Source organism: Monomorium pharaonis, chromosome 10 (assembly GCF_013373865.1).
Source record: "Monomorium pharaonis isolate MP-MQ-018 chromosome 10, ASM1337386v2, whole genome shotgun sequence".
Classification (NCBI taxonomy): Eukaryota; Metazoa; Arthropoda; class Insecta; order Hymenoptera; family Formicidae; genus Monomorium; species Monomorium pharaonis.
The window spans coordinates 15,658,077-15,730,165 of record NC_050476.1 but is presented as its reverse complement, the minus strand read 5'-3'; the positions used below and the strand labels follow the sequence as shown (position 1 = coordinate 15,730,165).

Below are 72,089 nucleotides of genomic sequence, written 5' to 3'. Positions count from 1 at the left end.
TACTTGTTTATATTTAGAGTCAAATTGAGAATTCGCGACAGCGCCCACCCGCTATCACGTTCTTGAAACTCTTCGAGTGATGCTAATGTGGGCTCGATAACGCGTCGCTCATACCACTCGTCCAAATCTGACGTTTGAAATAGTTCACAATTTTTAGTGTTTATACTTTTGTTTGCACGTTTATCACCCGTTACAAACACACCATTAAACGCAGTGTTCACTTTCACACTATTGTGTTTTTCTAGAGCGTCCCACACTCGCTCAAGCACTATACCACTTGCATCTTCTAAAAACGTTTGCGGTTCGATATAGTTTGTATTTGTCACCACACCTGTCTGAATGCGATTCTCGAACGCTGCATCTATCTCTCGCCACACGAGTCTGTCCGCGTTATTACTAGTGCTCGCGTAATTACCGCCTGTACAAAATGTACAAAACGTCTTTGTAATAACGTTTTTTCACTCTCGAGTCGCGCGATCCTCGCAACCAACGATTGTCTCTGTCCGACGGCAAGCCGAGGACGCTTGACGCGGCTATGTTCCTCAAGCTGTTGTATAAATTCGTCGCATCGCTGCAACCACATGAAACACTCGCCCAAGTTAGCGACTCCATTTGCTTGCTCTAACAGCTCGCGTTCCATTTGCTCGAAATGTTCCATGTTTTTTTATAATGTTTTTGACACTTTTTAGCAATCACAGTTTCGCGTCGCGTTTGGATCATCAAATGTGATACCATGTGCTTCCCGACCAGTTATCACTCGTCACTCGAATCACTTTCGCGTCGTGTTCGAATCATCAAATGTGATACCATGCGCTTTCCGACCAGTTATATATATTCTCATCATTTTTTTGTTTTAACTGAAGCACTGTCATATCAGCATTAGTACATCTGCGCTTCACTTTTGCAAGATTTGCATTCTTCGAATGCACGATTTTGAATGATCTCATCAAAAGATAAGACAAATGATTTATGTACGTGCCTAAAACATATTTTGTCATAGCAGCCACACATCAGCGCTTTTGCAAGATTCTTCGAATGATCTCATCAGAAAATATGTATCAAATAATTTGTGTACGTGCCTAAAGCATATTTTTACATCACAGCTGCCATACATCGGCGCTTTTGTAAAATTTGCATTCTCCGAATTTTAATGATCTCATCAGAAAATATATATCAAATAAGGGATTTGTTCCCACTACTCTTATTGAAGTATGTGGAGGGGTGTACAGTATAAAAAGAGTTTAGGCATTGGTACCCGTTTGTTACCGGACAGCAAAGGTTTCTGAAACGTTACTACAATCGGCGAATTTCTCTAGGATGAACTATTACGTTCCGATCCAGCAAAATAAAGCGTGTGATAAACCGTAAGTATTTTTAATTTTTAAATTTTTTCTTCTATATTTTCTTCTATATTTTCTTCTATATTTTCTTCTACATTTATTCACACTTTATTTCTAATTCCCTGTATTCTTTTTACAGAACATTATCGCAGTCGCGCTATATTCCGCGCATCTTAAGAAGGAGATATGCTTTGACTGCTACAGCATATAAATATTTGGACATCGGAATCAGGGTGGAATCTATGCCCTGTGTAGAATTATTGATTGGTGACAACCGAAGTCGCATAGGTCACCTACACCTGACTTATGCAATATGGAAAACGTTCATCGAGAGACGTGCGGATATTGTGCAACTCATGCAGGCAGCTGTACCTTCTTCAAGAATTTTGATTCATGATCTAGTTATACATCTCGTAAATATACGTAAAGAAAATATTGTAAAGTTAACATTATATAATACTAGTATGTATATGAAACCATCAACCATACAATTCTTATTAGAACTGGAAGATTGTGTTGAACAAGTATGCTACCAATTGCATCAAAATATTTATTAAAGTTAATGTGGAACAACGACATTCGTGCTTGGTAGAACCTCGCAGTTGGTAAATGAACGCTTGTTTATTTACTATCGCACCAGAGATAGAATATGAAATCTTAAAATAATTCTTAAAACGAGAAGGGAAGCGGCGATATTTAGGCGTGGCTGAGCCTCGCCGTCGGCAGATGAGCGCTTGCTCACCCACTATCGCACCAAAGATAGAATATGAAACCTTAAAATAATTCTTAAAATTGGAAAGGAAGCGGCGATATACATGCGTGGCAGAGCCTCGCAATTGGCAGATGAACGCTTGCTCACCTACACTATCGCACCAGAGATAGAATATGAAATCTTAAAATAATTCTTAAAATTAGAAAGGAAGCGGCGATATTCGGGCGCGGCTGAGCCTAGCCGTCGGCAGATGAGCGCTTGCTCACCCACTATCGCACCAGAGATAGAATATGAAACCTTAAGGTAATTCTTAAAATTAGAAAGGAAGCGGCGATATACATGCGTGGCAGAGCCTCGCAATTGGCAGATGAACGCTTGCTCACCTACACTATCGCACCAGAAATAGAATATAAAATCTTAAAGATAATTTATAAAATTAAAAAGGAAGCGGCGATATACATGCGTGGCAGAGCCTCGCAATTGGCAGATGAACGCTTGCTCACCTACACTATTGCACTAGAGATAGAATATGAAATCTTAAAGATAATTTATAAAATTAAAAAGGAAGCGGCGATATACATGCGTGGCAGAGCCTCGCAATTGGCAGATGAGCGCTTGCTCACCCACTATCGCACCAGAGATAGAATAGGAAATCTTAAAGATAATTCTTAAAATTAAGGATTTAAATGCAAGAATGTCGATAGTGAACTTTAGAAAAAGAGAGAGGGAAAGAGAGACAGAGAAAGGGAGAGATCTATTAGCCTAATGAAAGAGGGTTCGATGGAAAAACCTGGCTGAGTTGCAAACACGCGGAATTATGATGGTAATTCAAAAGGACTACTTTATAGTTTGACTCTGCGCGTCGCTTAGTATACGGTTTACGGACACTGTATAGGCTTCTCAGAACGATAAATAATTATCATTAATTATAGTTTCAAGATTTATTTATTGTATATAATAATTATACTTTTATATGTATAAAATAGGGTTACAGGGTATTATAATAAGGCTGCATGAACAAAAGCAGAAGAGAAGTGTAGTACAATAATTCGGTGTTAACGGACTTACCAAGATAGCAGTGAGGAACAGGGGTGGTTCAAGACTTCAAGATCGAAGTTGTTCTTTCAGGTTCGCTCTAAGACTTTGTTCTGCAAGACACGACTATGCACACGAAGTACACGCACGAATCAAAACGGCATAAAAGCGTGTCGGTCTTAATTGCAGGGTTTATATACCCTTAGATGCACATAGATCGAGCCTCCCTTACCCCTCCATGACTATCTTAGCTAGTCGGATGCATAATGCGGCTTTTCTTTGAAGTGTACGTGACAACTGACCTCGTCGTATGGTGTAAAAATAGGTCGTCCCTGATGGTGATCCAACAGGATTCGCGATCTAAGTCGATCGAAAATTTACATGGTGTAATTTAAACGAAAAAAAAAAAAATCTTAATTTTAGGGATGCATAATTTAAATTTATAATTAAATTTAGTTATTAATCTATCGATTAATTTTCGGTTATATATTTTATGTGAATTATATTTTAGATTTTGTATAGGGGTGGTTCCAATTCGGTTAACAATTGGCGCCCAGGATGCTCGGGTAGCTCCAACGAGTTATCGCCTTACGCGCCGCAAGGATACATCAGTGAGCGTGATTATCGGTGTGAATGAACATACATGTGGTAGATACGTACGCTCCCAAGCAACACATATTAGTCAAGATGACATCAAACTGACATCAACTTGAGGTCAAATAAAATAAAGTCATTTTGACATCAATCAGTCCCTCAATATTGACCAATTTTTGATGTCATTTGTACGTCACAATGACATCACATTGACTATTTTATATGAATTTATACATACCCTGGCGAAAATGTAAAATCGGAGTGTAAGTCGAATGTAAAGAGAGAGTAATAGAAGCATTAACAAATTACCTTTCCACGAAGCGTAAATTGAAACATTGAAATGTAAAAGAAGCGTTAACACTTCTTTTACATTTCATTGTTTCAATTTACGTTTCATAGAAAATTTGTTAACGCTTCTATTACTCTTTCTTTACATTCGACTTAAGCTCCGTTTTTACATTTTCACCAGGATAAACTTGTATAGCTTCTATAATTGTAGTCATAAAGAAAATTTTAATAAAAATTTATAATAAAAATGCAATTGAATTATTATTATTGTCGAATATATCGACATCGACATCTTTTTTATAATCACTTTTTTGTAACAAACAATTAAATGAGTTATGTAAATATAACTTAAAATTGACCAAGGAACCGATTGCCTAACTTTATTATTTGTTAATTAATAAATATTATTTTAATCATTTATTTCATATATAATTAATATTAAAACAATATTGATTATATTATTTTATTAAATTAAATTAAATTAATTTTTATTTAAATTTAAATTAATATTTATGGTAAATTAATATAAATATTTATTAATTTTTTATTAATAAATATTAATTTAAAAACATGTTAATTGTAGTTATATTATACACACTTTGCGTCAAATTTATAATAAATTATAAAAATTTTAATGCGCCATAGTATATTAAATTATTGCTTAAACTGATTAGTTTAATAAATACATCTTTTAACATTATATTACAATTTTATTTGCAACATTTTTGTAAAACTGATACTTTTTAAGACATTTTTAAAACTTGATCTACGTATAGAGATGAGAAGATAAAGTCAAATTAACCAAGTTAAAATGATGTTATGTCAACCTCATAATACCGTTTAATTATTTACAGATATCACTTTACCTATATGAATTTATGCAAATAATGCATTTACATATCAAATATAATTGAAATAAATACAAAAGCATGAGGTCAAAATACAATCAAGTTAAAGTCATTTTGAATTAATGACGAATTTCGAATCAATTTGATGTCTTTTTGACATCAACTTGACTAATATGTGTTGCTTGGGGCTACTCACGGTGTAGGTCGGCCGCAAGTTAATCAATCGAGTTAATCAATTTCGATTATTCCGCTTTCTTTAATGAATCATAGTTATTGGTGGAATGGCGCAATGGCATAGAATTATTTAAGAATTTTAAAATAATTATTATTGTTTACTAGTTTATCGATAAGGATAAAATAAGAATAGCAATAAAGTGAAACAAAACGATCGATCGTATTAGAGCATGAGCGAATATGTGCAGTGGTCGATTGATTAACCTTTACAAAATTGATTTTAAATTATTGTTTGTCGATTAGTTTAATTTGTCGTTGTAAATATTCAGTGTTTATAAGTCTATGTATTGGTGACTATTATTTGTTTATCCACAATTCTAAATCTTACTACAAGCTTTGCGCTTACATATCCTTAATCTACTCGAGATGATAGAGATATTTTAAACAAGAATATTTACTTCACCTGATATCTGGTTTGCTTATTATCTGGGGTCGGTTTCTCCCCAACAAGGTTTCATAATAATTCTGAAATAATATATTTGGTTTTATAAAGCCAAAATTCCTAATGTTTGTCCAAAATATATGTTAAATTATTACAAATAAAAGGAGTAGAAAAAAAAAAGAAAAAGAAAAAAATATATATATATATATTCTTGTTTGAAGGAAGTTATTAAACAGAATATGTAAATATTTTCTTAATTATAGAACAATATTCTTTTGCGTGAAGCAAAAGTCTTAAATTTAATTTTCAGGTGATCGGAGATTGGAATGTGTTAACATATACAGGGAGTCCCAGAGCATACTGGTCACTGTTCATAAAAAGGTAGATGGGATCGAGATGAACATAAAAGTTCAATATTGTCGTGGGTTTGGTCTGCTAATAATCGAGATATAAATTTTTTAAATTATGCGAATGAGAGCGCGCCTTGCGCGCCGAAGGAAGGGCTCGAGCCGCTCGAGCCATAGCACGGCCTACTGTTTCAAGTTTCAAGTATTGGCTGCCGGCGGCGGCGGGGGAAAGAAGGAGAAGCGTGGCGTCGTCGCCGTTCCCACGTCTCGCCGCACCGTGCCTAAGCTCGCGTCGATGGCTGCTACGCACACTCGCGATTACATGACGAGATTATAAATTATTAATAAAAATAGGACAAATTTAAATCGTAATAAACTTTTGTAAATAAGAACGTCGAAAGAGAGAAAGCGATGGAAACGTATGGAACCTGCAAATAATATAATATTTGCCGCATCAAATTCTCTCATCGTTTTTTATGGAATATTAAATTAACGAAGATTTATCACGATTGATTCTTTATACATTCTCCTTTCGTAACCATCTTATTAGAAAATTACGAAATGCACGAAATACTATCCCTAATATGCACTCTTTGTAAAATAACACGATAGAAAAATATTCACGTTTGATCTAACGACTTCAGGATAAATTATTCAATGCAACTTCTACGGTAATTATAGGTAATTAGAGATCAATGTTATGTCAAGTATCGTTAGTATGGTTAACTAGAAATGATTTTCTCTTGTATATGATAGAGAACTTCGAATTTCTTCTGTCGTTAATACATTATAAGTCACTGAAAATCTGTCGTAATTAATAATGCAATTAAAGGTAGAAGAAACTGTAAGTTTTCTATGGTTATAAAAGAAAATCCTTCGTTGTGTTAACAATACATGATATTGAACATTAATTTTTGAGCATAATTATCGTAGCATCGCCTAAGCTATCGTGAAATCGTTACATCAAGAGGGAATATTTTTCTGTGTTATTACAAAGAGTGTAACATACTATGGATAAGTATTTTGCGCATTTTAGTATGACACCTCTCTCTCCCTCTCTCTCTTACTCTCTCTCTCTCTCTCTCTCTCTCTCTCTCTCTCTCTCTCTCTCTCTCTCTCTCTCTCTCTCTCTCTCTCTCTCTCTCTCTCTCTCTCTCTCTCTCCCCCTCCCTCTTTCTCTCTCAAGCACTACGTAGTAAACAAATACAATAAATATTACCACGTTTAACAACATCTTTAGTTTGTACTATTCTACTTTCATTATGTGTAATTTGAATAAAATTTTAACAATTATCATTTCTTTATATTTTTAGTGTACACACGATCGAAAAAAAAATTATCAAAAATTATTACTAAAACTGCGATAAATAATCAGCACGATACTTTCTTTCTGAGTGTCGTATCGTGTTTAATGTTGAAAATGTTAAAAAATAGTAATCTTGTTAAAAAAATTTTATGACATTTAATGAAACTCTAATAATATTGATTGGAACTGTTGTTGAAAATGACGTTTATCGTGTTTCTGTAAATACTTTAGAGGGAAAGATATTCCTGCTAAATTACAAAGTATAAAAGTACAAAGTTCAATTTTACATACAAATCAAGAGTAAATAAAAAATTCAATAATGAATAAAAGAATTCAGAGTTTCTTTTACCTTTAATTGCATTATTAATTACGACAGATTTTCAGTGACTTATAATGTATTAACGATAGAAGAAATTCGAAGTTCTCTATCATATACAAGAGAAAATCATTTCTAGTTAACCATACTAACGATACTTGACATAACATTGATCTCTAATTACTTATAATTACCATAGAAGTTGCATCGAATAATTTATCCTGAAGTCGTTAGATCAAACGTGAATATTTTTCTATCGTGTTATTTTACAAAGAGTGCATATTAGGGATAGTATTTCGTGCATTTCGTAATTTTCTAATAAGATGGTTACGAAAGGAGAATGTATAAAGAATCAATCGTGATAAATCTTCGTTAATTTAATATTCCATAAAAAACGATGAGAGAATTTGATGCGGCAAATATTATATTATTTGCAGGTTCCATATGTTTCCATCGCTTTCTCTCTTTCGACTTTCTTATTTACAAAAGTTTATTACGATTTAAATTTGTTCTATTTTTATTAATAATTTATAATCTCGTCATGTAATCGCGAGTATGCGTAGCAGCCATCGACGCGAGCTTAGGCGCGGTGCGGCGAGACGTGGGAACGGCGACGACGCTACGCTTCTCCTTCTTTCCCCCGCCGCCGCCGGCAGCCAATGCTTGAAACAGTAGGCCGTGCTATGGCTCGAGCGGCTCGAGCTCTTCCTTCGGCGCGCAAGGCGCGCTCTCATTCGCACAATTTAAAAAATTTATATCTCGATTATTAGCAGACCAAACCCACAACAATATTGAACTTTTATGTTCATCTCGATCCCATCTACCTTTTTATGAACAGTGACCAGTATGCTCTGGGACTCCCTGTATATATGTGTCAGTGTGCCAGCATATATCATATGTCGCATCTCCCGAGACGTGACTCTCGGCAAGGCCTTCACAACATCGGTTTCTAATGCTACGATTCTACTTGCAGTCAAAGTTATTAATTTATCGAGATATTACGTTATAATTCCTGGCAATCTCCTATTTGTTTATAAATTATTTTTAGGAAATTAAAATTTTCAGATGGTTTATTTAATAATTTGTTAATTTTCAGTATGCTGATATACATATATTTATATGTACACATTTACGTGCGAGCGCGACTGAGTTTCATTCCTACCTTATCAGTTTATAAGGTAGTTCTCTAGAGTACGTGTTACTGGTAGTTGTATTACATTGGGCATGCATATTATAAGCGAGTTGATAAGAATAATATAAAACGACATAATATATCATCGATACTGTATAACAATTGGTAATATATAAAGTTGACAATATATAAGAATTGATAATATAATAAGTAATATAGTGTTTATAAAAATCGGTAACGTATTGATAATAGGAATGATAATATAAGGTTGTAATAATGATTAACAATAGTATTATTTAATATTTGTTAGTAATGATTAGTAGTGCTATTCATTAACAGTACACAAAAGGTGAATGTAGATCAATTCTTATAATCATATTGTTATTTGCACATGCAACGATGCTTAATTTCCTTGGAAATCTTGAATTCTGCGGATGATTATAGTTTTGTTATTGCAGTAGTCTCGAAATATGATTTTAGTAATTTTATTATAAAAGTTATGATCTTTAATTTTTGAATATTCTTATTTCAAGATTCTTTCCGAGGACAATGTTCCCTTTTGTGTAATTAATAATAGTATGTTAATAACCATGGATTAATCTGGGATGACCTTTTATATTTCATTAGGCCTATTCATTATCAGAATCATGTTGATAATTATGCTAATATAATAATCAATGTTTGTAACAAAATTACAATGATATCTATAATCTATAAATTTGTATTTGCAATTTGTTGTCCTCGTTAATGAGACGTCTTAAGGAATAGGAATTGGTGAGGGTATCGTCAGGGTGGAGTATGAAAGGAGAATGTATTGTCTCGAGAATTTTGAAATATCGCGGTCTTGAGTTTGGGCTGCAATCTACTCTTCTGAGCGCTTTCTTCCCAGAAGGATTTTTGAGTTTCTGAATTCGTATTTTTAAGTTCGAGGGCGTATAATATCTACATAACGACGTATGCAGTTCCTTACAACAGACCCTCAGCGTGCTAGCGACTTTGTATATTTTCAGGTCATTTTATAATGACTTTAGCGTATTTCAAAGTCGTTCAAGACTGCCATGAGTGCTTGGTCTCGATATGTCGAAAGTATAACTATTATACTTTTCGTCATATTGGAATATCGTCTTAGATTGCAGATTTATTATTGGGTCATAAGGATTTAGAAAGGTAATGGAAAAGGAGGAATAGTCGTTTGTCGGGAGGTTTAGGATGAGTCATCAAGGAAGTGGTTCTAGTGAGAATCTGTATAGATTCAAGGTTCCGAAATAATAAGTTCCAATAGATTCTCTTTGATGGAGGAGTCCCTCCTTTTGTTATTATAAGAGCGAGATCCAATAATATTTAATAATTTGAATTAGGTCCAAAATTATAGTATCTAGGGATTTATTATTTTGGCCTTCTGAACGTGGTCATCCGAGTTTGATCGTATTTCTTAGGTTTGTTCTTTCATACCCACATAGAAATGAAACCTCCAGTAGACGTCTAATGGACGTCTGCCATGGAAGTTTAAACTTCCAGTGGACGTCCATTAGACGTCCAATATAGAGCCATTAGAAATCCACAGTTCCGCACTGTGGACGTCTATTAGACCTTCAATAGAGGTCGTCAAAGAGGTCTATTAGACGTTGTGTGGATCATTAACAGAGGCTTCACGGAGCCTCGATGGATGACTTACGGACGTTTCGTGGATCATTAATAGAGGCTTCACGGAGCCTCGATGGATGATTGACAAAATAAAAATTTAAAATAAAAATTTTATTTTTTTAAAATTATTTTTATCAACAGTACATACTAAATTTAGGACAAATTTTTATTAATTAATTAAATTTAAATTATATTATTTTATTTTATTCTTACTTGCCTCTGGTTTTGAACCCGGGACCTTAGGATTACAAACCTTGTACTCTATCTGCTATGCCAATTTGACTCATCGATATGGGTACTTGTTATTGTCTACATATATTACATATATGTTATAAACTGACGCAATTATATTATTTTTTATAAAAGCAATTAAATTTTGCAAAACATATTAAAAATAAATAGCATTAATTTATTTACTTATTAATTTCATTGTTAAATTTATCTTTTTCCATAACCTTAATAATTTGATGGAAATTGCGATCTATTTAGCATTAATACTTTGAAGCGTTCAAATGGTTAATTAGATAATTTTAACTATATAGATCATATATTCTAAGAAAAATTGAATAGTACATTTATTATTCTGTTTTTGTATTCAGTACATGATAAATTTAGATTTTGTGCATTTTTTTTGTGCGCAGTAATTGTAGACAAACCGTTATTTTTGAAAACATCTTTATGATAATTTTTTTAAATATTAAATGGATCTCTCATTCAGGATGCTATAGTGTTGTCTGATTTCTGAGTCAACTACGACGCGCATGGACGGCTCAAAAATCGGACAGCATTGTGATATCTTTTATGAGATATTAAGCTGATATCATTTAACTGTGATATCATAAGGATAACATTTTTAAGAAACTTAAATGAAACTCTTCCATGAGATATCTCAAAGACCTCTCTTAGTAGACGTCTCTGATAAATGTTACCATTTGGACATCATTTCCAAGATATTTAAATGTTTTCTTAAAAAAGTTCTCTTAAAGTTTTCATTCTGATAAGCGTGTTGTCTGGGTAACTTCTATTATGAAAATAAATGTTCCATACAGCTACGGAAGTTTAATGGATACCTAATGGACGTCTATCTAACTTCCATCATGGAAGTAAATGTTCCATAGAGCTATGGAAGTTTAATGGATCCTTAATGGACGTCTGTCTAACTTCCATCATGGAAATAATGTTCCATAGAACTATGGAAGTTTAGTGGATCCCTAATAGACGTCCATCTAACTTCCACTGTGGAAGAAAACATCCAATGGAGCTATGGATGTTTAATGGATCCCTAATGGATGTCTATCTAACTTCCACCATGGAGGTAAACCTCCAATGGAGCCATGGACGTTTACTGGATCTTTAATGAACGTCTGTCTAATTTCCGCCATGGAGGTAAATCTTTAATGGAGCTATGGAAGTTTACTGGATCCCTAATGGACGTCTACCTAACTTCCGCCATGGAGGTAAATCTCCAATGGAGTTAAGGAAGTTTACTAGACCTCTAATGGACGTCCATCTGACTTCCACCATGGACATAGACGTCCCATGGATCTATGGAGGTTTAATGGACGTCCATTGGACATCCACTGGATGCCAATTTCTATGTGGGATAGATAGAAGACTTTAACGTGCGTTACTTATAAGGAAGGTTAGTTCTGTTAGTAAAATAGTTTATATAGGGGAGAAGTGACGTTCTTGTGAGAATCTGACTCCTTTAGGGCCGGTTTCACAAATTCCGGTTAAATTAACCGGCCGGTTATTCTATTGAAATTGATCAATCGCATTTGTTTATTTCGCTTAATGACAAATACGATTGGTTAATTCTAATAAAATAATTGGTCGGTTAAGGTAACCGAAGATTGTGAAACCGGCCCTTAGTCCTGAAACAGAGGAACATAGCTGAGATTTAAAAAAAAAGGGAAAAAGAAAAAAAAAGAAAATTTTAAGACGACGTCACAGTCTATTCGAGGGTGGCGTCTGGCGTCATTGTGCGCGTCATGCCTGGCGCTTTTAAGTAATTTTACTTGTTAATGGGAAGAAAAAGAAATGTCCATAAATTTGGACAAATAGTTAGAACGTGACACCATGAACGTTTACACCGTTCGCGCATTAAGCGCATTAAGCGATTTAGTACGAATATGGTATGCGTACCAAGTGCTCGGTGTAAACTAGTAGAGTGAGGTTAGGCGACAATTTTCCACCTCTGTGAAGTTAGGCAGCTAACTTTAGCTTTATCAATTTTCACCAATTGGTATCCTTCGGTGGTCGTTTGGTGGTCTTTGGTAGTCCAGTCCCATCGTTTGGTGGTTAGCCGTTCTCCTGTAATATCAAAAATAAAATTTGGGTGTGAAGTTAGCCCGACATTGTTTATTTTTGCACCAATTTTAATTTCAAGTAGCTCATTCGATTCGGAATCGTTTGGTGGTCATGAATATGGTAATGAAAACGTTTGGTGGTCAACCGTTTTCGTAGAAATTAGAAAAAACAGTTTTTGAGTGGCATTATTGCAAAATTCCACAAACGAATATTATTTTTCATACAATTTTACTTTCAAAGGCGTTATTAAATGTAAAATCGTTTAGTGGTCACGAATAAACTAATGAAAACGTTTGGTGATCATCCGTTTTCGTAAAAATTCGAAAAAACCGTTTTCAATTGGCATTATTGTAAATTCACTAGACAAATATTATTATTCATACAAATTCACTTTCAAAGGCATTATTGGATGTAAAATTGTTTGTTGATCATGAATATATTAATCAAAAAACGTGGTCAACTGTTTTCTTTAATATTACAGAAAAAATGCTTCCAAATGGCCTTGCTGTAAAACTCCCTAGAACCATTTTAATTTTTCAAGCAAATTTACTTCGCAAAGGATTATTTGATGCGTAATCGTTTGATGGTTGCAAATTTTCCTTATGGCTTAAGGCTTACTACACTATTGTAGATCCGGGCTAACACGAGTCCAACAACACAGGTAGCAAGCCCACGTCATTTTGACGTCCCAAAATGGTCATATCTGGTCATATGTCGTCAAAATGACCATTTTTTTACATGACCTAAAATTGACGTCATGATGACGTCATTTCGAAGTCATATTTCAGTCATGATCTGACGATTATTTTCCCAGACAGCACACATCCAAAATCGGGACATAAAGACGTTATTAAGACGTATTTTAGATACGCTCCAAAGCGGTGTCTATACAATGAGATTTAAGGCGTAAGGCATAAGCATATTATATAAGCATATTATATTCAACTTTAAGAGAACTTTTTTAAGAAAATATTTAGATATCTTGGAAATAATTTCAAAATGGTCAAATTTACCATTTGAACGCTTCAAAGTATTAGTGCTAAATAGATCGCAATTTCCATCAAATTATAAAGGTTATAGAAAAAGTTAAATTTAACAATGAAATTAATAAGTAAATAAGTTAATGCTATTTATTTTTAATATGTTTTGCAAAATTTAATTGCTTTTATAAAAAATAATATAATTGCGACAGTTTATAACATACAGGTATATGTAGACAATAACAAGTACCCATATCGATGATTCAAACTGGCGTAGCAGATAGAGTACAAGGTTTGTAATCCTAAGGTCCCGGGTTCAAAATCTACCTGGGCAAGTAAGAATAAAATAAAATAATATAATTTAAATTTAATTAATTAATAAAAATTTGTCCCAAATTTAGTACGTACTGTTGATAAGAATAATAAAAAAAAATGAAATTTTTATTTTATTTTTTAATCTCTAATTGCATTTTAAAGATATCTGATTTAAGAAATCTTTTAGAAATTAGTTTCATGATATCTTTCTGTTCTCAAAAAACGACGCATTGGTTAACATTCTGACATTATATGTTATCTTTTAGAAGTCTCTTTATGTTATCATTTTGAGAAACAGGATATCTTTTAGAGATCTTTTTGACAACATATTGTTCACGTCATTCCATGACGTCAAAATATGGTATATTTCGTGACGTCAGGAATTTGTGACATTCGACCGTCATTTTAACGTCATAAGGGCGTCATTTCGTGACGTCAAGAATAGTCAGTAAACGACTATTTTGGGACGTCAAAATGACGTGAGCTTGCTACCTGGGAAACGACCAATCTGAGCACCCATTTACACCTACAAAACGCATACGGGTTTTGTTTATTTTTTAACGAAACGGTTAACCACCAAATGTTTTAATTATAAAATTCGCGACCACCAAACAATTATGCATCGAATCCTTTACGAAATAAATTTGCTTGAAAAATTAAAATGGTTCTAGGGAGTTTTACAGCAAGGCCATTCAGAAGCATTTTTTCTGTAATATTAAAAAAAACGGTTGACCACCAAACGTTTTAATTAATATATTCGTAACCACCAAACGATTTCGAATTGAATGAGCTACTTGAAATTAAAATTGGTGCAAAAATAAACAATGTCGGGCTAACTTCACACCCAAATTTTATTTTTGATATTACAGGAGAACGGCTAACCACCAAACGATGGGACTGGACCACCAAACACCACCAAACGACCACCAAACAATACCAATTAGTGAAAATTAATAAAGCCGAAGTTGGATGGCTAACTTCACAGAGGTGTTCATTTTCTACCTTTGTGAAGTTAACCAGCCAACTTCAGCTTTAACAATTTTCACCAATTGGTATTGTTTGGTGGTGTTTGGTGGTCCAGTCCCATCGTTTGGTGGTTAGCCGTTCTCCTGTAATATCAAAAATAAAATTTGGGTGTGAAGTTAGCCCGACATTATTTATTTTTGCACCAATTTTAATTTTAAGTAGCTCATTCGATTCGGAATCGTTTGGTGGTCACGAATATAGAAATTAGAAAAAACCGTTTTTGAGTATCTCTAGTTTTGGTAACACTGGAAATTCCCCAAATGAATATTAATTATGATACAAATTCACTTTTAAAGGCGTCATCAGATGTAAAATCGTTTGGTGGTCACGAATAAACTAACGAAAACGTTTGGTAGTCAACCGTTTTCGTAGAAATTAGAAAAAAGTTTTTGAGTAGCATCATGCAAATTTCCCCAAACAAATATTATTTTTCATACAATTTCACTTTCAAAGGCGTTATTGGATGTAAAATTGTTTGGTGGTCACGAATATATTAATTAAAACGTTTGGTGGTCCACCGTTTATTTCTTTAATATTACAAAAAAATGCTTCCCAATGGCTTTGCTGTATAACTCCCTAGAACCATTTGATTTTTCAAGCAAATTTACTTTGCGAAGGATTATTCGACGCGTAATCGTTTGGTGGTCGCTAATTTCGTAATTAAAACGTTTGATGGTTAATGTCGTCGTCAAAAAATGGTAAATGACGTCGTGTGCGCGTTTCATCCCAGGTAGCAAGCTCACGTCATTTTGACGTACCAAAATGGTCATTTACTGACTATTCTTGACGTCACGAAATGACGCCCTTATGACGTTAAAATGACGGTCGAATGTCACAAATTCCTGACGTCATGAAATGTACCGTATTTTGACATCATGAAATGTACCGTATTTTGACGTCATGGAATGACGTGAACAATATGTTGTCAAAAAGATCTGTAAAAGATATCCTGTTTCTGAAAATAATAACATAAAGAGACTTTTAAAAGATAACATACCCAGTGAAAAACGATAATGAATTCGACATCAATTCGACGTCGAATCGACATCGAAATGATGATTTTGACGTCGAATCGATATCGATTCGATGTACTATTTCTCACTGGGTATAATGTCAGAATGTTAACCAATGCGTCGTTTTTTGAGAACAGAAAGATATCATGAAACTGATATCTAAAAGATTTCTTAAATCGGATATCTTTAAACTGCAACTAAAAAAAAATAAAATAAAATAAAAATTTTATTTTTTTAAAATAATTTTTATCAACAGCACATACTAAATTTAGGACAAATTTTTATTAATTAATTAAATTTAAATTATATTATTTTATTTTGTTCTTACTTGCCGCTGGTAGGTTTGAACCCGGGACTTTAGGATTAACCTTTTACTCTAGCTGCTACGCCAATTTGACTCATCGATATGGGTACTTGTTATTGTGTGCTTTCCAGCAAGACACAGTGTAACACAGTGTCCACTAGTGTAAGCGAGACACACTGACATGTTCTTTCTCACACTAATGGACACTGTGTTACACTGTGTCTTGCTGGAAAGCACACATTGTCTACATATACCTATATGTTATAAACTGACGCAATTATATTATTTTTTATAAAAACAATTAAATTTTGCAAAACATATTAAAAATAAATAGCATTAAATTATTTATTTATTAATTTTATTGTTAAATTTATTTTTTTCCATAACCTTAATAATAAAGGAATAACATTTTCAAGAAACTTAAATGAAATTCTTCAATGAGATATCTCAAAGACCGCTCTTAGTAGACGTCTCTGATAAATGTTACCATTTTGACATCATTTCCAAGATATCTAATGTTTTCTTAAAAAACGAATATATTAATTAAAACGTTTGGTGGTCCACCGTTTTCTTTAATATTACAGAAAAAATGCTTCCGAATGGCCTTGTTGTATAACTCTCTAGAAAAATTTAATTGTTATATTTAATATTTAATTGCACGCGTCATTCAGGTTTTTTGATGAGATGAACCACCAAACGTTTTAATTACGAAATTAGCGACCACCAAACGATTACGCGTCGAATAATCCTTCGCGAAGTAAATTTGCTTGAAAAATCAAATGGTTCTAGGGAGTTATACAGCAAAGCCATTGGGAAGCATTTTTTTTGTAATATTAAAGAAATAAACGGTGGACCACCAAACGTTTTAATTAATATATTCGTGACCACCAAACGATTTTACATCCAATAACGCCTTTGAAAGTGAAATTGTATGAAAAATAATCCCAGCAAACACAGAACATAGCAGCAACATTGCGGCAATGTTATAACATTGTAGCAAAATCACAGCAATATTACAACATTGCCGCAATGTTACTGCAATGTTCTGTGTTTGCTGGGAATATTTGTTTGGGGAAATTTGCATGATGCTACTCCTCAAAAACTTTTTTCTAATTTCTACGAAAACGGTTGACTACTAAACGTTTTCGTTAGTTTATTCGTGACCATGAAACGATTTTACATCTGATGACGCCTTTAAAAGTGAATTTGTATCATAATTAATATTCATTTGGGGAATTTCCAGTATTACCAAAACTAGAGATACTCAAAAACGGTTTTTTCTAATTTCTACGAAAACGGTTGACCACCAAACGATTTCATTAGCATATTCGTGACCACCAAACGATTCCGAATCGAATGAGCTACTTGAAATTAAAATTGGTGCAAAAATAAACAATGTCGGGCTAACTTCACACCCAAATTTTATTTTTGATATTACAAGAGAACGGCTAACCACCAAACGATGGGACTGGACCACCAAACACCACCAAACAACCACCAAACGATCAATTGATGAAAATTGTTAAAGCTGAAGTTGGCTGGCTAACTTCACAGAGGTAAAATGAACGCAGCGTTGGAAATTCTCAATACTACCAACTTAACCTTTTCTCCCTGGAAGCTATTTTTGAACGCACCCATTACCAGAGACTCATCGTCGCTGTGTTTGTGAACGCGTCATTTCGATGACGTAATGATGTGTGCCGTGGCAAATTCTTTATAAGGAGTGATAGCATTAAGTTGCGATCTAACCTCCACGATTGTTGCTCTCCCCAAGTCTATTAAAGCGTGGTACTGTGTCCCAATTGGGAATTGGGACAGAAATCCACTGGGCGGAAGAAGAAGAAGAAAAAGAAGTAGTGATAGCGCCAAAGGGAACGCAGCCCTGTTACAAGTAGTGAACGATGAGGCTTGTAGGGAGGTTATTTTACTTGTTCTTCGTGTTTGCCGGCTCAAATGCCGGCGGCCCGATTCTAGTTTTGCTTGACAATCTCGCTATCAAGGAAACACATTCGATATTCTTCAAGATGTTGCAGGGTATCTTGTATTTGATATATTTTCTCTAATTGTCATTCGAATCATTGTGCATTAGCAATTGTCTTAGCACCATTTTTGACGTCTGTTGTACGTCGTAAACGTTAAATGCGCGTGTGGAATATAAACTACGTCCTAGGACATTAATTATTACTTATAAATATTTGTTTCATATTTTTTGATTTACATTTAAAAATTTTTTGGAAGTGTAAAATATTGATCAATGTTCAATCTTCTCGATAAACCTGTACTATTTATTATACAAATTGAGTGTTTTTCGGTACTTGAAAAATTAATTTGGTAACTGTTTAGTTTAACTTGCAACTTGAATTAACTTAAATTTTGATAAAAATATGGCCAAAAATGATATAAACATTTCTTATAAGATAACTCACTAATTTTAATGCAATAAGTATGAAGTTATTTTTGTAACATTTATAATGTCTAATTATGCAGTTTAACTACAAAGATATTATTTTATCTGTTTTATATATACATGCTTTACCCAGATAGCACAAAATAATTATAAAATATTTATAAAATATTTTTATGTCTGAGTTTGCCAGGTATAAAAAAAGTTATAAATATTTATGAAAATATTTAAAATAAATATTTATACTATTATTATCAAAGAATTAAAAAATATTTTGAGTTCATATACCATAAATATTTTTCAGTACATTTTGAAAATATATTTTATATATTGTCGATAATAATTTTTGTATTATTTCTAAATGGTTTATGAAAAATAATTACATAATCTTTAAAAAACATAATCTTTAAAAAATATTTTTTGAAAATAAATTTTTAAAATATTTATAAATATTTATGATAATATTCTATGCTATCTCTCGTTAATAAGTGTTCACTATTTTATAGAAGAATTTCCATTTTGATTAAATATTTAAAGTTCATATGAACATGAGGCTATGGGACACAGCACAGACTTTCACATAATGCATAAGAGAGTTAATCAATCAGACAGTTTTATTTCTATCTTGGAGAGGGAAATAGATGACTTTGATTGACTGATTCTCTTATGTGTTATGCATTATGCGTTACACAAAATCTTGTGCTTTGTATTCTTTGATTGGTCTATTTGTAAAAATTTTTTATTTTGATTGGTTAATTAAATGTTTCAAAACTTTTTTTTTTTTTTAATTTAAATGGATCATAGTTGGAAATGCTACTAAAGTTTTTAAATTAGGAAAAATTTTACTATGATACATGGAAGGACTTGGAAATAAAACAGTTGACAAACAATGTTTCAGGTAAAAATTAAATGGTCTTTGTATAAAAGAGAATAAATAATAGTAAATTTAATTTTTCAAGATTATATAACATTTTAGAAAATGGTTTTATATGATTTTTTTATATAGCTCTGATTTTTCATTATCTGGTTAATTTGAGGTTAAATTTAATGTTGATGTTTATCCAATAGAGCTCTCTATAAATAAACCTGATGTTTTATCCAATGGTGCTTTACTCATGGAAAGTCTTATTGGATAAAACATCAGGTTAAGACTGTGTCCATAAATTCGCAATGCTACAGCATGATACATCTTGATAACTCTGTTGCATAATTTAACTGTTCTTAATTTCTGGTTGCATATATTAAATTGTAGTCTGAGTTAATTTTGATCGTTTTTAAATTTAAGTTGTAAGCAGAACTGTTAAGGTTGCTCACAACTTTCAGCATCCCAATTTAAGGGGGCAAAGAATTTTCTTTGAGGGCATAATTAAAATTTAGATGGATCTTATATGAATATATTGAAACATCAAGTAAATATAGTAAATATAAAACAAATGTAATAGTAAATGTAACTATTAATATGTAATAATGATAAAATGTGATAATAATTTAGTATTAATTTATGTATAATAATAATAATAGTAACAATAATGGTAATAAAAGTATGTAATAAATTAATTTGTTAAATGTAATTAAATGTGTTGTGCGCAACCAGAAATTAAGAACAATTAAATTATGCAATGGATGTATTAGAATACATTGTTGCGAATTTAAAAACGCAACTAATGCTACAAGTATGTTGAAACATTTGACTGACTAATCAAAACAAAGAATTTTATGAATCGATTAAAGGATCCTTTGACATGTTTGTAGTGTCAAATTTACCATAATCTAATGGAAATAGGAAATCAGGTTAGTTTAACCACAAGTTAACCAGATAATGAAAAACTAGAGCATAATATGATTTGTCTGGTTATTTTGTATTTATTTTATATATATATTTATATTATTTTGTATAAGTAAAGAGTACTGAAGTAAAGTTATTAAAAAAATTAATAGTTTATGAGATATTTTATTCTAGCATATTTTGACATAAAATTGAATTACTTTGTATTTAAGATACACAAACACACTCATTTCATTGTTTTATAATTAAAATCTTATTTTAGAAATAAACACTTTTGACCCATGTTCGTATGAACATTAATAAAAACTAAAAAAGCGTCTGGCCGAAACATTGTGAGTTTCTTCTTATTAATACATTGTCAGATTAGTCATTATCAAGAATTGTATTATTATTTCTTTATTGCTGACAACTACAAATTCCATTGGAAAAATCTTTTTATTGATAGGAATATATTCTTACAATATTTGTATGTGAGATTAATTACATCCTCCTATATGTAATTTTTATTACTCTTATAATTAAGAAATAATTGAATAAATTTGAAGTAAATTGATAGTAAATGAGATAACTGTGATGTGTATATGTATGTGAATACAATTAAGTGGAGAGAAGGTTCAAAAAATTCAAAACAAGAGATCTTAATGATTGATAAGGTGCTTGTTTTATAATAAGGAAGTTTAGGTGTAGGTTTAGGTTCAAATCCTGACTGGAGTGATATTTTTTGCAACAAGTTTTTTATCAACATTAAAAGATACTTATTCGAAAAAATTATGTTTATTTTTAATGTTTATTAGCATCAGTATTATTACATTAAGTATCTATAATTATATTAAGATATTTTATTTTGGTACAATTAAAAAATTGTGTTTTAAGATTGAAAGTAGTGATATATGGTTTGAAGAACTAGAAAAAAAATAGACATAATTACTAATTAAAAGAAATATACAATAATAATAAGTTAATTCTTTAATCAATAAATGTTTCAAACATAAAGATAAAGTTAAGAACGCTTATTTTCATCTGCAACAAATCTTGGTGCTGAATGTCATTTTACTAAACATATTAATGAATTAAGTAGATAGCCTAACGGTCTGCATCGGATCTTAGTGATGAATATAATTTTTCTATTAATTTAATTCTTAGTTCATATAAGAGCAAAATTAATGTACTAATATTGTTATGTGTTATATTTTTCTATTAATTTAATATTTTTAGCTTTATATAAACTCTGTGACAATTTTGTCAATCTTGAAACCCAATTACAAGCTAAATCTTGTTTCTCAGAAGCATCATTGAAATCTCCTTTTCCCGAAAAATTAATTATTGATCAGTAAAAATTTTATTATCTTTCTCTCTATTTAACCCTTTGAGATGCACAATCAAACTAAAAGAAGAATTGTTACAGTAAATATAGATTTTAGGAGGTAATTATAAGAGGTCACCAATTACGAATCTGATATTAGAATTAGAAAAAAAAGGAATCCACGATGACGAACGCAACAACAAATTTATGGAAGCATGTTTAGATACAGTTTACAAAGAACTGTATTTAGTAGAATACTGCACGTTTACAGAAAATTCTTTGTAAAATTGTTAATTTATGTAAAAATTGTGAATATTGCTAGTAATTATTTGTTTATAACAAAAAAATATCAAAAATTTGGGGAAATTGAGAACAGATTCTGAATCAGCGACCTCGAGAACATAAAGAAACATGGAAAAAACAGTATGTTAGTAAAAAATTTTTTTCAGGAACAAATTTAATTTTTTAAAAAAAGCGATTTTTTAATCTTAATTTGTTTATAATAAAAATATTAATAGAATTGAAAAAAGGAGTAAACACAATTAGCATCTATACCAGTTAGTATTGCATTTATGAAAAAAAAATCAAAGAAATTGATGAATCTTATGAAATACAATAAAAATAAGACAGTAAGATGTATCATATATGATACACTATGACTCAAAGGGTTAATCGAATAAATAAATTTAATTGATACAATTAATGACATTGAATAATAGATATATGTATTTTAAAATTATTACAGATAGTGGTTACGCATTAACTTTCAAGTCAGCTGATGACGCAACTTTGCAACTCTCTAAATATGGCGAGTATTTATATGAACATCTGATCATATTTGCACCGACTGTGGAAGAATTTGGCGGTGCTCTAAATGTAGATGCAATAACGGAGTTTATAGACGGCGGCGGAAATGTTCTGCTTGCTGGCTCCTCGCAATCCGGCGACGCTGTACACGAATTGGCTTCGGAATGTGGCTTAGAAGTAGACGAGGAGGGTTCCACTGTGATCGATCATATGAATTATGACGTTTCTGATAATGGCCAGCATACCACTGTAGTGGCAGATCCGGCGAATCTAATAGATGCTTCAGTTATTGTTGGAAACAAAGACATTCCCCCATTACTATATCAGGGAACTGGATTGATCGCAGATACAGATAATCCTTTAATTTTACGCTTATTGTCAGCATCTACTTCGGCATATACCTATTATCCAGATCAACCAGTCAAAGAATATCCGCATGGTGTTGGTAAAAATACTTTACTAATAGCGGCTCTACAAGCAAGAAATAATGCTCGAGTTCTCTTCTCGGGTTCACTATTTTTCTTTAGTGATGAAGCATTTACCAGCTCTGTTCAAAAAGGACAAGGTAAAAAAATTAAGGTTTTTGTTTAGCAAAGAAAAGAGAAGAAATATTTTTGTATATTGTTTGAAATTTTTAATTCACAATAATCAATTTTTCTAATTAAATATTTTATTCAATGTTGAAAATTTTTATGAAGCTTAAGAGGATGCTAAACTGCCCATCAAACTTGATCGAGATCGATAATGTAGTCATTTGTTTCCTTATTTATAAAAATATTCGCTTCAAAATGCAAATTATGTAGCTTATATGTACAAATGAATGGTATCCCTCAGTTCAGAATAGATTGAAGAATAAGACTATATTCGTCAAATTATGATTAAAGCAGTAAAAAATATTTATTTGTATGATCAAATTTTATTCATCTAAGCTTTTTCACTACAGATTTCTGAAAATTTGATCACACAAATAACTATTTTTTACGGCTTTTAATCGGCTTGTAATTTGACTAATTTAGTCCTATTCCTCAAACTATTCTGAACTGAGAGATACCATTTATTTGTACATATAGCTACATAATTTTTATTTTGAAGCAAATATTTTTATGAACAACAATAAACGAATGATTACATTATTGATCTTGATCAAGTTTGACGGGCAGTTTAGCATCCTCTTAAGAGAATGATAGGCGCAGTTGCCATTTCAGCAAAGAACAATATTGTGCTTTTAGAATGAGCTTAAGAACTTTAGAAAAAAAGTTTTCCGTGTTTAAGGAGATCCTATCTGTTTTATTGACAGAATTGTACAATTTGTTCCAAAATCCTTCTCCAGAATTAAAGTATAGACGATAACAGTGTGCGGAATACATAAACTTTAATTCTGGAAAAGGATTTCTAAATCTATAAAAAAAATACATACAAAATTTTGTTAATGACGTGCCTAAATGACTACATTATCGATCTCGATCAAGTTTGACGAGTAGTTTAGCATCCCCTTAAGGGGATGCTGGACTGCCTCTCAAACTTGATTGGGGTCGATAATGTAGAGTCATTCGTGCACATCATTAATGAGATTTTGTATATATTTCTTTTATAGATTTGGAAATTCCAAAATTAAAGTACACATATTAATATCAATCTGTGAATTGGATTTTATATCAAGAACCAAAATTTTTTTTTATTGCTCTACTTACATCAGAATTTTAAAATTCTGGTGAATCCAACATGGAGAATCGTAAAGTTTCCAAGTTTATTGCTTTTGTTAACATTTGGTGTATAAGGGTTCTTTGGGTTCCTGATTACAAATCTGATTAAAAATATTTAAAACTTAAAATGGCAGATCTAATATAGCATGCTAAATGTTTTTTTTTAAATTCTTTATTATTAATATATATTAGTTTTTAGGAGTTTTTGAGACAATATCTAGATAATATTTAAATGACACCTAGATAGTCGTATATACATAAAGAGGCAGTTTTGAGTCGTAAAATAATGCAGATGTGACGAATTGCGGTGTCGTCGCTCTTTACGCAGCACACTATAGGATGTTTATTTTAATACGAACCACTTTACTCTAAATCCGAGTGAATTCTAAAATGTTCCAACTATAATAAACATTTATATTGTTTTTACAACACATGTGATCCATAGAACAGAAAAATGAGGTTTGTATAGGTTGCATGTGATGGGCAAAAATTGACCCTTTTTTAACACCCTCTATAATATAAATTAATAAGTTAAACACTAATGTAAGGTTTGTAGTTATTACCCTATACATTCCTGAATTAAAATTATTATTCAAATATACAAAATTAAAAATTTTGGTTCGCCATGTTGGATTTGCCATTTTGAATTTTAAAATTCTGATGTCAGATTTGTAATCAGTAACCCCCAAAAACCCCTGGATTACAATTATCACATTAATATTACGTAATGTTCGTTCTGACATAAATTTTTCCTATAAAAAAAAGCATTTTTTTGTTAATTAACAATATAAATAATTTTATAAATAATTCATGAATATAACATGCACTTTAGTGTTAATAAAGATATTGATGAGATCAAAATCCACCAAAAAACAAAAATTCAGGTTTTAGTTCAGGTTTCCTAAATAATTAAAAAAGTAATTTGAAATAAGTGGAATTCCAGAGTCTCGTTGTGACTCAAAGGATTAATTTAATATATTGTCGTGAACAAAGTTCCAATCACATTGCTAAAGCAAAGTTTTGTAGTACGATTACTCTCTAGTAATAAACACTTACGTTCGTTGATCAATTACTACTTGTAAATGTTCTCATATGTTTATGCACCTCTTAATAATATCCTGCGGAATTTCGTCAAAGCGCTTCTCCTAATTTATCAATTAGTATTCAAAAGTATAGACTTTCAGCTTTTTATTGTTTTTTTTTGTTTTTGTTTTTGTTTAGAACTGTACGTTGATCTATTCACGAGTAATAAGCGATGAAAGTCAAAATGACTAATTTTTCTTAAAATCTCAATAACTCGGTCAAAAAAATTGCATAGCAATGAATAACCACTGAAAATAAAGGGAGAAGATTTAATTACAAGATACAAATAACAAAAATTCTCTATGATTTTTTTCACGCGAAATCCAGCGCAGTAAAGCCGCATTAAAAAATTTTATTTTAATGGGTTAAGCTTTATCATTGTACCATGTTGATAAAAAAGAAGATAACTGAAATCGCCAAAAAGCATTTGAAAGAAGAAGTTTCAAGCTCTAAAACTTTTGGATTTTGTTCCCGCGATAATTTTTCCAACGGTTTGAAAATAGCCTAAATTTTTAGTAGACAAAAGCGTTTCCTTATTTGGCAAACAAATTTATTGAGATTGGATTTCTATATACTTTCTGCAGATCCTTTATGCTTTTATTTTTGTGCGATAAAGGCTACATTCTCTTTGACACCCGCAGCACTGTGGGCATTATTTCATCTTTATTATCAGATATTAAACAAGGACAAATAATAGCCGCGTTCAGCAGACACAACTGTTGAGTGAGCGCTCAGTGATTCTTTAATATGATTGGTTAATACCTTTAGATCTAACCTATCATATTAAAGAATCACTGATCGCTCACTCAACAGTTGTGTCTGCTGACCGCGGCCAATGCTTACAAGCGCTGTTAGTGCCAAAAGGAACGCAGTCGTAGTAGAATGTAATGACATTGGTATTTCGTAAGTTGTATGTATGTATTGTAAATTGTATGTGTATAAGTCACTGTTTAATTGGTAAAACTAATTTTAATATCTTAATCTAAAATACAAAAACAAAAGACATTAAATATTTTTTTAATGTTTGAGTTTGCATACTAATTGAACTAGTTAGTATTAAAAATTAAAAATTGATAAAATAAAGTTTTTATAAGATTAACATAAAATTAAAGTAATCATAACATAAGTTCACAAAAAAGTATGTTATGCTAGAGTCGAAACCATGCTATTCTAATGTATTTTGACCTGCTAAACACAAATTTGAAGTAAAAAATGGGGATTGATCATATTTCTGAGAAAAATCAGAAAAACTTTAGGGTTAAAGCAGTTATTCTGTTTTGAGAACGGGTAAACCCGGTAAAAATGCATATTTTCACTTTCAACTGTCATGTATTGTCAAAAGGTGAGGACTGGGTCAAAAGATCAGTACTGGGAAACCCTGTCTGAGTTACGTATTTTTGGATGTAACTGACGTGTATCATTGAGAGGAAAATGCATTTAAAAGAAGCGGCTTTATTTTGAGAATTTAAACTTATTGGACATTAATCCAAAGTCTAAAGGAATGGTTTTTCTGTTTTTTATGATACACGACTTATATTGGTTTGCGTTTTTATACACGTTTGTCTTGAAATGACCTGTGTAACGGATTTCTAAGTCGTTTCTTTTCTTTTGGTTGGGTTTCTCTCTTCAACATCCAACAGTAGTCTGCCATATTAACATCCCACTCCCTTAATACCAGTGTTCAAATTTTTTTATATTTTGGTGAAATAATCTTTTACCATGCTCCTCACTGAAATCTCTAAGGTTTTCTGGAAATTTATCAAGATGTGAATCAAGAAAGTGCAGCTTTAAATTCATTAAACAATCTAAGTTTTGGTAGTTCTTTATCATATTTTCTACAATGCTTCTGTAGTCTTGATTTTTTAGTATTGTCCAAAAATTTTGTTGTTACATTTTTAAAGATCAGCCAGGCTGCCTTTTCTGCTCTTTCTATCTACCTTCCTTCAATTTAGCATCAGATACATCACAAATACTTGTCCCGAATATACTGTGATGTTGCAGTTCCGCTGCAGCGTCGCAGCGGTCCTCCGCTGTCACAAGACCTGAGTTCGTGCTCGAGAGAATGGCCGGGAGGTGCAAGGAGCGTGTCGCGATCCTTGGCGGGTCATGTTAGCGATATTAATTGCGTTTTCTAACTATACTTTATTTTCTGTATTACACGAATCGAGCACCTCACTTGTTGAAAACAACGAGGGACGTTTGCAGAGGAATTCGACATTGGCGGAGCGAAACGAAGAATAACAGGACAGGGCCGTTGGATGAAAAGACTACAGCGGGAGATTGAGATGCTCGGGTATAAGCCGCGGAAAGAGCAGCACAACAGGAAACTCGGCGAGGTATCGCAGCGAAAAGCCGACAAGTCAAGCAACTGCGGAGGACTCTCCAGCTCTAGCAAACCCGTATCGGACCCGGAGAGACCGGACGAACCGAAAGGCCGTGGGCAAGGGAGAAGGATTAAGGGCCCCGCAATCAAAGGACGCCTCGCGAAATTGGGTCGCAAATGTCGTTATTAGCGAGCTGTCGCGAGATGGAAGTGTGCGTCTGGCGCTTAACCTTGGCGTTACGTCCCGCGGATCTCTTGACAAAATCCCGAGGGGCGTTCGAGGGAACGTCCATCTTCTTTCCCCTCTTGTATCGTTTTTTGCTCCGCGTCACGTTTTCGTGTGGCGGAACGTAATTAGCGTGACAATACAAAGCATTGCCCTTCTTTAAAGCTTTAATGAATTGTTTTATTAAACCAAGTTTAATATGCAGGGGAGGAATAGTAATTTTGGAAGGCTCGACAAGTGGTTGATTTACTATGTTCTGTGAACCAGATTTGAAAGACGATCTTGATGGCCACACTTCTCTTTTGTAGTGATTCTCTCTATCTCTACTATCAAGCGTACATAGATAACATGGATATTTAGTAAAGCCAGATTGCTGTTTTAGTATAATATCCTAGTGCACTCCTGCGTGCCTCCGCTGGCTTTGTTACCGCAAAGGACTAGACTGGACGAATATTCTACACATCCTTTTTTAGGACAATTGTAATCAAGGCTAGTACTAATCTTTTGACCCAATGATCATTTTTTAATGATACATGACGGTTGAAAATATGCGTTTTTTACCGGGTTTACCTGTTCTGAAAACGAAATAATTGCTATAATCTTGGCTTTAGATCTTAAGTTAGTATTCAGCAACCTCCTTGGCAGCAAGTTTTTGATGATACTATTACCAAGAATTTGAACATCGGTATCAAGGGAGATGGGACGTTAATATGATGGCAGATGGCAGAACTGCTGGATGTTGAAGAGAGAAATCCAGCCAAAATGAAAGAAACGATATCAGAAATCCGTTACACAGGACATTTTGAACAAACGTGTGCGAAAGCGCAAACCAATATAAGCTCCGTATAAAAAAAAAAAAAAATGGAAAAATCCTTCCTTTAGACTTTAGATTAGCGTCCAATAAGTTTAAATTTTCAAAATAAAGCTTTTTATTTACGTTTCTTTCTCAATGATACACGTCAATTACATCTGTATCTCAGACCGGGTTTCCCAGTACTAATCTTTTGACCCAATGATCATCTTTTAACGATACATGACGATTGAAAATATGCGTTTTTTACCGGATTTACCTGTTCTGAAAACGAAATAATTGCTATAATCTTGGCTTTAGATCTTAAGTTAGTATTCAGCAAGTTAATTTGCAAATTAATTTGCAAGTTAATGGTGCATGGCAGTTGAAGCTGGAAAAATATGGTTTTGACCAGTTTTTCTGGTTTTTCTCAGAAATATGATCAGCGACCCTTATTTTTTACTTTATATTTGTATTAGCAGGTCAAAATACATGAGAATAGAATGATCTCGATCACAGCATAACATACTTTTTTTGTGAACCTGTGGTAATCGTTTCAAAATTGATGAATTTGTCGGCGCGCAGTTTGCATCTGCTGGTGATTTTAACCTTAAATTTTATAACAAATCTTGATAACATCCAGTGCCAGCTTGTAATGACAACATTTAATGTATATTTCTGATTTTATTATTTAAGCCAGTAACAAAAATCTCTGTTAAAGTAAAATATCTTAAATTAAGCTTTTTTTGTAAAAAAAAAAGAAAGTGTTTTTGTCTTTTGTAATTTCTAATTCTTAATTAATGGTTTTATAAGTAAATTTTTTATTTAATTTTTGAAAAATATTTGTAAGACTTAAAAAAATTTATTGCTTTATTAGGTGGTCAGAGATACGAGAAGTCTGGTAATCAAATGGTGGCCAAGGCCATGGCGCAATGGGTGTTTAAGGAAAACGGCGTCATACGCGTATCATCCGTTCATCATCATCGGGTCGGAGAAACACAGCCGCCGGCTGCGTATACGATTATGGACAATGTTGTGTACTCAATTGAGATTGAGTGGCTGTCTCATGGCAAGTGGGTGCCCTACGAGACAAACGATTTGCAGCTGGAGTTTGTGCGAATCGATCCGTTCGTGCGTATGACTATGAAACCAGTAGGAAATGGCCGTTACGAGGGCAGGTTTAAGATCCCTGACGTATATGGAGTATACCAATTCAAGGTGGATTATACACGTATCGGGCTAACGCATCTTTATAGTACCACACAGGTCTCTGTACGCCCGCTGCAGCATACGCAATACGAGCGCTTTATACCGAGCGCTTTTCCCTACTACATCAGTGCGTTTTCTATGATGGCCGGTGTGTTCCTTTTCTCTCTTGTGCTATTACATTACAAAGAAGATACAAAACCGAAATCCGAATAACGTTCCGACGTTTACGAATGTTGTTTGATTTTGTGTTCTTTTTTAAAGATGGCAGTATCATTTTTTTGTTTTTCAATAAGTGTGATATAAGAGAACTCAAAAGTAAAGAAATAAATTTTTAATATTTAATATTTAACGTTACATTATACATTTTTGTGCATGTGATTTCCAGTAATTCATTGCTGATTAATAGAGCATTCTAGACAACGTAATGTTACCTAAAAAATTGCATTCCTACTTATAAAATACGTACTTATAAGATTTTATAAAGGTTTTTTAAATTAAAAAAAATCAAGGATAGAGTTTCATGCAGTTTATGTTTACGTTTTATCCCACATTTTTTCAAGAAATAGAGCACTGTATATAAACCATTGTAGCAGATTGTATGTAAGATTGTATTAAGAGATATTTGGAACAAATAAACGATGAAAATTATTCGCCTTAACTTAATTTTATTTATGAGTCATATAGTTTTCTTGAATTGTAATTATATTTGGCGCATTTTTAGCATATTTTGAAATATATTTAGTACATAATTAGAATTTTATTTATAATCTATACAGGATGATTCAAAATAACTACTTATTATTTAACAGAAATTTGTAACTATATTTGTAATTATATATATTTTAAAATGTTTTTTGGCAAAAATTTGTTTAAAACTTAACAGTTGTCAAGTTATAAAAAAGAGAATCTATTGTTGTATTCTGACATTACTTAAGCACACGGGACGGTAGCGCTTGCATTCTCGTTTACGCGTGAAAGAATAACAGAAATAGAACTGAGAAACTCTATATTTGAGAACGGGTACAAGAACTGTCCTGATTTTACGTGCACGTCCGCAAAGGAAGTCGGAAATTCGGAAAAACATTTATTTTACATCCTCTTTAGAAATAGGGAAAGCTTCACACGAAACTCCGCGATTGCTTTAGTTCTGACGCTCAGGCCGATGTGAAAAGGGTGCAACACTGTCTCTTTAAAATTGTCTTAACAATTAGAGCTCGGAAAACTTTCTACGTCACGGACTCCACTAATTCCGGATTCCTTCCCTATCCTGAGCGCGGCCTCTCCTGGGCCCAATTCGTTCTACAGAAGACGAGGAAGATCTTTCTCCTAGAGGGTTTCTCTTGAAAGAGTTGGTAAAACTCTCTAATCCTCCTTAGGATAGCTTCTCTCACTTCCTTTTGTAGAATTGATTTCTTCTCTACTGCAATTGCCCTGGACGAGTCTTCTTTTGCGTTTCTTCTTCGAACAAGAGCGAGGAAAACTCATCGTGGAGTCCAGCGATCACAGATTCCAGATTCCGGCCCCGGTAGCATACGGTTGCATACGGGGAGCGGATGAAGAACTAAGAGCAAGAACCAATCATATACTGAGCACTCACTTGGGAGGAATAATGGCGTCGGTGAGAACGGGTGTGAATTTGGAAGCTCCGAAGTAAGGAGTAGTGAAGTGATAATGGAGGTGAGAGGGAGAGTAGGAAAGTGAAAATTTAGGTAGAAGAGGACGAGTGGTGGTCGGGCGATTGGAGGGAAGCAGGAGGACGGCGGTAAAGGAAAGATATGAAAAGATATTGTGGTGGAGTTTTGGAGATAAGAGAAACGAATATGGAGTTAAGTAGCCGTGGAGAAGAAGAGGACAGTGAGAGGGCGCTGAGAAGAAAGGAAAAGTCGGTTGGCAGGAGATGAAGACGGAAACGAGGAAGATGACGAGAAGAGGAGAGATGGCGCGGATGGAGAAGATGGTGGAAAACGGGTTGGCAGGAGTGAGGCGGCAGACGGTAGCGAGCTTTGGGAACGCAGATTCTCACAGCACGTGGTCCGTCGAAAGGAGAAGATAGCCGACGCAGAAACAGTAATAGCAGAGTGAGAGAAAGCAGATGAGGTGAAAATAGAGGCAGAGATGAAATTTAATCATGAGGAGAAGAGAATGGGATAATGAAGGAGATGGAAAAGGACAGAGTGAAGGAAGAAAGTGCAGTCGAGAGGAGGATAGAAGAGACTGGAAGAGAATTAAGAAAACAGAGTGAAAATGCCAAAAGGGTTGAAAGAGGTTAGGGAAAGATTTAGAAGTCTGGAGGCGAGACTGGAGAGGTGGCAGACGGGAGAAGAGGACTTGGATCCAGACAAGAAAGAAAAGAGGGGAAGAAAGGTATGGAGAAGCGGCCAGGGAGAAAGAAGAGGAAGCAGAGGGGAAGAAAAAGACGTTCGGATGGCGACAAGCGGAGAAGAGGCGGAAAGGGAACAAGGAGCAAAGAAAGTCAGGGTAGAGAGGGAGCGGAGTGGAGAGACTGGTGGGGGGGGGGAGGAAGTAGAGACAAGGAGGAGAAGAAAAGGATGGGGGAGAGAGCGGAGAGGGTAGAAGAGGCAAAGGATGAGAGAGAGAGAGGAAATGCTGAATTAGAAGGGAGGAGGAAGACAGGAAGAGACGGCAAGGAGGAGGGAGGAAGTGACAGGGAGGAGGAGGGGGAAGAGGAGGATAGGCGGATTGCAAGAAGGAAAATAAGAGTTGTTTTTGGTTATAGGTAGGAGTTAAAAAGGAGGTGATAATAAGGAACAGAAACTGGAGAGAGGAGAGACAGAGGGTAGAGGAGGAGGCAGAGGATGACGGAGCCAGAAGAATTGGAGTTCGGGAGAGGACAGTTAGATGGAATGAGAGGGGAGCAGAGAGGAATTAACTTGGAAGCAGCAGTGAAGGCATTTGGAGAAGGAAGCGAGAGGGGATGGAGGAAATGGAGGAGAGGGAAGAAGAGGAGGATAAGGAAGGGGAGAGAGGGAGAAAGAGGTATAGAAGAGCCGCGGAGGGGAGGAGGGGTATACGTCTGTAAGGCTGCCCAATGGCCAGGTTGGTAGGAGGGGATTAGACATGTAATATATTATAATGAGATATTGATAGGGAAGAAGTTGGGGGACAGGTGGACTTCCGCTTCGTTTACAATTGTGATTGTCTTATTGTATATTTCGTTCCTGTTTTGTATTATATATTTTATATATGTTATATCTTTATATGTACGGCTGATATGTAGAGGAGTATGAATGTATGGATAAGAAGTGTAAAGGGTTTGGTGAACCCTTGAAAACACTCTGGTAACCCCGAAAGGGAAATCGGAATAAACTTCTATTCTACTGAGCACTCACTTATTCTTTAATATCTTTAATATGATGTGAACCCCTCGTCTCTAAAAAAACTATCCAAGTTGTCGCCTTGGCATTTGCCCACAGAAAACTATGATTTGAAAACTGTGGAAGTCTTCTTGACTAAAATAACAATTTGCCACTTTCGACAAAGTTCAAGTCTTTCTGAAAGGCTTTTTCGTTTTAGGCCGAGAGCTAGTGACATAAATTTTTGGCCAATCATCACCTTTTATTTTAAGTCTTATTACTATTTGGATACCATAAATAACGAAAATATAGGTTTAGTAGGGTACACGTGGTTCAGAGCTTGACAAGAATGAATGAAAGTTGTAAAAAATGGAAGTACTATTGACTAATATCAGTACGGCTGAAATTTTGATTGCTAATAATGTATAGAATAAAATACGCGGTTCAAAGTGGGTCTGACACTTATGCTTGTTTTCACCATTAGTGATATTAATCTAGGTTTACCTAAACGTCAATTAAAATGAACGTTGGTTTGAGCTCAGTTTAAATGTAATTGTATTCCACCAACTCTTGAGAGGCGTCGTTTAAGTGAACTTATACTCTATGCAATAAAACTTTTTTAATATTTTTTAACAACCTGTGAAATTGGTCCATTATGGGCGTAAATTTATGAAATGATGCATACAAGTTGATCGTCCGTTCTTTTAGCAGTGAGAAAGATCGCGAAAATTGAATTTTGTAAATTTAAAAATGAGTAATCCTAAAAAAAGAGGAACAAATTTTTCAAATAATGAGAAATACTTATTAATTGAATTAGTATTAAAATATAAAGATGTAGTAGAGAATAAAAAGACTGATGCAGTATTTGCCAAAGAAAAAATAAAGTGTTGGAACAAGATTTGTAAAAAAATTAATAGCGAATCAAATATATTTCGTGATGCAGTAATATTGAAAAATTGTTGGGAAAATTAAAAAAAAAAGAATTCGAAAATACTATGCTGAAGAAAGAAGCAAATTATATAAAACAGGTAAGTTTGTCTATCATAACTTATATCCTTTTGAGAATCAAATTAATAAATATCATATATGCTACATACCAGATTAATATTATAATTTTATAAATTACCCAGATAGCCAAATAAAGGCAACGTGTTGTTATTTTGCTGTCACTTATTCCCTATTAATTTTATCAAACTAAAGCCAAGGTGTTTCCTCAAACTGTCTGTCGTTCTGACATCATGTAAAATTCTACATTAGAATTCAACAAACTGACGGCAAGTTGTCAACATGCATGCACAATTGCTGTCAATGTAACAAGTTTATTATTCCTCAATGCATGCACTTATAATTTTATAAACTCATGAAGGTTATTTGCTCTCCTGATGTTAACTTTGTTCCATGTTAAATTACAATGACAGCAAATTGTGGGCAAGTTCACAACATGCAGTGCATTAATTTAATTGCCCGATATGCTTAATCTCGCTTGGCTATCTGGGTATCAGATTACTATATCAAGATAAATTATTTATTATAACAAAATGTAAAATTAGTATTATATTTTTTGCTATAGGAGGTGGATCACATGAAAGTCAGTATGACCCTATAATGGAAAAGATTCACGATATAATAAAACCTTCAGTTGATGGTTTAACTAATGTATTTGATAATGATAATATAGGTGAATTTTAAATTCTAAATGGAAAACGCATTGTTAGTGCTTAATAATTAAAATACTTATAATTATACCTATTATACCTATTATACCTATTATATACTTCTGATTTGCTTAAACTATATGCATATTATTTTTTTGTTTAGAAAATAATCAAAATTCATATTGTGAAAATGAATTAGAAGATAATAATACTCAAGGTAACACTGTACCGGTAGAATACTTATTTGAGGAGATACCTTCATCTGATACAGAAGATTCTGTACTAAAGGTTTATAATTGTAATTTTTCAGTTGAATAATATATTTTATTTTATAATTAAATATTTTTTAAATTAGTATGTAAATACAATCCAAGAGACACCAGAAATATCACAGTACACAGAATCATTTCCTGCCTTGGCAAGCATTAAAAAAAGGAAATTAGATGATATGAAAATAGATATATTTAATAAAAACACGGCATTTAAACAAAACGGTCAAAAAAATAAGCAACATTAATTTACAGGTATGTTAAAAATAATAAAATAATAAAATAAGTAATAAAACATGACTCTCCATATTTCTTTATTAATATGTTTTGATGTTACAACATAAATTCTTTTTTTTCCAGTTCCAAAATACAAAGAATTTTAATAAAAATTGTAATGTACCTGAAGAAAAAAGTGGTCCTTCTAAACCTAAACTCAAGTAAACAGGTAATTTGTATATTATATAATATATAAAATATATGTAATAATATATAAAATATATGTTCAAGGTAAGACAACAAAAACTTTGTCTTATTTATTTTGTAATCTACTAATTTGGAAATTACATAATGCAGCATTTACATAATACGGCGTGGTCTCGCTCCGCACATACTTGGCGCGAAACACTACCGTGTCTTTTGATATTTATATTAATTAATTTATTATTACTTTATAGTTACAAGATATTGGAATTAATTGCAATACATCCTCAGAAGAAAATGAATGTACTGATAATTTTAGTATTACACAAAGAGAAAGGTAACATTCTATTTATTATTATGTTAGTATTATATATTTATAATAACTATAATACTTAAAAATACTTATAACTATGATACATATAAAGTTATATAATTTAATTTTAATTATTACAGATTGTAAATACAGGGACAAAAATGAAGGAAAAAAGTGCTGTAACCATGTCGAAAAAGAAGATAAGTAAATCACTTCAAATACGTGGGGAAAATGTACAGTTCAATAGCGATTGTGCAAAAACATTTTCTTAAACAAAAAAAATTACTTTATGTCGGATAAAGTGTTAAATTTTGCGACATTAGCAAAAACAAAAACAAAATTAGTTAATCTTATGAAAACAGATATAGATGTAAAGCATGCAATTCAAGTAAATATATTAAATATGCAATTAAAAAGAGAAACACTGCAAGTACAATTAATAGAAAAGGAAATTGCAATAAAGGAATGCATTTTAAAACGTTTGAAAAAGACTGAAACGTTAGAGGATATAGAAAATTTAAATGTGATTTACTTAAAAAATTGATTCATAATAATAATATTTACGCTCACATAATTGCACTATATCCGATAAGTTGAGTAATTTTAACAATTTAAAAAAAGTTAAGAATAGTATAGTTAAAAAATAAAATTTTGCTTCGTTTATTTTGTAGAAAAGTACAGTGATATTAGATTACAGTGATATTAGATTATAGTAAATATTTTAAAGTATGAGAGTTAAAGAACTGAAAGTATAATTAAGTATAGTTAAGTATAGTTAAATATGTGCATTACTATATTATGTATTTACATAATTATTCAAATTGTAATAAATATAATAAAATATATATACATATGAGTTACAAATAAGTTGTGAATAATTAATTAAGCTTATTTTTCAACAGAAAATGACAGTTAATCTTGAAAATTATTACATACACCAATTTTTTTATAATAAAAATGAAGAGAACAATATTTTTACATTTAACATATTTAATTTTTAAAAATGATTTACACCAATCTGAAAAAAACATTATTTATTAAATATTAGATTTTTCCTTTTTTTATTGTTAATTTACTATCAAAACTAAAAAACATTCTTTAATTCTGTTTAATCTTAAATTTGAAAATAATCATCTTAAATTTGAAAATAATTTGTGTGCGTGTAGCATTCACATTATTTTGTACATTAATTTCATTATTAATATATCCTTCATTAATTATATGATCCCACGGTGACAAGTTAAGAGTAGGATCTTCAGGAGGTTCTTCATCAGCATTACGTCTTGCAATATTATGCAGAACAGCTGTGGCTACAATAATTGTCATTATTCTTTGTAACTTATATCGCATAGCTAAAGCTAAAATTGGGAAACGCCTCTTCCAAACTCCAAATAATCGTTCTATGATGTTTCATGTTCGTATATGCGCTTGGTTATATACTATTTCTGCAGGTCTTTCAGGATTTAACAATGGAGTAAGTAAATACGATTTTGATGGATAGCCGCTATCTCTTAAGAGTAAGGCATTTCTATACATATAATTTTCAAAATTAGTTCTTAAACGACTGTTATGAAAAATAATTGTACTATCTTGCACTGAACCAGGTCATCTAGCAACGATATCTGTTATTTCTAAATTAGCATTACAAACTGCTTGAACATTTAGTGAAAAAAATCCTTTTCGATTTCGAAATAATTCAGCATCTGATCCACCTCAGAAATAAAATAATTTATGTAATATTATATTCTTATACTATAATAATCACTCATAATTAATAAGTATGAAACGTTCACAATCAAATTTTTGTATTATCAAAAGATTGAACACGTATATGTGTACAATCAATACATCCTACAATTTTTGGAAATCGAGCAATATTATAAAATTTTAATTGCTCTCTTCGAATTTCCTCTTTGGTTAATGGGAAATGTATATAACGAGGTCTCAAACAAGCAATTGCTTCACTGACTATGTACAATTCGTTGTGCACTTGTGCTGACTCCCCCGAAATCTCCCATTGTAATTAAAAAAGATCCCGTTGCGTATAAACGCAATGTTAAAAGTAATTGACACATTGGTGATATCGCATTATTTCTTTAAGTATAAAAAGACATAAAACTTATCAAAACTATATGCATATAGTTGCAAAAAAAAATATTCCGTCCTACGTACCTTTCAGTCCTAAATATTAATTCTCCGTGTATTTAATTTAATATTGTTATTACAGTTTCTTTATTTAAACGAAATCTCATTTTAAACTCAATATTATCTAATTCTATAAAATAATTGACTTGTTCTTTAAAAATTTTTGGTCTTCGATATAAAATATTGATTATATCTTTATCGTCAGATAAAGATAAAATATCATAATTATGTGCCATTCCTATTAATAAAAATATTTTCTTATTATTATGTAAAATGTTTTTATGTGTAAATTTATATCTTATTTATTTTATTTATATAAATTTATATATTTTTTATATCATAATATTATGTTATATTTGAATATTTATGAAAAAGTTCACAAAGTAAAATATTAATTGTTACAAGTTAAAATAACATTAATGATTATTAATGGAAATTATGATTATTATTACAAATTCTGCAATCGGTATAAATTATGGCATTTAGCATAAGTTTCTGAGAATAAAAAGATATATGTATATACGATACCGCGTGAAATATTTTTAATAATTTCTTTTATTTTCTCTTTTTAGGTGTCAAGATGCTGTAATATAATTTATTTCGATGTTTATAACCTTTTTCTATCTCATGTTGAATCTCTATATTTCATATTAGTTATTTTTTTAAACTTCGTTCATCGTAGCTAAACGACCAAAATTGAGCGTTCAAAATAAACTTAGTTCATTGCCGTTTAAATTTTGAACAAAACATGGTGGGAATGGAAATATGAGATAAACCGCGATTAAGCAAATGTCACTAGAGTTTACGTTTTGAAGCGAGTTGGTGAAATCGGGCATTAAACGTGCGTCATTCTTGAAACTTTCTATATAAGTAATTTATATGGTAATTATTCAGTTTAGGCACTGGTATTCAAATATCGATGTAGTTGTGCTTATTCGATGCAGTTTTGCTTCAAACGAACGAATCTGGCAAAAAAAAGCGTCGCTCTGCTCCGGATAGCGAAATAATAATCGTTAAAGTTGTCGAATATTCAGGTTAAGAAATCTGTCATACCGACGAAATGTAGCGACACGAACACTCTCCGCGGCCATGTGCGCATGCTCTACAGTCATATGTACATGCTTCGCGACCATATACGCATGCTCGGTGGCCATATGTGCATGAAATAAAGGCGCGAATTTAAAATGTATGTGTACTTTTAATGACTTCCTTGTATTCTAATAGTAATTAATAATAAATGAGTCTACATATATTAAAAATAATAAATACTGTAAAGATTAGCAAAACCTCTACGCAAGGTGGAAAGTCGCAAACCCATGTGGTGCAGAGAATGCTTTACGCACACACGCACACACACACGCACGCACACACACACACACACACACACACACACACACACACACACACGGGTGCAAGGGGGGCCTTCGGCCCCCCTCCCGCACCCACCCCGTCCAAGTCGCTAATCCATGTGGCCTTATACTTTGCTTGCAATATACATGGGTTGCCTATGTACATTGCAAGCAAAGTAAAGTCCACATGGGTTAGCGACTTGGACGGGGTGGCTGCGGGAGGGGGGCCGAAGGCCCCCCTTGCACCCGTGTGTGTGTGTGTGTGTGTGCGTAAAGCATTCTCTGCACCACATGGGTTTGCGACTTCCCACGTAAAACGAGATGCTCGTAAAAATATGTATATAGACATTTGAAATTCGCGCATTTTTACCATGACTTGTGCTAAACAGAGCATGCGCTTGTGACTAAGGCCGGTATTCATAGTCGAATCTTATTTCAAGATCGTCTTAAGCAATATCTTAAGATGCTAATACAACTCTGTGATTGGCTGATGGCATCTTAAGACAGTACTTAACCCATTACTTCCCAAGCGGACATTTTATAGTCGATTGGTTTTCGACTTAAAAAAGTGATGAGATCACATGAAAATTTAAAACAAAATATGCTCTTTTACGTAAAAAGAGTTGCTCTTTCAAATTCCGGGGTCAAAATTTCAAAATTTTCTATTGGAAATTAAATATGACGGCTCAAAGTTGATATAAATTTTTTCATCGACTATTGACTTTTTATAGTAGAAAACTTTGAAAAATTTTGTCCATGACTGTTGTAAACGATTGAAGTGACGGAGTTTGCCTTTTTAAAGTATAAACTATGATTATTAATTGATTTTTTTAAGTAGTTCAAGTAGTTTAAGATGGTGGATGCAGTATGGCGTCCAAATACATGGAAATCATATTTTATTGCGATATATGTGTGTGAATAGTCATTTCTCACATTTTCGAGGTCGCTGAGTACAAATCTTTGGTCAATTATTCATTTTTCAAAATGGCGGATACAATATGCCATAAAAATCATACTTTATTAAAAACTATGCCTCCAAGTACTTATTTGTGAGACCGCTGAGAACAAATTTTGGGTGGTTTTTATTTTTTTAAATAACGGATACAATATGGCATCAGAATACACAAAAATTATGTTTTCCTGTGAACTATGTGCGTGGGTACTGATTGTATATGTTTTTGAGGTCGCTGAATACGAATCTTGAGTTTGATTTATATCTTTCAAAAGGCGGATGTAATATGATACACATAGTTCGCAACAAAATCTAATTTTCGTGTATTCTGACGCCATATTGTATCTGCCATTTTGAAAAATAACTAATTGACCAAAGGTTCGTACTCAGCGACCTCGAAAACGCGAGAAATGACTGCTCATTCACATATATCATAATAAAATATAATTTCCATGTATTTAAACGCCATACCCAGTGAGAAATAGTACATCGAATCGACATCGATTCGACATCGAAATCATCATTTCGATGTCGATTCGACGTCGAATTGATGTCGAATTCATTATCGTTTCCCGCTGGGTACTACTATCTTGAACTACTTGAACTACTTAAAAAATCAATTAATAATCATAGTTTATTACTTTAAAGAGGCAAACTCCGTCACTTCAATCGTTTACAACAGTCATGGATAAAATTTTTCGAAGTTTTCTACTATAAAAAGTCAATAGTCGATGAAAAAATTTATATCAACTTTGAGCCATATTAAATTTCCAATAGAAAATTTTGAAATTTTGACCCCGGAATCTGAAAGAGCAACTCTTTTTACGTAGAAAAGCATATTTTGTTTTAAGTTTTTATGTGATCTCATCACTTTTCTGAGCCGAAAACCAATCGACTATAAAATGTCCGCTTGGGAAGTAATGGGTTAAGATGATCTTAAATATAAGATCCGACTATGAATACCGGCCTAAAAGTGTGAGAATATGATCGCTGCGCGTGCTCAAGTCATTACATTGCGTCGGTATGACAGGTTTCATAACCTGAATATTAGTCAACTTTAGCGATTAATATTTCGCTTCCCGTAGTAGAGCGACGCTTTTTTCTGTTAGATTCGTTCGTTTGAAGCGAAATCGCGTCGAATAAGCACAACTACATCGATATTTGAATACCAGTGCCTAAACTGAATAATTACCATTTATATTATAAAATATTGAAAAAAAATAAGGCCCTCACACATGATTTGACATAACCATAACGTAAGGTTTTGACGCGTCGGATTGGGCGACCATAATCGTAACCTGCCATAACCGGCTAATTTTTAAGATCTATGTATAATCAAAGATGCGCCAATGGCCCCCCACCGTGACTCTTGTCCGCCATCTTGTACCCATACTGGTGACTGGATGGGGGCTGGGGGGCTAGAGTCTGGAGTAAAGACCTATAATAAAAGATTCGCCAATGGCGAACACAATTTTGATTGGTCACTTGAATCACGTGGTTTATCCGCCATTGCGTATCTACGCTGGGCAAGGAAAAGGGGAGAGTGCTTTGTGCTGAGCAATATAGGTTAAAGGAATGTGTCAGAAATTATAAGGTAATTCAATCTTTGCACTCTCGAGAGTCACTATATTTTGACGATACACTCAGGAAGAACAAGAAAAATTAAATTTGCAGCTGCTATATGGTTGCGTAGAACTTGGAGCAGGCTCGCATTGTTTACTTTTACTATCTCCACTACTCCAGACTCTAGCCCCTCAGTCTCCATCCAGTCACCAGTATGGGCACAAGATGGCGAACAAGAGTCACGGTGGGGGGCCATTGGCGCATCATTGATTATAGGTCTTTAGTCTGGAGTAGTGGAGATAGTAAAAGTAAACAATGCGAGCCTGCTCCAAGTTCTACGCAACTATATAGCAGCTGCAAATTTAATTTTTCTTGTTCTTCCTGAGTGTATCGTCAAAATATAGTGACTCTCGAAAGTGCAGAGATTGAATTACCTTATAATTTCTGACACATTTCTTTAACATATATTGCTCAGCACCAGAGAGGAATTTGAGAGCGGCCACCGCGGCCTTTTTCGCGCGACCGATATTTGACTAGCATCAGCGCCAAATGTGGATGTAAAGTCTGTTTTACATTAATCGTAAGCAGCTAGTTGCGACTTGCGACATCCAATAGGCGCTTAGTTTCTAGTTAAAGCTCGACATTTATTGGGCGTTGCAAATTGCAACTGGCGACTGCTATTAATGTAGAACGAGCTTTACATCTACGTTTGGCGCTGATGCTAGTCAAATATTGGTTGCACGAAAAAAGCCGCGGTGGCTACTCTCAGGTTCCTCTCTGCTCAGCACAAAGCACTCTCCCCTCTTCCTTGCCCAGCGTAGGTACGCAATGGCGGATAAACCACGTGATTCAAGTGACCAATCAAAATTGTGTTCGCCATTGGCGAATCTTTTATTATAGGTCTTTAGCTAATTCAAGTACGTGATTGGTCGAAACCTTACTGTTACGGTCATGTCAATTCATGTGTGAGGGCCTATAGTCTGACAGTTTTTTAATAGGATAAATGTGGTCTGGCAGCCGTTTGAAAGGATGAAAACGTTGACACGCCGCGCGAGCCAGAAAGTTGCGTTACGAAGAGCGCAACAATTAAATTTGTTCTTTTGTCCGATTAAGGCGTGTTTCTACTAGCGTGAATTAACTTTAATCTTGGTTTAACTTATGTGTTATCTTCCCAGATAATCAAACCTGCAAAAGTAGAATCCCACAGCAAATCCACAGTTTACTGTGTCCGCACCAAGTTCACGTTTCGCAGACAGAGATTCGACAAATCTGCTGCTTTTCTGCCGCCAATATGCTGTCAGATTTTGTCCAGCAGATTCCGTCTACAAAACAAGCCCAATGCGGACACAGTAGGCCCATGGACTCTGCTTCTGCAGATTTGGTTATCTGGGTTATTCTAGTTCCAAAAATTAAAAAAATAAAGAATATTACACGATGCGCAGTGTTACGTGCCTAGTCGACACGATAAAAATTCTCTTCTTTAAAATATTTCTATCTAATCACCCTGTACAAACTATGTCTTAAAAATATCCCGATATATCATACCAGATCCTTACTTATTGATAACCTTTTCTATCTACGGTCTTTTTAAACTTAATATTTGTCTGTTTCCTCGTCCTGTAAACATCCTGCATCCCACCCAAAGTATTCTTTATGACATAGATATCAATTATCAAATTCTCTCCTTTTTAAGAAATCAACCAATAGCTATTTCCGTCTTACGAGCACTTCCTATGATTGGACGATGCTAACTTATTCCGACTTTAATATAAGGATCCCTCTCGATGATTAGAGTCAGTCTCTGTACTAAACCACTAGAAGTTAGACGAAAGTCTGTAAAACGTTAGAATAAAACACTTTAAACTACCAGTGCAATCCATCTCTCACATTACCCAGGTAGCAAGGTGACGTCTAATTGACGGCATTTTTTGGTCATTTTATGACGAACCAGACGTTATAATGTCGAGATAAAATGACGTCTAAATGTCGTAAAACTGACGTACATTTGTCTCATCTTAACGACGTCATATATTGACGTCAAAAATACGTCATTATTTTCATATTATTGACGTCATTTTCAAGAAGCTAGTATCGTACATTTGACAGTATTTTATTGTTATTTTTATGACAAAACATAGGTTTTTAGATTACATTTAATAAAGACGACATTTTAACGTCATTTTTATGACTATCCCAGGTAGTAAAAGCCGTTATTTTGACGTTTTAGAAAATATTTCGGGTACATGTCCTATACATATATGCAGTACTTGCATTATGAAAACATCGAAATAACATAATTATAATGTAAAAAAAAATCTACGTTGTTTCTCAACAAGCATCACGACCCACCACACTATAGCTACATTTGGAATTGCCTAACTTCCGCGGTTACCCATCCAACTCTGAACCGCCGTTGACGTTGCTTGACTTCGAAGATCGTACACTACCTAGCCCTTTGTGATGATCCATGAACACTTGATGATCATGAATACATATTTGTTATAGATCAGTTCAATAGATGCGAGAAACATGAAACTTGTAGTTAACTAATATTTTTATAAATAAATATAAATTTACAGTTTTTTTCCTGATTTTTACATATGCAAAATAACATGTGGAATAACTTATAGAAATATGTTTTTGCTCTGTTCTTTTGATAAAGCTAAATTATACCTCAGACAAAACGCAATATTTACAAAATATTTATAAAATATTTATAATATTTATTTAAATATTTTAAAAATATTTATCCAAATATTTTATAAATATTTTTGTGGTCTTAGATTTGACAAATCATAAAGATTTATCATAAATATTATAAAAATATTTATAAATATTTACAAAATATTACTTACACAAATCCTTATCTTTTATTTACCATAAATATTATATAAAATATTTAATCTATATTTTAATATGTTGAATAAAGATTTTTTTCTTTGTATACAGGGAGTCCCAGAGCATACTGGTCACTGTTCATAAAAAGGTAGATGGGATCGAGATGAACATAAAAGTTCAATATTGTTGTGGGTTTGGTCTGCTAATAATCGAGATATAAATTTTTTAAATTGTGCGAATGAGAGCGCGCCTTGCGCGCCGAAGGAAGGGCTCGAGCCGCTCGAGCCATAGCACGGCCTACTGTTTCAAGTATTGGCTGCCGGCGGCGGCGGGGGAAAAAAGGAGAAGCGTGGCGTCGTCGCCGTTCCCACGTCTCGCCGCACCGTGCCTAAGCTCGCGTCGATGGCTGCTACGCACACTCGCGATTACATGACGAGATTATAAATTATTAATAAAAATAGGACAAATTTAAATCGTAATAAACTTTTGTAAATAAGAAAGTCGAAAGAGAGAAAGCGATGGAAACGTATGGAACCTGCAAATAATGTAATATTTGCCGCATCAAATTCTCTCATCGTTTTTTATGGAATATTAAATTAACGAAGATTTATCACGATTGATTCTTTATATATTCTCCTTTCGTAACCATCTTATTAGAAAATTACGAAATGCACGAAATACTATCCTTAATATGCACTCTTTGTAAAATAACACGATAGAAAAATATTCACGTTTGATCTAACGACTTCAGGATAAATTATTCGATGCAACTTCTATGGTAATTATAAGTAATTAGAGATCAATGTTATGTCAAGTATCGTTAGTATGGTTAACTTGAAATGATTTTCTCTTGTATATGATAGAGAACTTCGAATTTCTTCTATCGTTAATACATTATAAGTCACTGAAAATCTGTCGTAATTAATAATGCAATTAAAGGTAGAAGAAACTCTGAATTCTTTTATTGAATTTTTTATTTACTCTTGATTTGTATTTAAAATTGAACTTTGTACTTTTATACTTTGTAATTTAGCAGGAATATCTTTCCCTCTAAAGTATTTACAGAAACACGATAAACGTCATTTTCAACAACAGTTCCAATCAATATTATTAGAGTTTCATTAAATGTCATAAAATTTTTTTAACAAGATTACTATTTTTTAACATTTTTAACATTAAACACGATACGACACTCAGAAAGAAAGTATCATGATGATTATTTATTTGCATGATATCGTTTTAGTGATAATTTTTGATAATTTTTTTTCGATCGTGTGTACACTAAAAATATAAAGAAATGATAATTGTTAAAATTTTATTCAAATTACACATAATGAAAGTAGAATAGTACAAACTAAAGATGTTGTTAAACGTGGTAATATTTACTGTATTTGTGTACTACGTAGTGCTTGAGAGAGAAAGAGGGAGGGGGGAGAGAGAGAGAGAGAGAGAGAGAGAGAGAGAGAGAGAGAGAGAGAGAGAGAGAGAGAGAGAGAGAGAGAGAGAGAGATTGATTGATTGATTGATCTTTTATTAGCTTTCTCAGCTATTTTCAATACATATATATACAATTTTATGCTACATCATTAAAAACAAATTCTTTTAGCATTCGTTTAAACATTTCTAAACGATTACAATGTTTAACTTCGTGTGGTAATGCGTTGTACATTAACACACCCTCATAAAATAAACTTTTTTGCGCGCTTCTTGTTTTTCGGAATTCAATAACAATATCCCCTGTCTGCCTAGTTTCGCGTTCTCCCTCTACTATTCTAAGTCTATTACTAAATTGCTCCGGCATCATATTATTTAAGATCTTAAAAATAAATATGCACATATTGTAATACAGCCTTTGTCTTATGGTCATAAATTGCAACGCTTGGTGCATACATTTAACTTTGGTACGTTTGTCACATTGCAATATGACTCTCATAGCTCTATTTTGCGCTATTTGGAGCCTACTTAACTGTGTATCCCCCATATCTATTAGTAGCGTTGCACAATACTCAAAGTGAGGTGCTATAATTGTCTTGTATATCGTACATCTAGTGTAAGCCGAGATAAAGTTCCCTATTCTATTTAAAAAACTTATTTTCTTCCCTATTTTCTTTAGCATGTAATCACAGTGACCGCTGAATCTAAGTCTATCATCAATAATTATGCCCAAGTACTTTATTATTTCTACGCGCTCAATCTCATTTCCATCCAAACATCTCACAATAGTATTGCCTCTCAATTCTTTCCTTATACCTCTAACTAACATATATTTTGTTTTCCCCGCATTCATCTTCAGTTTATTAATATTCATCCATTCCTCCACTACGTTAAATGCAATATTCAATTTCCTCTCTATCTCCGCACTACTCTCACCTGTTACATATATTAACGTATCGTCCGCAAACATTTTTATATTACATACATCCGAGCAAACGTTAACCATATCATTCATATATATTATAAACAACAATGGGCCCAATACCGAACCCTGTGGCACTCCGTATTCCGTAGTCAGTATCTTAGACCATCTATCATTAAATTGAACTTGTTGCATTCTATCTTTTAAGTACGACCTAAACCATTCTAGAACTGTTCCTGTAATACCATACTGGTATAATTTCTCTAATAATCTTCCTCTATCAATTGTCTCGAAAGCCCGTTTAAGATCTACAAAAATAACTCCTACTATTTGTCTCTCACTAATAATCAATTTCCATTCATCTATAACTGTTTGAATTGCTGTTTCACACGAGTAATTTTTCCTAAAGCCCGACTGATGTTCCGTTATAATATTATTACTTTCTAGGTAGACCTCAATTTGCTTTTTAACTATTATCTCTAATACTTTTTCGTATATTGGTAATATATTAATAGGCCTATAATCACTTGCCCTCTTAGGTTTCTCTACTTTTGGTATTGGAATTATCGTGGATGTTTTCCACTCTTTCAAGAAACAACCTTCACTCAATGACAAACACGATACGACACTCAGAAAGAAAGTATCATGCTGATTATTTATCGCATGATATCGTTTTAGTGATAATTTTTGATAATTTTTTTTCGATCGTGTGTACACTAAAAATATAAAGAAATGATAATTGTTAAAATTTTATTCAAATTACACATAATGAAAGTAGAATAGTACAAACTAAAGATGTTGTTAAACGTGGTAATATTTACTGTATTTGTGTACTACGTAGTGCTTGAGAGAGAAAGAGGGAGGGGGGGGGGGAGAGAGAGAGAGAGAGAGAGAGAGAGAGAGAGAGAGAGAGAGAGAGAGAGAGAGAGAGAGAGAGAGAGAGAGAGAGAGAGAGAGAGAGAAAGAGATAGAGGGAGAGAGAGGTGTCATACTAAAATGCGCAAAATACTTATCCATAGTATGTTACACTCTTTGTAATAACACAGAAAAATATTTCCTTTTGATGTAACGATTTCACGATAGCTTAGGCGCAATGCTACGATAATTATGCTCAAAAATTAATGTTCAATATCATGTATTGTTAACACAACGAAGGATTTTCTTTTATAACCATAGAAAACTTACAGTTTCTTCTACCTTTAATTGCATTATTAATTACGACAGATTTTCAGTGACTTATAATGTATTAACGATAGAAGAAATTCGAAGTTCTCTATCATATACAAGAGAAAATCATTTCTAGTAATTAACCATAATAACGATACTTGACATAACATTGATCTCTAATTACCTATAATTACCGTAGAAGTTGCATCGAATAATTTATCCTGAAGTCGTTAGATCAAACGTGAATATTTTTCTATCGTGTTATTTTACAAAGAGTGCATATTAGGGATAGTATTTCGTGCATTTCGTAATTTTCTAATAAGATGGTTACGAAAAGAGAATGTATAAAGAATCAATCGTGATAAATCTTCGTTAATTTAATATTCCATAAAAAACGATGAGAGAATTTGATGAGAGAATTTGCCGGCAAATGTTATATTATTTGCAGGTTCCATACGTTTCCATCGCTTTCTCTCTTTCGACTTTCTTATTTACAAAAGTTTATTACGATTTAAATTTGTCCTATTTTTATTAATAATTTATAATCTCGTCATGTAATCGCGAGTGTGCGTAGCAGCCATCGACGCGAGCTTAGGCACGGTGCGGCGAGACGTGGGAACGGCGACGACGCCACGCTTCTCCTTCTTTCCCCCGCCGCCGCCGGCAGCCAATACTTGAAACAGTAGGCCGTGCTATGCGGCTCGAGCCCTTCCTTCGGCGCGCAAGGCGCGCTCTCATTCGCATAATTTAAAAAATTTATATCTCGATTATTAGCAGACCAAACCCACAACAATATTGAACTTTTATGTTCATCTCGATCCCATCTACCTTTTTATGAACAGTGACCAGTATGCTCTGGGACTCCCTGTATATAAAATATGTGTAAAATATTTATATAATATTTTGAAAAAATAAATATTAATAAATATTAATAAATATTTATCATAAATATTATGTGCTGCCTGAGATGATTCTAAAATATTGATAGTATTAATTATATAAAATATTATATTAATTTTAATAATGTTGTTTATTAACCAATCTTTAAATAATGATAGTTATAGGTAGCAAGGTGTCGTCCACTAGACCTCAATAATTTGTCATTTGAGGTCAAATCGTCAATTATTACAAAGAATTATAGTTAACGTCAGTAATTAGTCACTAATAAAATTTTATTAATACGTCGTAAAATGATCAATTAACTGACGTTATTAATTAGTCAAAAATATGACGTCGGAAATACGTTGTAGGATGGATAAATGACTGACGTAATTAATAGGTCAAAAAATGACGTTACTATTACGTCTTAATTTGGTAACATGACGTCTGTGACCTTAAATGACGAATTATTGTCGTATTAACGTCACCTTGCTACCTGGGTACGTGCATCTCAAACGTAACAATTGGTGGCAGCGGTTAACCAGTTGTCCTGAAGAAAGGCCTCCATCAGCATTTTGTTTTATTGCTCATGCAAGCATAAAAGTTCGAGGAAGGCGCAAAGTAAGGACACACGAAACACAAAGGATTAAGTCAAGAAAACCTCACAAATACTGTGGTAGAAGACGATCCTTGACAATTGGCTATAATCTGAGATCGCAATTTCTATCAAATTATTAAAGTTATGGAAAAAGATAAATTTAATAATGAAATTAATAAGTAAATAAATTAATGCTATTTATTTTTAATGTTTTGCAAAATTTAATTGCTTTTATAAAAAATAATATAATTGCGCCAGTTTATAACATATATGTAGACAATAACAAGTACCCATATCGATGAGTCAAATTGGCGTAGCAGATAGAGTACAAGGTTCGTAATCCTAAGATCTCGGGTTCAAACCTACCAGCGGCAAGTAAAAATAAAATAAAATAATATAATTTAAATTTAATTAATTAATAAAAATTTGTCCTAAATTTAGTATGTGCTGTTAATAAAAATAATTAAAAAAAAATAAAATTTTTATTTTATTTTATTTTTCTCTACTTGCAATTTAAAGATATCGATTTGCAATTTAAAGATAAGATTTAAGAAATCTTTTAGATATCAGTTTCATGATATCTTTCTGTTCTCAAAAAATGACGCATTAGTTAACATTCTGACATTATAATATTATCTTTTAGAAGTTTCTTTATGTTATCATATTCAGAAACGAGTGAGTCCCAGATGCGCACAGTAATAAACGGACACAGCAAGCTGAGTGAAACGGACACAGTAACAAACGGACACAGACCAAACGGACACAGTAATAAACGGACACAGTGCAAAACGGACACAGTAACAAACGGACACAGTGCGAAACGGACACAGTAACAAACGGACACAGACCAAATGCGCACAGAGTGAAACGGACACAGTGCGAAACGGACACAGACCAAATGCTCACACTGCACATGCGCACGGACCAAATGCATACACGGAAAGTCGCAAACCCAGGGGCCTTCGGCCCCCTTCCCGCACCCACCCCGTCCAAATCGCTAACCTATGTGGACTTTACTCTGCTTGCAATGTACATGGATTGCATTTGGTCCGTGCGCACGTGCAGTGTGCGCATTTGGTCCGTGTCCGTTTGTTACTGTGTCCGTTTCGCACTGTGTCCGTTTCGCTCTGTGCGCATTTGGTCTGTGTCTATTTGTTACTGTGTCCGTTTGTTACTGTGTCCGTTTGTTACTGTGTCCGTTTATTATTGTGTCCGTTTGGTCTGTGTCCGTTTGTTACTGTGTCCGTTTCACTCAGCCTGCTGTGTCCGTTTATTACTGTGCGCATCTGGGACTCACTCTTTACGCATACCCTCGCCGCCGATGACTCACGGGCGAGAGTTATGTGGGACTCTAGTCCCACTAGCGGGGAGGCTAGTCCCGCTCACGTGTAATACCCGTACCACCCACTAAACCTACCTCGGGTGGCCAAGTCGGGTGTTGTGAGGGGGCCCCCGGGAATCGCCGTCCAGCATATCTGCCGGAGGGCTCCCCCACGCCGGCGCGCCACTTGGCGACGCGCGTCGCTCCGGGGGAGCATCTCCTAAGTAGGAAAACCCCGCTCACCCCGGTCGGTCCGTTCGTAATTAGACCGACCTGGCCCCTGAATCAGGGCGAGGGGAGAGAGACCAGTTGCTCGTTTACCTGGCTACTACCACTTTCCCTCCCTCTCCGCGACGTGCGGAGGAGAGGGACGGGGGACCGGTGCTGACGATCCCCCGGATTGCCACACTCGTCGGGGGGAACGGAAGGCAGGGACGGGCAGTGTCCCGAGCAGCCTCCGCCCCCCCCCCCGACAACCCGCTTAGGATGAGGGGAGCTCCGCACCCAGGCTTCGTGGCCGGGCCCCCAATGGGCGAATATTTTCAAAACCCGGAGGGAGGGTTGCGTTATGCGGGTGACCCTGGTCCCTTCGGGCCGGCCTCCTCGCTCACACCTCTCGGGCTCGCCGTCGACGCGCCCACTCCTCCTCCCCCTCTATCTGGGGGGCGTCCCCGTTTTCCTCCAGCAGCCCGCCGGAGACCCGAACGGGGCCGCCGCGGCGAGTGAGTCCCAGATGCGCACAGTAATAAACGGACACATTTGGTCTGTGCGTATTTGGTCTGTGTCCGTTTCACTCAGCCTGCTGTGTTTATTATTGTGCGCATCTGGGACGCTCCCGTCGCGGCGGTGGCCGGGGAGGCGGGGGCATCAGAGCCCGATCGCGGTCCCCGACCCTCCGATTCGGCGAGCGACCCCGACACCGGTGGGGGGGGGGGTAGACCCCTCGCGCCGACCGCCCGATGCCCGGAGGGGGGACCCGCAAGTGCCCCCCTCTCCCCTCCTGACTCTCTCGGCCTTCACCTTCCGCGACATGACGGTTTCGCAGAAGGAGAAGGCCGCCCCCTAAGTGGACTCGTCCCTCAGCATCGCTCGCATCAGCGTGCCGAGGGACAAGTCCTCGCCGGGCAGTAAACTCGCCCGTAGGACACCGCACTCTTGCTCCCACGCCGGGCATATCGCTAGCGTGTGGAGCGCGGTGTCCCCCTTCTCATCCGTGTTGACCGAGCAATGGTGACAGCGAGTCGTGTCCTCCTTCCGGATTCGGCACAGGAATTCCCCGAAACATCCGTGTCTGGTGAAAACCTGCGCCATCCGGAAGGACACCCTGCTCCAGCCCCAGTCTAGCCAATCCGCCAGTACCGGGGCCAAAGTTGTGCTAGGCTAGCACAATTCGGCACAACTGTACATTTTGTCAGCACAACGGTATTGAAGGCACTTTACTCTTGAGCGCGTTTCTTTACGCTCGCATTCTATAATTCGGGTTTGTATTTAATTAATATAAAGCACCTCTCTTTGTTATGCTTATTACGTGCACATAAGCCGTTCCACCGCGGCAAGATGGAGGTAATCGGAATTTTTTTATTTTTTATTTATTATTTCTTACTTTTTGTTTTTGTTTTATTTTTTTATTTTTTGTTGGTTTTTTAGTTTTGTTGTTTTTCTTCAGCTATTTATTTTTTTATGCTGTTTTAAAACTATAGAAATTTATATCTTATGTTGTAAATAAAAATAAAATAAAACGTATAATATTAAAACTAAAACGTAAATATTAAAGATATCTGTACGTAAAAATGAAATAAAACGTATAATATTAAAGCTAAAACGTAAATATTAAAGATATATGTATGTAAAAATGAAATAAAACGTGTAATTTTGAAGCAAGTTTTTTTGTTAGATTTTGGTATTATTGTTTTTTTTTATTAATTTTTCTCAGTATAATGTAGTTTAAAAATTTATGATTTTGCCTTTTAATCCATTTTTATATATAAACATGCTGCTGGATTTACTGTGTTTTCCTCGGTAACAGATTTACATTTTTTAAATAAATCAATAAAAAGAATCCATTTTTCTCCGTATAAAGTATAAGCTGTGTAATGTCCAACCGAATTTTATATGTTATATTTTGTTCTGGATTTGTACATGTAGTATCTAATTTTACTTCTTTGTCTCTGATCTTGTTTTCTTTATTTTCTACATTTTCAAGTATAATTTTAGTTTTAGATTCAGTTATTTGTTCCGCTGCTGCAAGTTTTGCACGACCAGAAAATAATTGCAAGTGCAAAGTTATAAATTTATCAACGCGCATTAGACGCAAAATATTTTTTTAAAGTCGGTGTTTGCAGTCATTAAATTCAGCTTCCACTGCAGAAGATATTGCAGTTGAAGTCCCATAAGTAAAAATTGGCACTATCATGTTCGAATAAAGTGGAAAATATAATAATAAGGATATTATTCACTTCCCTATTCCTATCGAATAGTATGGATTTTCGTTCCTGGAGTTTTGTATTATTTTCTTTAGCCGTAGTTATACATTCAGCAGAGAATGTTGCAAACCATAGTAATATCAGATTTATATTGAATCGTTTCTTCCATTTCCTTATCAAATGCATCAAAGTCAATGTGTTTCGTCTTATCTTTTTCATCGTCAATAACTTCGCATGAAACAATGTTCCGTGTAACAACCCCAATCAGCAAGACAATATTAAAAAAATGTTTTCAATAATATTTAAAAAACATTTTAAAAAACATTTTTAAAAACGTTAAAAATAATGAGATAAGTTCCCTTTTTTAAATTAGAAAAACGTTTTTTTAAATGTTTAGACAAATATTTTTTTAACAGTTAATAAATATTTGTTTTAAAATTTAAGAAAATGTTTCTTTGACATTTGGTAAATGATTTTTTAAATATTTACTAAACATATTTACAAAAACAAAAAATTGATTGCATTATTAAATAATTTTAATAAATTCAACGTAATTTCACCATTCTAATAAATTTCTACAATAATTTTGTAAAGTGGAGAAGACTATACATGTTTCAGCCAAGCCACAGTACCTGTTAGAACATATTTAATTTCTACGCCTGAAAAAACGGTCACTCATCCAAGTGTCAACCACTCCCGACGTTGCTTGACTTCAAAGATCGTACGCATCCTAATGCTTCGTGATGATCCATGAATATTTTATGTTAACGCATACATATTTGGTATACATTATTTCAATTGATGTTGTCAGAAGGATGAAACATGTATAACTTATACTTTTATAAATAAATATAAAGTATTACAATTTTTTATTGATTTTCACATATGCGAAATAGTATGTGAAATATGAAAAGATCTATTTTTCTCTGTTCGTAAAAAAATAAAAAATAAATGTCATTTTTATAATTTTTAAGTATTGTTAATATGCCATATTGTTTCAATAAGTGCAATGTTATCTTAATCTCCAATTTTTTTATGTTCCGATGTTTCAATCTGTGCCTCAGAGGTTTTATTTATACGCTTTTGTGACTCTTTCTTTACATAGATTCACTTCCTCTTTACACTTGATTTACGCTACATAATTAGTGAAGCTTCCCAATCATAATTTAAATATTTTTAAAAATATTATTTTAAACAACTTTTTAAATGCAAAATAATTATTACATAAACATTAAATAAATGTTACGTAAATATTATTTTAAACAATTTATTAAAATATTAATTAATAATAAATAAACATTAATTGAATATTATATAAATATTTGTCTTAAATTATTATAATTATTGTAACTTAAATATTAAATCAATATCAGATAAATAAATATAAAATATTATTTTAAATATTTTTTTAAAGATAAAGTAAATATATTTAATAATAACAAGGTTTATTGCGTTCCTGTATAGGAGTTACAATGGCGCTTTTGAACTACGGAGCGTACCTGAACCGTTTACAATTTATAAACACCTCTCCCTTTCCGACCCGACCTGGCCTTATGCGACCCTTACAAACTAATACCCCCACCCCTCCCCGCACGCCCTCCCTCCTCCCCCCCAATCATTACTTTCTCTTCCACTGCTCCTCCTTTCTGATTTTTCTTCCACCATTTTCCTCTTTTTTCCGTCACCTCTCCTCCTCTGATTTCCTCTTTTCAATCGCTTTTTCCGTTTGCATCTCAGTGGGCCTCTCTTCCTCTCCCATTTCTCCCTGTTCTCCTTCGCTCTCTCTGTCTTACCATCTCCATCCATCCAAGTCTTCTCTCCTCCCTATGTCTCTTCCCCAACTATCTTCTGTCTTTTCCTAAGAACATAAAAACATAGAACATAAAACATACCGCTACTCTCCTCCCTTCTCTTCCTCCTCCACCCTCTTTCTCCTCTCAGTTCCCTCCCCCTTTTTCCTCTCCCACTCTTTCCCTTTATTCCACACCCATTCTACCCCGTCCACCCACATACTTCTATTCCCCACGTATACTTTTTTTCCTTTATTTCTCTCCTCATTTGCCCTATCCAGCATCCTCCATCTGATTTTCCTCTCCTCCATTGACAGATCTTCGTCTAACCTCACTTCCCAGCGACTCTTAATCTCGGCCCTTTTCTCTAACAACCAATCTCTATTCTCTTCCCTTACCACCTCCGTAATCACCACCATCATCCCCTTTTTCTCTACTCTTTCCGTCACAATTCCTATCTCCACCTCTTTTTCCAGCTCCCTCTTCATGATCCCCTCTATTATCGCCTTTCTTTCTATCGCCCCTTCCCCCTCCACTCCCTTCCATATTATGTTTCTTCTTCTTACCTCCCTTATTCTTCTCTCCCTCTCTGCTCCCTTCATCCTTTCCCACCCCTCTTTCTCCGCCCTCTCCCTCATCCTCTTCTCCATTTCCCTTTCCACCCTTTTCCATGCTTCTATCTCACTCCCCCATTTTACCCCCAATATCCCTATTCCCATCTCTGTTTTTCTCCTCTGCTCTCCTTGCGCTCTTTCTCTCCTCCTTGCCATCTCCTCCTGCCTGTCCTTTCTCCTCTCTCCTTCCATCCTGGCTGCTTCTTTCCTTCTCACTTCTCGCCTTACTCTCTCGCCTCTCCTCCTCTTCTCTTCTTCTCGTTTCCTGTCACCAGTTCTCCTCGCACCTGTCCTTCCGCCTCTTCCTTTCCTCCCCTCTTTCTTCTCTTCTTCTCCCGTTCTCGCCATCCCCTATCTTCTCCTCCCTCTTCTCTCCATCCGACTGTTCGTCTCCCTTTCCTCTTCGTTCTCCTCGATCGTTCTGTCCGTTTCTCTTCTCTCTCAGCTCTCTCTTTTCTTCGTCACCGTCCCGCTGAATTTCCCTCTTTCTATTGCTTCTTCTTCTTATTTCCCGTATACTCCTCCTCTCCTCCTTCTCCTTCCACTTCCTCTTCTTACCGTCTCAGCCCTTCTCCTTCCAGCGCCTCTAACCTCTTTTCCAAGCCTCTAAATCTCTCTCTAACCTCCCTCAGCCCTCTCGTCACCTCAATTTTCTCAGCTCTCTTCCCAGTTCTTCCATCCTCATTTTCCTCCCGCACCTCTCTCTTCTCACCACTACTCCTCTCCTCTGTTCCCCGCTCTTTCTCTCCTTTCACACTTTCTCTCTATACTTTCTTAACGCTATAACCGCTTTTTCTTCTCGTATGCTGACTTCACGCCTAGCGTCGCGTACCATCAATGGACCACGTGTGCGTTCCCAAACACGCTACCATCCTGCCCTGACACTCTTGCCAACTTTACTCTGCTGCCACACTGCCACTCTCCTCCTTCCACCAGATGACGCTCCTTTTCCTCTTCGCGTCTTCGTTACTGCATCACTGCGCCAGGACCGCCATCTGCCTTCCATCACTCTTCTTTTCCTCTCCATCGATACTTTCCTTTGATTGCAATATCTTTCTAGCGCACTCTCTCTGACCTCTTCTTCTCGTTCACTGCATCCATCTTCCCTGCCTTTTTCTCTCGCCACTCCGATAGATTTTCCGACACTTCCACCCTCATATCTTCTTACCTCCGTCTTCTTTTCACTTCCTTCCAATTACCCGTTTATTTCCCGATCTCCTCTTCCCGTATTTCCATTTCTTTCCTCTCTCTCTCTCTCTCTCTCACTTTTCACCTGCACATCACCTTTCACACCGGAGTTCTCCGTAATACTTCTACTCTTATCCGCGCTATTTTTTATCCTCGATAAAGTAAATATATAACATAAACATTAAATAAATATTATTTTATATAAATATTATTTTAAACGATTTTTTTAATTGTTAAATTAATATTAAATAAATATAAATTAAACATTATGTAAATATTTGTCCTAAATTATTATTTCAAATAATTATTCATTGTAACATAAATATATTATATTAATATTAAAAAAATAATTTTAAAGTATTACTTTAAATATTATTTTAAAGATAAAATAAATATTACATAAACATTAAATAAATAATGTTATATAAATATTATTTTAAACAATTTATTAAAATGTAAAGTCAATATATTAAAAAATATTAATTAAATATTATATAAATATATGTCCTAGATTATTATTTTAAATATTTAATTATTGTAACAAATATTAAATTAATATTAAATAAACATTTTTAAAATATTTTTTTAAATATTTTTTTAAAGATTTAAATAAATATTACACAAATATTAAATAAATGTTACGTAAATATTATTTTAAACGTTTTATTAAAACGTTAAATTAATATTAAATAAATATTAATTAAATATTATATAAATATTTGCCCTAAATCATTATTTTAAGTAATTAATTATTAAAATATAAATATTAAATTAATATTAAATTAATATTTTTTAAATATTATTTTAAATATTCTTTAAAATTTAAAATAAATTTTGAATAAACATTAAATAAATGTTACATAAATAATTTTCTTAAACTATTATTTTTAATAAAAAATTAATAATTTTTAAATATTAAATAAACGTTAAATAAACGTTTTATAAATATTTTTTTTATCTGTACAATAAACGCTAATAATGTAAAAATAATCAAAAATAAATATTTAAAAAACATTTATAAAATATTACTTGCTGATTGGGAAGGTATACAAAATCTTTTAATAAAGCATTTTTATGTGTTATTGAAAATTTTAATCAAATTTTATAAAATTTTATGTATTTTAATTATACACATATACTACACACATACATATACACACACATAAAATGTATAATCATAATTTCTTGTCAAGAATCAAGAATCTTGACTGATTTTTCTTGATCTTGAAGTAGTAAATCTTGTCTTCTCTTGATTTTATCATGTACAAGAAATTGGTGTTCTTGTCTAGAAAAATCAAGACAAGACAAGATCTTGAAATTCTTATCTTGTCGTCCATTACTAACCGTTTGTGATATGCGACATCTATTAAATTTAACACACATTTTTTTACTGTGTAAACAACCAAATAATGTCCATATACGTACATATGATTATACCTATATATTTATATGTAATTTTATGTAGCAAATTTTTTACCGGATGATTAAATACAATAAATATGTTTAAAAAATTGTTTATCGCACGATAAAAAAATGTAGTACTTGCTTTAAATTTTTATGTGTATAAAGTTTTGTGTTAAATTTCTAACAAAGACATGTTAATTTAATATATCGTTGTTATGTTATTTAGACTTTCGTATGTTAAATTTATATTATCTATTTTCCAGAGTTAAAATAACACAATTTATATGTAAATATATAAATTTTTGGTGACATATTTTATATGTTAATGTAAATAAATATACTGTGCTATTTTTCTTTTTATAACAGTTATCAAGTTAAATGGATGTATTTCTTATGTTATTAATCATAAAGATTTTTTTCGCTGCCTTTTATTGTTTGGTTTTTAGGAAGATTTTCAATACATAAATTAGTCAATTTAATATTTTAATTTCATCAAAATTATAAGCAATTACTTTTTTGATGTTAAAATATTATTTTATTTTAGTTATATTTAACATTAAACAGTATTTGTGTTATTTTTTTAGCACATCTGCTTTATGTCAAATTAACACAAAAATTTGAATGAATAAACTGGGACATGTGAAATGTGTTAAAAACACAAAATTTTTTACAGTGCAAGAAACAAAGTTTCCTATAAAAATGGATAAAAAAATGCTTCCTTAAAAAGTTAGTGCCAAAATACCTTATAATTATTTTCTATATATTTTTACAAATCGTAGAGGAGAGATTTCAAAGAAATTTGTAAGTAGTAATAAGAAAAATGTAACTCGAAAAAATGGATTGAAATGAGTAAGACAGGGTAAGTTAAAAGAATTGACCATGTCCGCCAAAGAGACTGAATGAAAACTCGTAGTGGGGGAGGAAGATCGAACGGTGTTCGCTAGGAATGTCAGAAAAGGATAGTGATACGAGTAGCGATGTACTTCAAACACACACGTGCGCTCTTCTATAATAAAATTAAGTATAAAAATTAATTTTAAATATAGCAACATTTTACATATTATCATCTTGTAAAATATTATTATCTACATGGAATTGTATTTTTATATACATATATAAATCAAACCTTTAATATAATATATTTATATTCTATAGTCAACGTCATCGCATTAAAAAAAATGTATTAAAATATTTAAATATTCATAAATAATAATTTTCAAATAATGAGTATTTTTTATACTAACTTTATTTTAACTTTATTTTCTTTATATAATAATATTTATATAATAAATTCTTTATATAATAAAGTTATAAAGCAGTACTTCATGCTATTATATTTTCTTTAATTATTTCTTGTTATTTATTATTACTTACCAAAGTATTTAAAATATTTTTTGAAAATTATTATCTTGCTTCCTGGTAAAAAAATGTTTCATATAAAGACATAAATATATAAAAAATATGTCCAAATTTGTTTGTACTAGTTTTTCTTGTAAAATTTTCGTTTGGTATAAAAAATAAGATTTATACTTAAAATACAAACTAATAAAAAAAGATAATTTTTATATTGTTTTTTTAATAAAAAGTTAAGTATAAAAAATGAGAAAAAATGTACAATCATACATATTTCATGAATATAAATATCTTTATATGATTATACATGGGTAATTTTTTCATTTTTTTATATTTACTTTTTTGTAAAAGAAACAACGTAAAAATTATATTTTTAATTAGTTTTTGTCTTTTTAATATGAGTACGATTTTTTAAAATTAAATTTGAAAAATCTAATATAAACATGTATGAACATATTTTATTATATACTTATACATGTTTTTATATAAAAAATTTTTTACCGGGTTTGTTACTAAAAATATTAAAACATTCATTAAGTAAGAAGAAGGAATTGTATTTTTGTACATAGATATTGAAATAATTTGTTCACAACTTCAGTTATATTAGAGTACAACCAGTTTCTCTCACTAAAAACACGAGGCGTTTGTGTTAGGGTGAACGGAGGGCGGTTCTCCAACTTCCCTCACGCGTCGCGGCGCGGCGTTTCTAGTCTGCATTGCGCATTCACGAGACAGGGTTATCGTGGCCACCTCGTCGTCGCGTTTTCGTTGTTGCCGTCGTTGTCATTGCCGCGACCATTATTGTTATCGCCGCCGAGTCAAATTCGATAGTGATCTCGATAAAGAGTTATCGGCAGCAAAGATAGAAATCATAAAACATAGACTCAAACAAAATCTAACGACATTGTACATCACAAACAGCATCGCTTTTCATTAAAACGGTAAGTAAAATTTTTGACGTATACAATTACGAAAATTAGAAGCTTGAATTGACAAAAATGACAAATAAGTTTGAAAGAATTCTTATTCAATTTAATCGAATTTCGCTTGTTGAGCTTTGTCGTTTAGGCAATTGGATTAGATGACGAATCATCGCATGAGTAAAAATGATTAGGAGATGCAATTAGTATTTTTATATTTCGTTAAAATTTTAAACAAAATCATAAACAATTCTTTAAATTTTTTTTAACATAATAAAAAATGTATTCTGATGTAATGTAAGTAGTTATCATATAAGCTGATAGAAAAATAAGTCAAATCGTTATATATTATGCTCGTTCCATTGCGTTATTGACTTTCTCATATGATTAATATTTTAGCCATTATTAGTTATTTAATCGTTGTCGTACTTATGTCGTACAAATTTAACATTGTTCGCGGGTTTAATTTTGTTACATACAAATAATTTTTGTATACGTTTGTACGTGTATAAGTAGTTAAATGTATATAAGAATGTACGTAGCTGTATTCTGAATATGTCGTATTTTAAAATGTTTATAACGGCTTTATTGTGTCCCGTATGAAAAAATTATATAAAAATTACTGCACAAAATATTGCATATTTTTGTGCATGACTTTTTGCAATTTTTACCAGGGTTGGCATGTTTTAAACCATTTGTTTAAGTTAAATTGTTAAAACAGTGGACACTGTTTTAAACATTTTTTTTAACAGTTTTAAACTACTGTTTAGAACTGTTTAAAACATTGCAATTAAAAATATGTGATTATTTAGAAAAAATTTCCAATATTTAAATTTTTTACACAGATCAAAGCTATCAAGTGTTTTTTTGGCTCGTTTAAAACGTTTTCTTTTTAAACATGTTTTTTTACCTTAGTTTAAAACACAAATAAAACATGAAACATTATTTTAAACAAAAAACAGTGTTTTAAAATAAAAAAAACATTTCTTCTGTTAACCCTCGTTTTTACAGATTTTTGTACAAAGTTTTTGCCTTTAGAAAACATTACATAAAATTCTACAAAATATTCTGCAGAAAAATTTTGAAAGCGAAAACTTTGTACAAAAATTTGCAAAAACTGCAGAAATTCATGCATAAAAGTATGCAATTTTTTGTGCAGTAATTTTTGCATAATTTTTCCTACGGTGTAGCAGCAGTGTTGCCGAGTAAAGATCATTATACATAACAAATATATAAGAAATTATTACACATTATATAATAACTTAAAATTTTTGATTTGTATATGATATCATGTTTGACTCATTATATTTGACTTTATATTGTATATTATACAATAATCCAATTAATAACGTAATTATATGTAATGATGCTTTGTATTAGAACGTGCATGCTATTTGAATTTTAATATAGTGTTTTTTAAAGATGATACAGCATAAACGTACTGATTGTGAAAAAAATTTCCAGAGAATCATAATTGGATATTCTATCAAAAAATAACAAATGAATAAAATCGGATAAAAATCTGATCACGTTTTATTTTAAATGAAATTATTGGAATGTCCAAAAACAAACAAAAATAAATATTTATCTATTTATCATTTTTTAAACTGATAGTTTATTTCTTTCGGACGTTTTGATGATTTCATTCACAATGAAACATGATTAAACTTTTATCCAATTTAAAAACCCGTTTGTTACTTTTTAATAAGATATCTGATTATTCTCTGGAAACTCTTTTCTCAGTGCATGATTATATATATATATATATATATATATATATATATTTATTTATTTATACATGATTTTATAACATAATATAAAATCAGATGTAATCACAGATGATAACAAAATTTCGTAAATAATGTACACATTAAAGTTCTTATTCGACTAATTGTTGGCGCCTCATCCTTCGTTTATATTTTATTACTTTGTGTGTATATTTCTTTTAGTATTTATAGGTGAGGAATTACAATAATTACTTATGGAATATTTGTTTAATAGCTGCCGTTATGCAACAACGCTATATATAATCACTCTATCATCCGATATAAAATTTTCATATATAAAATTATATAATTATATATAAATGGTTATACAATATATACATATAATAATAATAATAATAATACAAAATTTTATGTCAAAAATGTCAACATATACCCTTTCAGAAAAGATTTCTGATACCAAGATGGAAAATTTTCTTGATATATTTAATCTTATTACAATCTCATGTAGTATAAAAATAAAACAAGATTAAGATTAAATCACAAATTTCCATTTTTCTTTCTTGATTTAAATAAGATTAACTTATTGTCCTGAGACAAAAGTAATATATAATATAAGATTATATATTTTTACGTTTAGAACATATTTTATTCTTAAGATGTTATTCTGTTCACTATTTACCGCTACGTAACGTGTTCTTGTGGCGTTTTTTTTGTAAACAAAATGCACTATCTAATCTAACGAATAAAAGGAGCTTGCCGAGAGCATGGGAAAGAGTAAGATTTCGCCATTGACATCTAACATACTAGATGTTGAAGACATATAACATACTAGATTGAAATATGTTAGTCTATAAAAGAAATAGAGAAGAATAATGATTATAATACATACATTAATGTGTTAGTATTAGTATTGATGTAATAAATTTTACCTTTCCAGAAATATTAAAATCAGATTTTCAGATTAAAATCTTCAAATCAATCTAGTCTTAAATCTAGAATATCATAAGGTTGTTATAAATTTACTAAATCATTCTAAAAAAAAATTAATAAGATAGCATCAAAAATTATTTTATTCTAGATTTAGGAACTTTTCATTTAAGAATAAAATATTCCTTCTTTGATAATAAATATGATTGGCGCTATGCCGATTTTATGATAGATCAAACAGTAATTAGGTCCAGAAATCTTTTCTGTGAGTGTAAATATATAATTTTATATATATTGATAAGAAAATTAAAAAAAATTGTTGTTTACTCTTCTCTGGCGGTCACGTCTATACCATAGACGGTCTATACTCAATAGTATTGCTTAATTTCTGCGATCATTCCGCAAATGCGGTCACCCATCCAATTGTCATCCACCATTAATGTTGCTCGCAGATCATATGGGAACTGACATTTTGTAATGATACACGAACACTTGATGTTTATGAATGTGATGGATATATGTATATTTGTTAAAGATCAGTTCACGATAGATGTCAAAAAATTGAAACATTTAGATGAAATTTAGGGATAAGAAAGTTACTTTTTAAAAATAACTTGTTACTGTTACTCGTTACCGAGTCAAAAAAGTAACTCGTTACCGTTACTCGTTATTGATTCTCAAATGTAACTCGTTAGCCCTCGTCTACAATAAAGATTTAAGCTTTAAGCCGCAAGAAATTAACCAATCACAATCGAGTATTCTTATAAAAATCTACTGTGATTGGCCAGTTTCTTACGGCTTAAAGCTTAAATCCTTCATTGTAGACTAGGGCTTATCGTTACTTAAGAAGTAACGATTCGTTACTTTTTTCATTACTTTTTTAATGCTAAAACGAGATAAAAAATTTGTACAATATATTTTTTCATTTAAAATATTAATCTAAGCAACATATTTTTTTAATTTGCAAAATCAAAAATTTTTTTAAACAAAGTTTTAAAATACTTACAATGTAAATAAAAAAGTTTTAGTTAATAAAATTTATAAGTATAGCCAAATTTATGTTTTTACTCTTGATATAATTTCATTAAACTTACAATTATTTTCTTAAAATGTATAAAATTACAAGTATTATCAGATTAGGATATAGGATTATCAATTATTCTATAAAATATAAATTCGTTAAATTTTATTGATAATTTTTATTTATTTTTAATAAAAGTTGATATTCCATTATATTACCGTTTAGATTACCTCTATAGCGTGATAAAACAGTATTACCAATACTAAACATTCTCTTAACAGCTGCGCTGCTTGGTAAAGTCGTACTGAATTTAATAAATAGCTTTTTAGTTTCGGGCATTCTTGCAATAAACTTAAAGGCCGATATTTGTAAAGTTTGTTTATAAGAGCTACGGCTCTGTAATTGGGCGCGTTCAACAGACGGAGCAGATCAGTGAGCGGTCAATGATTCTCTAATATGATTGGTTCTTGCCTTTAGTTCTTCATTGGATCTAGAAGCTGAAACTAATCGTAGTAAAGAATTACTGAGCGTTCACTGATCCACTGCTCCGTCTGCTGAATGCGTCCATTCATGATATCTTAAAACTGTTTTTATAAGATAATTTTAACTATGAATATCGGTTGAATAAAAATTGAAAATGTAAAAATTATGATATGTCATAAGTACAAAATTCAAACTATAAAAAATAACGGTAAAAGTAACTATTAAATTCGTTACCGTTACTTAAAAAATGTAACTACGTTACCGTTACAGTTACAGAAAAAAATAACACCGTTACCAGTCACTTACCAAAAAAAAATAACTATAACGGTAACTAGGACGGTAACGGCGTCACAAATAACGTGTTACTTCCCAATTCTAATTAAATTATATTTTTCTAAATAAATATAAATTTATAATACATTTTATACTGATTTTCATACACTGTAAAAAATTTGTGTAAAGTTACTATTATAGTAGACAGGAAACAATTGCTGAATGCGTATCGGTCACCTAAAGCGAACTTCTTCAATATTTTATAATTTTACTTAATAAAAACAATATTTACTAATAAAAATATAAAGTAAATGAAAAACAAATAATGTAGACAAAAAATTAACAGATTATGTTTAGTGTTACGCATACTATCAGCATTTTAAAAATCAAGTACAACTAATGTTAACTTTTTAACTACATACCCTAAAAAACGAGTTGTCTAATTTTTCTCTAATTTTTTAATATCTTTTAATAGCGACAACTCTGCCAAAAATTATCGTATCGAGATGAATCAAAGCTCAAATTAAAGCTTAAACTTTCCTGATTGAAAACCATATAAACCATAATTGAGTTATGACAAACGTTTTGCAAAATGGTGGATGTTGAAGATAGTGCTTAAAAAAATGGGAAAAAATTTTTTCTAATCGTTGCGTAGCTCAAGGAAGTCAACTCTTTGGTTTTAAAATGTATAAGTTTTTAAGCTTATTTATTTCCTAACAAATCCATTTTTGGAACATTTTTCTACAATTTTTTGTAACAGAATAGTAATAAAACTCTTGGGTATTGACCAATATTTATTAATAAAATTGAAAAACAACGTTTCGACCAGATAATTTCTCGCCCTTATCAAGTGTAATTAGAAATTACAAAGAAATTAATAAGTTACCAACAATTTTTACACCTCTCCGATCACACAATAAATAATTATATTAATTAAAAATATATAAAAATACCTCATATAAGTTACTTTGAGTACATTAGATGTTTATGAGTATCAATTCGTAACTGTGAACATAAAATATTGTTTCGGGAGACGTGTTAGAAAACACGTCCGCACTCTGCAATCTTTGTCAGTGGAAAGAGGAGATCGTTGAAAATATACAAGTCATGTTTAAAAGCATCAAATAAGATTGGTAAAAAAAATACCTAGTCAGAAGTAACTATAGAGTAAGTTAGGGTATGATGGCCATACGGAAAAGATAACCAATGGCTAGAATTTCTTTAATAATTGCTAAATAATGTGTTCTCGTAATTATTTTCAAAGATAATCGATATTTACTGCAGTTTATGTGCGTATACTTCGAAATAACTATATTGTGGATGTTATATCACGTTTTTACTTTTGACTGCCTGTAAGGTTTTTCACGTATTCTTTAGAAATTGCCACAATGTCAAATAAATTACAGTTGTGCTATCGCAATGAACGTTACACACGTAACAAAAATATGTAAATTGTAATGTGTAATGATATATTTTATTTTTTTTCTATTTTTAAAATAAATACTATGATTTTTTTCTCTCACAGTTTGGGCAATATAGCCTATGATTTTTCGAGGTAAGTGTTTATGCATATATTTTATGAAAAAAGATGAGAATTAAGTTGTGCACCCAATATTTTAAATTTAATATATCATATGTTTTTTTTTTAGTAGCGGCAATGAGTTAAATTGATTTTAAACTTACGTGGACATTTAATATTAAAAATGTTTAAAAATAAAATTAAATATATAATACAGTGGAACCCCGCCTTAGTGAACTCCGCGTTAACGGAACTTATCCCCTCCATATGCACTCGGCTCACGTGAGTAGCGTGAGTGAGGGATAGCAATGCAGTCGCGTAGTACGTAAGCAGTTACGACGTGTTCCTAAAGATTTAAAAAATCCACGCAAATGTAAATAAAATAGCCAACACAATTTAAAGTAAACTGTTTAAATGTAATTACATAAAAGAAGAAACACCGATTGCGATCAAAACTGGATTTCTGGTCTGATAATATTTTATTTATAAATTATATGTTGGAAAATAATAATAGATTAGAAGTGTAGGAAATATAATTTATTACAGAGGTACGAGATGTGAATTCTTCGGAACGGCTATAGCTACGACTGACTTTATCTGAGACGTCGCTCTGCTTGCAATTTCATGATCGAATATATTTAGGGTTGGTTTCACAAACTCCGGTTAAATTAACCAGCCGGTTATTCTATTATTGGAATTGACCAATCGCAATTGTTAATTTCGCTTATCAACAAATATGATTGGTCAATTCCAATGAAATAATCGGTCGGTTAAGGTAACTGAAGATTGTGAAATTGGCCCTTAGTCTTGAAGCGTAAACATAAACTGGCTAGATGGCAATACTGTGTGCTTTCCAGCAAGACACAGTGTAACACAGTGTCCATTAGTGTGAGAAAGAACATGTCAGTGTGTCTCGCTTACACTAGTGGACACTGTGTTACACTGTGTCTTGCTGGAAAGCACACAATGTTACGTCCCTGAATTTCACGGATGGGAGTGAAACCAAGTAATAGGAGGTCACCCCGCGTTAGCGGACTCAAAGCCCTAAACAATCCGCTAACGCGGGGTTCCACTGTAATATGTGGCAATAAAACTAAATATGTAAAATAATAAATTTTTTTTTTATTTTCTAAATGTTCATAAAATATGTATACCCTACTGTTCTATAATACTATGGCTATCTTTTCCCTAAAAGTTGTGAAAGATGGCCAATGTTTATGTTTCAATATTTTGATAATAAAAAATGTTTATTAAGTATTTTCTTTTTAATAGTTATACATACTTCAAGCTTCACCCAGTAAGCAAGAAACATTGATCAACATTTTTGAAACGTTAATTTTAGAGAAAGGACCCCGCACACATCTTATTGAAAAGTGTTCCCAGTCAAATTGGCTGAAAGTGAAATATAATGTATTCCATGACGCGCTGATCAAATATGTCCATAGAACTAGGGTCTGAAAATTTACATTTTGATATACGGAGCTTTGAATGTTGAAAATATGGCATTTTTGATTATCGTGTCTCGTAGATGATTGGATTCCTTGATGCGGTGAGCCGTGCTATAGCTAACATACATGTATATACACTATATATAGTGTATATATGCATGTATATATGTATATAGTGTATATAGTGTATATACTGTATATATAGTGTATATACATGTAGTGTATAGTACTGTAGTATAGTGTATAGTACATATATACTATATATAGTGTATAGTACATATACACTATATATACCCTTACGGAAAAAACACTAAAAATAACACTTAAAAAAATACTCAAGTTGAGTATAATTTGGGACAAGGGGTAAACACCCAATTCAGTGTAAACACTTAACTTGAGTGTTCGCTCTTTAATTTACTTTTAATTAGTGTTATTACTTTCAACTTGAATGTTCGCCATCTAATTGAGTGTTAATTTCAATGTTAATTCTAAATTTAACAATAACACTGAAATTAATACTCAATTAGATGGCAAACATCCAAGTTGAAAGTAATACTCAAATTAATACTCAAAGCCAGCTGAACACTTTACAGTTGAATGTTTATTTTAGATATTTGTTTTATGTCCATTTCTACCAATGCAGATTAATTTTAGTCTCGGTTGAACTTGCTTTTCTTGCTTTTGTTTTTATTTAACATTTTCTAATCCAATGTTTGAGAGTGCACACTCAATATTAAGTATATACCTTCAACTGATAGACGTTGAGTGTACATCCTCAACGTTTCAGTGTTCACACTTTATATTGAAAGTGTACACTCATTTATTGAGTGTCATATCCAAATGTTGACAGTATACTTTCAAATATTCAGTATTTCAATCTAAACTTTGGTACACTCAATTATTGAGTATACACACTCAATGTTCGAGTATAAAAACTCAATTTAGTGTAAATACTCAAGATTTGAGCGTATACACCTAAATTTGGGAGTAAACTCCCAAAATCGAGTATTAACACTCAATTTTGAGTGTAAACTCTCAAAATTAGAGTGTTTTTTCCGTAAGGGTAGTGTGTATATCATGTATATATGTATACCCAGTGAACACATTTTATAGCGGCAATATAACATGGAAGTTACATGTAATTTAACATTGTTATTCTTGTGATATGTAGGTGCTATATGACATGGAAATAACCTGTTACGTAATATTTGTTATACGCAAGTGATATAGCTGTTATACATCGTTTTGGCGTTACAGTTATTCAACAAAAATTGTATAATCGTAACATAACACGTTCGTATCAATGTTATTACGGAACGATGCGTCGTAGTTGACTTAGAAATCAGACAACATTATAACATCCTAAATGACAGATCTATTTGATAATAAAAAAAATTATTATAAAGATGTTTTCAAAAATAACGGTTTGTCTACAATTACTGCGCACAAAAAATGCACAAAATCTAAATTCATCATGTGCTGAACAAAAACAGAATAATAAATGTATACTATTCAATTTTTCTTAGAATTATGATCTACATATATAGTTAACCATCTAATTAATCATTTGAACGCTTCAAAGATTAGTGCTAAATAAATCGCAATTTCCATCAAATTATTAAGATTATGGAAAAAGATAAATTTAACAATGAAATTAATAAGTAAATAAATTAATGCTATTTATTTTTAATGTTTTGGCAAAATTTAATTGCTTTTATAAAAAATAATATAGTTGCGTCAGTTTATAACATATAGGTATATGTAGACAATAACAATTAAGTACCCATATCGATGAGTCAAATGGCGTAGCAGGTAGAGTACAAGGTTCGTCATCCTAAGGTCCCGGGTTCAAACCTAGCAGCGGCAAGTAAGAATAAAATAAAAAATAACATAACTTAAATTTAATTAATTAATAAAAATTTATCCTAAATTTAGTATGTGCTGTTGATAAAAATAATTAAAAAAAAATGAAATTTTTATTTTATTTTATTTTTTTTTTTGTAACTGTTGTGTGACGGTTGGGTAACATGTAATTATAACATGTTATATTGGTGAGTCGGAAATTGTAACTTACATGTAAGTTACGTGTAATTTCAGAGTAATGTAACCTGTTATATTTGGTTACATTGCTGTTACATTGCTACTATATTACTGTATTCACTGGGTAGGTAACGTTATAATATCGTTGCAGCAATGTTTTTGTGCATACTGGGCAGTATATCAAACATTTAAAAAAATAATAAAAATAAAAGTATGTTTTTTACATTTTAGAAACTATAGTCATTTTACCCGAGTTTACCTTATTAATAATTCTATCATATAGAGCGTTAAGATTTTCCGTGTTTTTTTGTGAATTAATGTTATTATTGAATTTTCTTCCATTATTTGATTTTTTATTGAACATTATGTTATCATTATTATTACTTACATTACGTTTTTTTAATAACTTAAGTCGTCTTTTGATGTGTTTGTTAATACAATATTGGATAACAATTGTTCAACAAAAGTTTTTTACAATATCAATGTTTGATTTGTGGAACCATTTGTCAGATAATAAAATTGCTTGATCGACAAGATTTACGATCGTGTTAATTTTATAAGAATTCGGATGGGACGAAAAATAATTAATGTACTGGCCAGAAAACGTTGGTTTCCTAAACCAATTATTTATTAAATTTTGACCATTTCTAATTACTGATACATTCAGAAAATTTAAGGAATTGTTATTTATGCGACGTTGTACAAAAGTTGAGCGTATTGTTTAGATACTCAGTTCAATTTCGGAACAATATAATTAGATTCTGCAACAATCGCGTTGATTAATGATGAAAGGAGTTAACAAAGTTGTTCATGAATTGCTGATTTTAAATAAAAAAATTATCGTTTTTGTAATATTTTCTTCGAAACGATGTAGCTTTGTTAAAAATAAATCGTAGAAAAATATTCCAAAAATGGATTTGTTAGGAAATAAATGAGCTTAAAAACTCATACATTTTTAAAACAGTTGAGCTGTGCAACAATAAAAAAAAGTTTTTTTCCATTTTTTAAGCACTATCTTTGACATCCGCCATTTTGTAAAACGTTGGTTGTAACTCAATTACATGGTTTTCAAAAGGAAAATTAAGCTTTAACGTCTGTTAATGTTCAAACGGCCGATTTTTTGGAGACGTTTTTGCTCAAAGAATTCATTACGTTCTAGTTTTTCAAAAAATTCAACCCTAAGTTTTTCTTATGTAAAATTTCATGCTTTTTCAAAATTTGACATCATTTTTTTCTAAAAATTAATTTTAAAATTGTTATAAACAAATTTTTTCGAAAAAGAAAACGTAAATTTCAACTGACAGATTCTTTTCAATCAACGATATCACATTAAAACTGCTTGAGATCAATCTTGGGGAGTAAATTTCTTGCGTCCATGAACCTCAAATTTCAAGATCAGTAAACTGAGTTTTTTAAAATTTAACATGGCGCCGATCAAAATGGCGCTTTTAAGCTAAAATTCGATCGATTTTTTTCTACGAGAAGAGATAGCTGGATTAAAAATGTTTTGGTATCAACCGAATAATACTTTTACATATTTTTTGGGTCGCTGATTACAAATCCTAGATCAGATTTGCAAAATTCAATATGACGGATCCAAGATGGTAAACCATATTTTGGAAAATAAAGGTAATTAGCTCAAAAAACCTATATAGGGTTTTCGGATAATTACGAATTTGAGGTCAGATTTGCAGAATTCAATATGATGGATCCAAGATGACCGATCACATTTTGGAAAATAAAGGTAAAATTAGTTCAAAATGCTTTCTGAGTCGCTGATTACGAATCTGAAGTCAGATTTGCAGAATTCAATATGGCGGATATATATCGCTGAAATTTTGAAAATAATTGGTGAAACTCTAAACCAGAAGATTATTGAAGGCTGTTCATCCTTAGTCGAGAGATATGGAATAGTTCCCAACGAAAGTTGTTGAAAACTGACTTTGATCAGTGTTTATTAAGTAGAATCAGGTACCATTCAATTATATCAAAATAGGGCACGGCGCTTCTCCTTCTCGTGAGAAAATTTACACCAAAAGGCTTATAAAAGAAAATCACCC

General features: G+C 32.5%; 4 protein-coding genes and 1 long non-coding RNA gene across 5 annotated transcripts in view; 3 read left to right on the top strand and 2 right to left on the bottom strand.

Moving 5' to 3' along the window:
- The first annotated feature begins 17,823 nt into the window (after positions 1-17,823).
- Positions 17,824-30,408, top strand: LOC105828286 (dolichyl-diphosphooligosaccharide--protein glycosyltransferase 48 kDa subunit). Its single transcript, XM_012666536.3, has 3 exons — positions 17,824-18,160; positions 22,365-22,991; positions 29,429-30,408. Exons 1-3 carry the CDS (start codon positions 18,028-18,030, stop codon positions 29,971-29,973), a joined length of 1,305 nt encoding a protein of 434 aa, XP_012521990.1. The 5' UTR covers positions 17,824-18,027; the 3' UTR covers positions 29,974-30,408.
- On the bottom strand, positions 24,102-26,012 carry LOC114254086. Its single transcript, XR_003625482.2, has 2 exons — positions 25,597-26,012; positions 24,102-25,460 (listed from the first exon to the last, which is right to left on the bottom strand). It is a non-coding gene; the product is annotated as an uncharacterized LOC114254086 (long non-coding RNA).
- Positions 30,409-34,569: 4,161 nt separating the features above from the next.
- LOC118647782 lies at positions 34,570-35,336 on the top strand. The gene is made up of 3 exons (XM_036293279.1): positions 34,570-34,752; positions 34,893-35,017; positions 35,085-35,336. Exons 1-3 carry the CDS (start codon positions 34,680-34,682, stop codon positions 35,244-35,246), a joined length of 360 nt encoding a protein of 119 aa, XP_036149172.1. The 5' UTR covers positions 34,570-34,679; the 3' UTR covers positions 35,247-35,336.
- A 19,880-nt stretch (positions 35,337-55,216) lies between these two features.
- Positions 55,217-56,074, bottom strand: LOC118647526 (histone-lysine N-methyltransferase, H3 lysine-79 specific-like). Its single transcript, XM_036292575.1, has one exon. The coding sequence runs from the start codon at positions 56,072-56,074 to the stop codon at positions 55,217-55,219; it is 858 nt and encodes a 285-aa protein (XP_036148468.1).
- Positions 56,075-60,370: 4,296 nt separating this feature from the next.
- The window catches only part of LOC105834094 (uncharacterized protein CG3556-like), a 106,976-nt gene continuing 95,257 nt past the window's right edge, over positions 60,371-72,089 (top strand). Inside the window, exon 1 of the mRNA XM_036292674.1 lies at positions 60,371-60,612. The gene's annotated coding sequence lies outside the window, so the exon portion shown is untranslated. The remainder of the gene's footprint in view (positions 60,613-72,089) is intronic.

Bases quoted from the DNA above. Each gene is read 5' to 3' on its own strand.
- LOC105828286 (XM_012666536.3), top strand. From the start codon at position 18,028: ATGAGGCTTGTAGGGAGGTTATTTTACTTGTTCTTCGTGTTTGCCGGC. The intron at 18,161-22,364 runs GTATCTTGTATT...AAATTATTACAG, and splicing joins ATTCTTCAAGATGTTGCAGG to ATAGTGGTTACGCATTAACT. The intron at 22,992-29,428 runs GTAAAAAAATTA...TTGCTTTATTAG, and splicing joins CTCTGTTCAAAAAGGACAAG to GTGGTCAGAGATACGAGAAG.
- LOC118647782 (XM_036293279.1), top strand. From the start codon at position 34,680: ATGGAAAAGATTCACGATATAATAAAACCTTCAGTTGATGGTTTAACT. The intron at 34,753-34,892 runs GTGAATTTTAAA...TTTTTTGTTTAG, and splicing joins ATTTGATAATGATAATATAG to AAAATAATCAAAATTCATAT. The intron at 35,018-35,084 runs GTTTATAATTGT...TTTTTAAATTAG, and splicing joins CAGAAGATTCTGTACTAAAG to TATGTAAATACAATCCAAGA.
- LOC118647526 (XM_036292575.1), bottom strand. From the start codon at position 56,074: ATGGCGAGAACGGGAGAAGAAGAGAAGAAAGAGGGGAGGAAAGGAAGA.